This window comes from Eulemur rufifrons, chromosome 8 (genome assembly GCF_041146395.1).
Source record: "Eulemur rufifrons isolate Redbay chromosome 8, OSU_ERuf_1, whole genome shotgun sequence".
NCBI lineage: Eukaryota > Metazoa > Chordata > Mammalia > Primates > Lemuridae > Eulemur > Eulemur rufifrons.
The window spans coordinates 73,706,085-73,778,173 of NC_090990.1; the positions used below are offsets into that span (position 1 = coordinate 73,706,085).

Below are 72,089 nucleotides of genomic sequence, written 5' to 3' on the forward strand. Positions count from 1 at the left end.
CCTTAGTATTGCAGTGGGCCCAGTGTTAACTATTTCTCTCCTATGGTCATTTGTGGAAGCTTAAAATAATATTACACTGATGCACTATCATCATACATTAATGTTGGATTACCCTTGAGAGCTTCTAGATTATATATAGATTACTCTAGAAATATAGCGATTATTGAGGATTCATGCAAACTATTTCTAAATAGATGTTTAATATTTTCTTTGCTTGTTTAGTACTGTTCATTTGCTGTAATTAACACCTTCTTTGGGCAGGGCATGGTGGCTCACGCCTGTAATCCTAGCACTCTGGGAGGCTGAGATGGGCGGATCGTGTGAGCTTAGAAAGTTCAAGACCAGCCTGAGCAAGAGCGAGACCCCATCTCTACTAAAAAAATAGAAAGAAATTAGCTAGACAACTAAAAATATATAGAAAAATTAGCTGGGCATGGTGGCGCATGCCTGTAGTCCCAGCTACGTGGGAGGCTGAGGCAGAAGGATTGCTTGAGCCCAGGAGTTTGAGGTTGCTGTGAGCTGACGCCATGGCACTCTAGCCCGGGCAACAGAGTGAGACTCTGTCTCAAAAAAAAAAAAAAAAACCAAAAAAAAAACACCTTCTTTGTTCCTGTTCTCTCAAGGAACATAACTCTGTGCTTATCTATTGTCCAATGTCTGAAAACAGTTTGTTTCTACTTATTTTATCCAGTTTTATCATTATTTATTGTGGGAAGGTGAGTCAATTAGTTTCTCAATGCTGAAACAGAAGTCTATGAAATCTGAATTTTTTATTATCCTAATGCTATATGATAAGAATTGTCTTAAATAAACATGCAGGAATAGAGATAGCCCTAAGAACTGGGTCATATCCTTGGCCCTTTTCCAGTTGCAGTTCATTAATCCTCCACCATGACAGTAACGATGATTCTCTTCATTTCTCCTCCCTCAATGATGCTATCACCAACTCCTCAGCATCTCTCCTGTTCATGTACTGCAGGGCTTTTGCTTTCTCATGACTTTGGTCTACGGAAGACTTATAACAAATGGTCTCTCTCTATGAATCCTTTCAGCTTCAACTTCAGCTCCTACTATCTACTTACTCTCTGTATTCCACGTGGGAACTCTTAAAGAGACAATCTGATCACTACCCGTGCCCTTCTCTTGGGAGAAACTTTTGGGCCAAGACTTTTTTTCTCAGCTCTGGCAGGGAAAGCAGGTAGGGAAAAGAGGCAGGTTGGTCACCCTGTGCAGAACATGGCCACTCAGCTGCTTATTCATTGGGGGCCTTCGCCAGAGAAATTCTGCCAGGAACAGTGGATGTAGCAGTCACTGAGGTTGGCCTAAAATATGTGTGATTTATTTACACATCTATCTCTTCTTCTAAATGTGAGCTTTTTGAGGTCAGGAGCCATATTTTAGGTATCATTTAATGCTTAGTGCCCAGCACATTGCTTGGCACATAGTAGTTTCTCAATAAATTTTACTGAATGAATGAATTGATGAATGACTATTTTGGCTCCCCACTTAGACTGTTAGCTCCCTTGATTGGCCCCAGAATAACACAGATCCTTACAATGAACAAATTACAAGACTACCTTGGGAATTGTCTTAGGAAATGCTATTTTGAAAAATAATTGAAGCACTAGAAATGTTTTTTATTTTGGTTTAATGATTTTAATTAGTATCCATATCAATTCTTAATCTGTGCATAATAGTTTCTGGAGTGGATTTGTTTTCTCATGTACCTTAAAGACTCCCCAACTAGAATGTTTAAAAATACTAATTTAGATTGGATTTGCTTAATTTCTCTGAATAAATAATATTTTACAAATATTATCTTATATATATGGGCATACAAACAAATTTTATAAACATGGGTAAACTGTATGTGACCAGTTGGCAGATGTTAAAGCTAAATATATTGGTTCATGTTTTTCCAATATAATCAATATAATTATACTTCAGAAATTGAAATTGATTGTTATCCTTTAAATTAAAGCTACTGGCACAAAGAAAAAGGGATCTATGTAAAGGATGGATTTAACTTTGTGCTTACCCTTCTGTGGGTAATGAGAATCACTTTGTACAGATAGTAGGTATGTACTTACATATTTGTTGATTTCCCTCTGAGCTAGTGAGTCATTGACCCTGAAGCTGGAGTGAGGTTGGTTTGCACTGCACCATGGAGAACTTAATTATCCCCATGGTAACACAGAGCCTCTTGCTTACCACTTCTTCCCACATCTTTGTGATATTTATAGCAGGAAACCATTATTTACTTCATATTTGATATTCTGATATGTTTTTCAGGGCACAATTTCCTAACCTCAGCCATTGCTGTGTATAAAACATTGCCATAGCAACAATAAAAAATAGTGATTATAAGTAATACCTTATGAAACGAAAAATGATCTGCCAATTCTACAGCATTTTAGGATTCAAACTTTTCCCCTGAATTTTGCATAACAATTATCAAGATGTTGAAATTAAAACATACATAACCAACTGGCTAACTGATGATTCTTATATATTTTGAAAAGGCAACCATTAATATTAAGTAACATATGTTTAAATTTAAAAATTTTTTGCTTATCAGAAAAATAATTCCTGTCCATTGATTTAAAAAGTTAGAAAATAGGCCAGGCGCAGTGGCTTATGCCCATAATCCTAGCACTTTGGGAGGCTAAGGTGGGAGGATCTCTTGAGGCCAGGAGTTCGAGACTAGCCTGAGCCTCGTTTTTACGAGATCCTGTCTCCACAAAAAATAGAAAAATTAGCTGGGCATGGTGGTGCATGCCTGTAGTCCCAGCTACTTGGGAGGCTGAGGCAGGAGGATTGCTTGAGCCCAGGAGTTTAGGTTGCAGTGAGCTATGATGACGGCACTGCATTCTAGTCTGGGAGACAGAGTGAGACTTGGTCTCAAAAAAAAAAAAAAAAAAAGGCAAAAAGAACATTTAACAATCCAATAATCTCCCTTCCCCATGGTTTACTATGTCTTTCCAGTACCTTTTCAGTATGTGTATATGTGGAGGTGGGGGTGGGGTCGTGGGGTGTAAGGAGAGAGGGAGAGAGAGGCCCTTCCCGCAATACATTTTGTTCTGTATCCTGATTATTTTTTTTAACTTAACAATATATTGTGAACATCTTTTCAAATATATTAACTATGGTGTCATTTTTATTGGTTGAATATCGTGGATGTTCTGTTGAATGAATTTACTATACATTAGTTAAGCAGTCTTTTTGTTGGACATTTTAATCTTTTCCATTTTTCACCAATATCAAACATAAACCAAAAAAGATAAGGAAAGAAAGAGAGAGAAAGGGGGGAGAGAGGAAGGACAGTAAAATGAACATGTGGCACACATCATTAATTATTTCCTTAGCATTATTTTGAAGAGGAATTGCTGTAAAAGGTATGCATTTTTCAGATATTTTGTCAAAGAGCTCTCCAGAACAGATGTAGTACCTTCTCTAATCCTGGATATTATCTTTTAAAATAATCCTGAACAATTAGAAAGGCAAAAATGGTGTTTTAATATGGCTTTCATTTGTACTTTTTGATTATTTATGAAAATGAAAAAAAAATTATCTTTATTGACCTTTTTTATTCTTTTCTGATTTACCGGTAGAAGTCCTTTGCCCATTTTTCTACTTGGCTATTTATCTTTTCCTTATTGATTTGGAAGACTTCTTAACTCTTAGTCCTTTTTTCCCCCTTTTCCACTTGGCATTTGCCATTTTTTAGTGATTTCTGAAGCAGTTTTTAGTTTATGCATTTGAAAATCAATCTTTGCTTTATGTTTCATGTAACATAATCCCCACTCACAAGATTACATAATTTTTTTTCTGTATTTTCTTCTAGTAAGTCTATGGTTTAATCATTTTTTTTAATTTTAATTTTTATTTTTTTGAGACAGAGTCTCACTCTTGCCCAGGCTAGAGTGCCGTGGCATCAGCTTGGCTCACAGCGACCTCAAACTCCTGGGCTCAAGTGATCCTCCTGCCTTGGCCTCCTGAGTAGCTGGGACTACAGGCATGTGCCACCATGCCTGGCTAATTTTTTTTCTATATATATATATATATTTTTTTTTTTTTTTGAGACAGAGTCTCACTCTGTTGCCCAGGCTAGAGTGAGTGCCGTGGCATCAGCCTAGCTCACAGCAACCTCAAACTCCTGAGCTTGAGCGATCCTCCTGTCTCAGCCTCCCGAGTAGCTGGGACTACAGGCATGCACCACCATGCCCGGCTAATTTTTTCTATATATATTTTTAGCTGTCCATATAATTTCTTTTATTTTTAGTAGAGATGGGGTCTCGCTCTTGCTCAGGCTGGTCTCGAACTCCTGAGCTCAAACGATCCACCCACCTCGGCCTCCCAGAGTGCTAGGATTACAGGCGTGAGCCACCGCACCAGGCCTATGGTTTAATCTTTATATTAGAATCTTTAATCCACCAGAAACTTATTTTGGCACATGGTATATTTTTCCCCTCCAAACAATTGGCCAATCGCCCCTTCATTTATTGTATAATTTATACTTTCCTCACTAGTTATGAATGCTGCTTTTTTTTTTTTAAGAGATGGGGTCTTTCTAGGTTGCCCAGGCTGACCTTGAACTCTTGGTCTCAGTGATCTTCCTACCTCATCCTCCTGAGTAGCTAGGACTACAGGGACATGTTATCACACCCAGTTTGAATGCCACTTTTATTATTTATCTACTTGAGCCTTAATAGCATTGAATTTTAATGTGAAAATATAAAGATTCCCCACAGATCTAACGATTTCTTCTCTATGCTAGTTGTTTGGGACCTTGTCTAGAGTTATTTTCTACTTTTTTTTTTGAGACAGAGTCTCACTTTGTTGCCCGGGTTAGAGCGAGTGCTGTGGCGTCAGCCTAGCTCACAGCAACCTCAAACTCCTGGGCTTAAGCGAACCAATTGCCTCAGCCTCCCGAGTAGCTGGGACTACAGGCATGTGCCACCATGCCCAGCTAATTTTTTCTATATATATTTTTAGTTGTCCAGATAATTTCTTTCTGTTTTTTAGTACAGACGGGGTCTCGCTCTTGCTCAGGCTGGTCTCGAACTCCTGACCTCGGGCAATCCTCCCACCTCGGCCTCCCAGAGTGCTAGGATTACAGGCGTGAGCCACTGTGCCTGGCCTAGAGTTGTTTTCTATCGGCAATTGTGTGGAGCGTGAAGAGGTGCCATTTCAAATGCCAGAAAGATATTGAATGAATCTCTGGCTTTTTTTTAAATCAGAAAATGTTATAAATATTTTATAACAGTATCATTGCTAATGTAACTTGTGAGATATTCTAGTCTAAGTTTTTTATTGCTATACATCTGGGCTGTAATGGCATATATTTTGTGATCAGATTTTGCTCATTGAATTAATAAAATATTCTTAACTAGTTATGGGTGATGTGTGCATAGATGTATGCATTTATCATCATTCAGAAGTTAAATATTATTTATGAATTTAAAATGCTCAGCAAATGTTATATACATGAGTAAACTATATGTGACCAGTTGGCAGATCTTAAAGCTAAATGTATTGGTTCATGTTTTTCCAATATAATCAACAGAATTATACCTCAGAAATTGAAATTGATTGTTATCCTTTAAATTAAAGCTGCTGGCACAAAGAAAAGGGGATCTGTGTAAAGGATGGATATAACTTTGTGCTTAAGTTGTCCCTTTCTTCCAAACAAATAAAAATTATACAGATAATATTTTGGATCTAAATCTAAACAATAGCCCTACTTTTAGCTTTAGTAAAGTTGATAGGTTTGACGGTGAATGTTGTCAACTGGGATTTATTTGGGAACAATGACTTTCTCAACCACATTGCTTGTAATTTAACCACAATTAAGACATTATGTGCTCCTGAAAATACTATAATAGGTCAGTTAATCAACATACTATCTCATTGTGGTAAATATTGGCCTTAATCATGACAATGATTTAGGTCAAATTACATAACCAAGCTTATAAGGGTAAATCTGCAGAATTTTATATTAGGTCATTCCAAGGATTGATATATGTAACTCACTTTTCTTCCCCTCCATACATTCCATTAAGACACTTTCAAACATATTTTGGTGTATTTGCTAGGTATTAAAAAAACTTATTATCAAATACCAGGATTAAATCCTATGTGTGAGCCTGACTGAAAAAAGAGCCACATTGTGATTACTGAGAAAACGGTCTACAAATTACTTGGGCAGAATCTCTAAAGCCTGTTCTTTTCCCAGTGCTCATCTACAGCGAAGAAAACAAGCCAGGCAGCAGGGGGATTTAGCCTGAAAAGAGGCTTATTTTTCCCTCCTGAGAGACAAATTTGATTTTATCTCTTGGCTCATATTACAAAATGTGGCTATTCTCCAAATTAGCATTTGAGGATAATTTTAAAACATGTTCTCACTGCTTTCCCCTTAATCATGTTCTCTATAATGTATTGAGAATACCTCCATGGATCTCTCACAGATCATTTCTCATTTCACCTACTCTAACTTCCTGTTCTGTGACAAGAATCTCTTGATCAATTCCCTCCACTTTTCCTGTAAAATCCAAACATTATGTGCTAGGCTTAAGAAAACAAGGTGACATTCTTTCTCTTAGTTTTCCTGATTTCACTCCTGTTCCTTGTCTTGCTTCCTTGTGGCTTTTCCAGGCTTGTTTTCTTTCCTGATCTGTCCTCTTTAGTTCACAATTATTGTTATGTTCTCACGTGTCAGTCTTGGTGTTCATAACCCACGGCAAGGGAAGCGGATGTGTGGACTATACACACTGATATCTTCATTTCATGGCTTAGTTCAGATCCTTCTTATCAGAAGATCCATGAACACAGGAATTATGTCTACTGTACTTGCAGTGCCCACCACAGAATTCTCACTAAATTTTTATTGAATTAATAATAGCTGCCACCATTTTTATAAATCTACTTATTAAACGATAGTCATTGTGCCATGCACAAAGGGTATTTCTATGTTATAGAAGAAAAGACTGAACTTAGAAAAATTAAGTAGCTTGTTCTTGGTCACAAGGCTAGTAAAAGTTGAAGCACCAAGACATGACTTAATCCCAGGTATGGAAGGCCGAGGGCCTATATTCAATCTCCACACTAACAGTGCAGAAGGCAGCGTAACTATGAAGACATGTTGTCCTGGAGCCAGACAGCATGGGTTTAAATTCCGGCTTTGCCACATAAGACTTAAAATAAGCTCTCTGTGCTTTAGTGTCATGATCTGTAAATTAGAGACCATTTATTGGACAAATATCCATTGATTCCCAGTCATTCCACCTCCATTGGAAAGTTATTCTCCAATCTGATGTATTGCCTTTGTATAATTTGACACTTTTGATGCTGATGATCATTAGGGGCTTAGACTTCTAAAAATGAAGGCTTAAATCACCCTAGGAGGCAAAGGCCCCAATCAGATATTAGTTGCAAACAGGGAAATTTGGAAAGGGTAGTCATAGATACCAGTTACAGCCTCATTAAGAATAGTGGGAATGAGTAGTCTGCACATACTGCTGGAATGTCTGAAGACTGAAAAATTACCCTATTTTTTTTTTCCTTTTTAAAATAGGAACTATCACTGTTTTCTTCTCCTTTCTTTCTGTAGCAATTATTGCCACTCCTGGTCCTGCTGATTATTTATAGAGTGTACTGGTAGTAATTATACTTACAATTTAGTCCATGGATTGCGGGAATATGAGGAGGCACAGCTAGATAAGACTGTGCCAGAACTAGAAGAAGAATGGGCATTTTGCTTCCAGAGATCAGGATTAGAAGAATAATAACCTCAAGATAGTCCTTCTACCAGTTGGATGTGCCTTTGGGCTTAGCAAGAAGGCAAGTGCAGGAATTGTACTAGAATGGCTGGATCAAATAGGTTGGAGGCATTTTTGTCATTGTATATATGGGGAAAGGCAACCAAGTAATAAGACACAACAGATACCTCTTAGGTCAGCCACACAGCTCACAGTGACACCTCCCTCTCCAGCATAAGGGTGGAAGAGTAGAAAATATCTACAAGCATCACTTGCAGACTACTCATGGCTGAGTGACATGGGGGTAGAAATATGACCCAAACTAGCCAAATAGGCTTGCTTTCCTGGGAAACTAGAATTTTGAAATAAGACAACTAGAGATGGGGAGTTGTTTACAGCCCACCAGGAGGATGGTTTATGGATTCCTACTACTGAGTTCCACAGTTTCCCTGGTTATTCAGCAATTCCCAAGATTATATGAGATACCCCAGTATTCTTTAAGTCAGCTTAACCAGCTGGAGTTGCTATTAATATCTGCAACCAGATCCTTAACTACTACACTTCCCTGAATAGCTCCCTCCCATACTACTCTTTCATATGTTCCTTTCCTTACCTTACACCCTCCACCAAAATATCCAGATATCAAAAAAACTGGGAAATTTACCAAGAATGCCATGATGTCTAGATTCATTCATTGAGCTTTTGCTGTTCCCCTGCATGAAATTCCCTTCCTCTTTTTCCTGAAACCTTGCTCAAGGATACCTTTTCTAAAATATTTTCCATTGTCACCCAGTACTTACCTGCTTTGATTTGGAAGGTCTTCCACTGTGCCCATAGAGCCTGTCACTCCACAATCATGGCACTTATCATACTGCACTGTGTAATCCTTGATTGACTTGACTGTCTCTCTCATTAAAAGGCAAGCTCCTCCATAGTAAGGGCAATTTCCCATTTGACTTTATTTCTCCAGTTCCTTATTACAGTACCTAGCACATAGGAGATCCATTAACTAAATGGATAAATGAGTAAACTGTTTCTGATTCATCATGAGAACATGCTCAAGCTTACTTGCTGGAGGATTGTGAGACAATGGAAAACGGCCAATGCCTTTCTAGATCTGATGACAGCCAGCTGATCCTCAAGCATGTGAAAATCCAGCCAAAATCAGCATAGTCACCTACCCAACCCACAGCTGACTCAGAAAATAACTCCAGAAGAGCTGCCCAACTAACGCATAGACTCCTAACATGGTTATTGTTTTAATCCACTGAGCTTTGGAGTGGCTGGCTTCTTGGGCAGCATTTTTGTAGCAATAAATAACTGCTACAATATCTGTGGTTAGATTTTTACCCGAGGATCACCAACTTGAGAGCTTTGCTAGATAGAGTTTAAATCCAAGGATTGCTTTTTTTTTTTTTTTTTTTTCTGAGACAAGGTCTTGCTCTGTTACCTGGGCTAGAGTGCAGTGTTGTCATTATAGCTCACTGCAACCTCCAACTCCTGGGCTCAAGTGATCCTCCTGCCTCAGCCTCCCAAATAGCTGCAACTACCAGCACACGCCACCACACCCAGCTAATTTTTCTATTTTTTTGTAGAGACAGGGTTTCACTCTTGCTCAGGCTGGTCTTGAACTCCTGGCCTCAAGCGATCCTACTGCCTCAGTTTCCCAAAAGTGCTAGGATTACAGGTGTAAGCCACCACGCCTGGCCCAGGGATTGTTTTTAAAAGTCTCATTGTGAATGTGAAGAATAAATATATTTGTAAATCAGTAGAAATATTATTTCTCACTACTGGTTAATGTTTTAAGATTAGTATAAGACATTTTTAAAAATTAGGTTAATTTAAAATTTAAAAAAATTTAAGGAAAAATCAAAAGTAAAATCATCAATAACCTCTTTATTCCAGCACACCTATGTTAATTTTGCATTTCTATTGAGCTTTTATCCATGTACATATGTATTTTCACATATTCTAATAACAAAAATGTTGCATTTTGCTTTCATATTAGAGGAAAAATACTATATTCATGCATAATCTTCAGAAGTATTTTAATGATTACACAATACTTTTCAAATAGATTTACTATAGTTAATAATTTCTCAAGTGTTTTAAAAAGTTCAATTTTTTTCTATTACCAATAATGTGGCAAATACAATTTTTTTCTTCCTTTGATATGACTTCTTCAGGCAATAAACATTGTCTTTCTTGTTTATTGCCATATTCCCCAACATTTCCAGTACCTAGCATAGTAAGTGGCAGACAACCAATAAACATTTATTGAATAAAAGCAATGCATAAATGAATAAATAAATGTATTTACAGAAGTAGGCTTTCTAGTTCCATCTGTTTCAAATGCTTTTTAAACAGAATTAGAGGAACTTAATTAGATTCAAAATTCACATCATTTGAAAGAAAAATTTATTTGCATCACATTTTAAATTTATCATCTATAGATAAAGGGATTTGTTATTCACCTCAAAATTTCTGAGTTAGTTGCATAGTTGACCCATGGGAATTTATCAGTTTTAACTGAATAGACAAAAGAAAGAATTCCAAGGTTTTTGCTCATGAGCTGCTCTTGCATCAATAACACTGGATGAGCCCCTTTTACTCCTAGTCCTCATTCTCTTCTCTGCAACACTTGACACTTTTGGTTTCTTACTTTTTACTTCTTACTTTTTTCACACTTGGTCGGTTATGTATTGGTGTATGTGACGGTGAATTTACACAACTTCTCCTGCTATTTCTCTGACCACTCCTGTGTCCTTGCCAGTGGTCATTCTCTAAAGATTTCCTTAGTCTTCTGCTTATCTCCCTGTGCAATCACTGTCTATAATCACTCACCTACAATCTCGGCTTCAGCCTCTCCTCTCTGTGAAATGCTCAGGTCTGTATATCTCATCCCAATCACTCCATCTGTGCTTTGTAAATCTCATCCTCTTCCATTTCCTTAAAACCTTACTTTGCTTGTATTTTCAATCCACTGTCTCCACTGGCTCCTTTCCCTTGAATTATACTTGTCCTCTAGCCCTGTGGTCCCGAACCTCCAGGCTGCGGCTAGTGCTGGTCAGTGACCTGTTAGGAAAACGGGGCTGTGCATCACCACCTGAGCTCTGCCCCCACCCCTGCGGCCCCTGCCTCCATCTGTGAAAAAATTGTCTTCCATGAAACCAGTCAAAAAGGTTAGGAACCACTGCCGGACTCTGCAATTCTTCCTTTACCCTGCTTCTTCCTCAAGCTGTTTTCTCATTGCTCCTTTTTCCTTCACCACCAAACTTTTTGAAAGAGTGCTCTCTGCTGCCTAGCTCCAGTTCTTCCCCTCGTTCCTCTCTTTAATTCTTTGCATGTTGACTTCCCCCCTCTTCTCTTGACCTTTTACTTTGTGACACTATCTTTGATCCCCTTCCAACAATTCCTCTCTGTGGCATCTCACACTCTTGCAACTCTCTCACCGTAACTTAATTTATATTATGCTTCTTGGTTGCTATCAAGTCTTTCCTGATATAGTTTATTCTTTTTGATATCCATCTTGGACTACTTTTTTTTCTCTACCATCCTTAAAGGTTTTGATCCACTTTCAAAGTTAACAAGTATTTACTGAGTGCCCACCATGTGCCAGGTACTGTGCTGGCCCTGGAGATGCAGGGATAAGCAAACCAGACACTCACTGGTTCTGTGGTTCTTAAAGTCCAGCTTCAAGGAGCCCTACTATACAGATGACTCCCACATCTCCACTCTTCAACTCTCATGGGAGATAGCCATTTGGATGGCTACTTCTTTTTCTCCATCCAAATTTACCTCTTCTTAGATATCATTTCCCCCCATTATTATTTAGGTACAGTCCTATCTCACTGAAGATGCAATCAAGAGCTAAATCCTGTAAATTCTTTTTTTTTTTTTTTTGAGACAGAGTCTCACTCTGTTGCCCAGGCTAGAGTGCCATGGCGTCAGCCTAGCTCACAGCAACCTCAAACTCCTGGGCTCAAGCAATCCTTTTGCCTCAGCCTCCTGAGTAGCTGGGACTACAGGTATGCGCCACCATGCCTGGATAATTTTTCCTATATATTTTTAGTTGTCCAGCTAATTTCTTTCTATTTATAGTAGATATGGTGTCTCGCTCTTGCTCAGGCTGGTCTCGAACTCCCGAACTCAAGCAATCCTCCTGCCTCGGCCTCCCAGAGTGCTAGGATTATAGGCGTGAACCACCACGTTCGGCCTAAATCCTGTAAATTCTTTTTCCAAATGCCTCTGATTTGTGCCCTCTGTTTTATTATCACTGAACTTTGGTCTACATATTTTTTTCTTTTTTTTGGGACAGAGCCTCGCTCTGTTGCCTTGGCTAGGGCACCGTGGCATCAGCCTAGCTCACAACAACCTCAGACTCTTGAGTTTAAGCGATCCTCCTGCCTCAGCCTCCCGCATAGCTGGAACTACAGGTGTGTACCACCACACCCGGCTAATTTTTTCTATTTGTAGTAGGTACAGGGTCTCGCTCTTGCTCAGGCTGGTCTTGAAACCCTGACCTCAAGCGATCCTCCTGCCTTGGCCTCCCAGAGTGCTAGGATTACAGGTGTGAGCCACCGCACCTGGCCCAGTTCTACATCATTATTCATTTATTTTTATAATTGCCTAATAACAAGTGTTTTTGTCTCCATTCCAGACCATCCCACATGCTATCCCAGACTAAGCTTTTTAAACAGTATTTTTTATGTCATCCCCCTTCTAAAAAATGTTCACTGGCTCTTTCCACTGCCTACAAAAGAAACTGTAGACTTCTTAAAAGGATGTTGTAAACATTTAAAACTTTGTAATTAGAAAACTTGGGTTTTATTCCCAATTTGCCACATACTCAATCTGTGACCTTGAAAATAATCTGAGTTTTGATTTTCCCATATACAAAATGAGATTAATGACTAATTATAAAGACCAAATACATTTGAAAGTGGTTGTTTTTAGAGTGCTATAATGAATATAACTTTTTTCTTTATTTATCTAGCATTATCAATTGAAAACATCCTCAGCTTTGGAATTAAAGAACCTGGCTTCAAACTTGAGCTCCATTACTTACTATCTGTGAGACTTTGAACAAATTAGTAAACTTCTCTGAAGTTGTTTTTCCTATCTGTCAAAACACCTATTTTGTATGACTATATGGAAATTAAATGAAATGGCAAATATGAAAACTTCTAGCACAGTGTGTAATTTGTAACATACTGATTTGTTTTCTCTTGGGCCTAACTCACTTTTCTTGCATCATATCCCACTGCACCTCTTTACAAACCATATAAACAAAGCTAAGGCTACTTGATTTTCCCAAGCCATACAATGTACTTTTGCCTTTCTTCTTCAACTGCATGCTCTTTCCTTCTCTATCAAAATTATACTCAGTATTCAAGGCTCAGTTAAAATGTTGAGTCCTCCGTAAAGCCCTTGTACCTCACAAATGGTGTGTAAATCACTCCTTCCTCTGTACATTCTTGTTTTGTATGTTTATCACAGTATGTATTTCAATCTGGTTTATATTTGCTTCTCCCACCATTATAGGGTCCTTGAGAACAAGGTGGGTGTTGTATTCATCTTTATTTCTCCCACACTAGATGCTCAGTTTTTAAATGAATGTAGGAATCAGATGCTGTCATCTCTTTCTATTGCCTATAGGACATCACTTCCATAGATGCCCGCTGTTGCTTCAAACCGAAACATGTGCAAAAGCAAGCACATTTTCTCTAAACTGCTCCCTTTTAACTTCACTGTTTTTGACAGTGACACTACCCTAACCCTAGTCTGAGGCTAAAACTCTTATAATTTTATTTGACTAATCTGTTTCCTTGACTATTTAAGAGCCAAACTATCAGGTTCTTCCAACTCTTTCTGTGAAATAGTTCTTGGATTTATCTTTCTTTTTACTCTCAGTATTCTATTCCTAGGACTAATAATCATCAGTGTAATGATGATGATTTCTAACAACTACTGCCATTTATTGAGCATATAAGTTCTGTGCCAAATACTTTGTATACATTATGTCTGTCATCTGATCTTTAAAACACCTTTTAAATCAGATATTATTACTTTGTAGATGAGAAAAAACAAGACACAGCTTAAATGCCCCAATGTTACAGTTAGTTAAGTGGAACAGTGAGGATCAAACCCAGATATGAGGCCAAACCCTTTGCATGAGCTGGGCTCTTTCAAGTTGAGAACAAAAATAGGATTTTTAGAAGAGTATTATGAAGATACACAGTAAGTAAAAAAGCACAGGGGACCTGTTTCATGGAGGTCTACTATCTCTTTTAAAAGCAAAACACACCAACACCGTAGCAATCCAGTTATTTTGTTGGGTTCTCTGGGCATTTGTGGCCCTATCCTTAAGGTGACAGCTTCTCCCCTTGCTTCCGTAGCCTTTGGTATAACTGACTTCTCTCTCCTCTCTCTTGGCTTCTATTATAATACTTCATGACTTCTGCTGCCTTATGTCTTTGGCTTTCTCATTTCCCTTTCACTACTATACAACACGGATGTTTTATTCAATTAGAGCCATCTCTTCACTGTTTCCAGAACAATTTCTGTCTATACAACTTTATGTTATTACTTTGAACACAAATACTTCCTTCCTTCCTTTCTAACTGTCAACCGCCTATATTTCAAAGCTCCTTTATTACTTCTTTCCAATAGCTCTAATGGATTTTTAAAAAACTAATCTTGTGACAGATTATCTAATCATTCTTGATTACTATGTGTAAAGCCCTCTTGCTTCACATAAACCCATGGCATGAACAAGAAACAAACATTTTGAGATTTGGGGATTATTTGTTATTGCAACATAATCTAGCATATACTGACTGCTGTACTACCTTTGGGTAATTTTTTGAACTTTCCAAGCTTCTTTCCTTATCTGTAAAATGGAGATTAAAACAGTACCTATCAAACAAGGGTGTTCTAAAGAGTAATTGAAATAATACAGATAAAAGAACTTAGCACAGTGCTAATAGGTTTTTTTTTTTTTAATTTGAATTGTCACTGAATGGCAAATGGCATGTTAGCAAGGATAAAGGAGCATAATGGAGAGTATTGTTTACTTTTTTAAATGTTAGGCTTCAAATTACAAGTATTATAGATCTATTAATAGTATTATCAGTAATTTTAGCTGAAAACCTGGGCACCTATAAATTAACACATTTTAAGATAACTACTATAGAGTTAGCCTAACTCCTAATAAAAGTAACCCACAGCTCTATTATGTTTCTCTTCATATCATGAATTTTGGGACATGAAAAAAAATCTTTCATATATATGCACTCTCTCTAAAAGCTTCATAAGGAGATGTTATTGTTCTCAAAAAATTGCTAAATATGGGCTACAGATTAGCATGTTTCATGACATATCATACTGGTATTTATATTTAATTAAATCTCTCAGCCATATTATATATGGTTTATTACTAAAGACTGCCCAGACCTGATACAGATGCCAAATATTATATTTCATTATATTTTATATTATGAAATATAAAAAGTGCTTTCACACAATCTCATTTCACTTTGAATCTTTTGCGTCATATATTTCCATCTCTAAATTGAAAAAAAATGAGGCTTGGAGAGTGACTTGTCTAAAGTAACAAAAAGATGGGACTGGAACCTAGGTCTCTTTACTATACATTCCATGCTATTTATGCTACCACAGACAAGTGTAATAAAGTATTACTGGAATAACAACATGTATGCTCTACTGACCTATTTAGCATATATTTATAAAGCATAAATGTTATTTGAAAAAGCAAAATTATTATTACTTCTTTTCAGGGGTGCCAAGATATGGGTCAGTGACATGACAACTCTGGGGACATTTTTTTGCTAGCTAGTTTTTTCAGATTGATAAACGTGGTAAGGCCAAGATAAATTTAGAAAATACAATAAATCTCTAATCCAACAGTAAGCTGACTTAAAAAAGATTTTATAAAGATGATACATAAGCCAACAGTTTACATTCTTGTTCTGAAGAAAATTTTTATATACTGTTTTTATCTAAGAAATTTTGTTTTGACTAAACTTAGTAGCACTGAAAAACAAGTGTCTACACTTTAGAAATTAAAGAACCAGCAAGAATCCTGGAGAAAATGCTAAATGAAAAAATAGTGTAATAAACTGTAATGTTTCCTCGACAGCTACACATTTAGGGGTTTAGAATGGATGTTTTAAGAAAACATTTCAAACAAACCGGTTATCAAGAGCAATGAATCTGATGAAGTACCAAAACAGATTTAAATCGCATTCATTCACTTTTTAGAAATTCCAACATCCCACTAATAATGTAGTGTCTTTTTCCACGTGACAGTATAACAAACTTAGTTTCTTAAAAATAACACAACTTCTGTAAAGAACTTGATACTAGTTGCGATTACTAGTCACTCTGGAAAGGAGCAAATAGCAGAGTTGCTTAAGATACTCTTAACATATTTCCCCCCCTTCAGAAGCCAACCCGCGATACACCATGAAAAATGGCTAAGTTGGAACCTTGCAACTGGGTTCATGGTATGTTAAGCATTTTCACTACGCTGGATGTGACTTCCTGTTTCCAGTTTAGTCATTTGTAGTGACCGTGCAAGTCACTTCTGTGAATATTTCATTTCCCATAAACGAGAAGACGGGTGGAGGACTATAGAGAGCTTTGATTCAAATAAGGTCTATTATGTATCTTCAAAAGCATTTTCTCCAGACGTCGCAGATACAGACACACAGGGTTCTGCTTTCCCCACCTCCCACTCCGGAGCCCAGGCTCTGTTCCTCTCACTTTCAACCCCAATTCGGGCTCCTCAAGGAACAGCAATGAGAGGTGCTTTTTTTTGTTTGTTTGTTTGTTTGTTTTTTTAACAATATCCAGCGCTCCTTTGTCCCCAGACCCAGCTAGGAGGGGGGTTCGAGGCCTCAGTTGGTTAAGGGAGGATAGAGACGACTCAACCAAGCCCATCTACCCGCCCTCTCCCTTCCCGGGTCTGACGCTCCAGCCCCAGAGCAAGAGCGTGCCTGGGGCTCTCCGGTATCGCGAGGCGCACGCTTGTCCGGTTAGGGCCCCTACGAATGGAAGGGATCTCGAGGCGCGTGCCGCCACAGCAGCAAGCGGAAGCTGCTGGCACCGAAGACGGGCGGTTCCCGCCGGCGTGGGCGGGGGAAGGGTGGCGGTAGCCACACCCGGAAGTCGGCCTGGAAGGGAGGGGGGAACATGGGGAGACAAGGTTTCCGGTGGCGCAAAGGGTGTCGGGAGCGGCTTCCAGCAAACCTTTCCTGGCTTCTGGAGGGACCACCGTTGCCGCCGCTTCGACTTCCAAGATCTGCGTTCGGGCTGAACGGCCACGGCGACAGCCACTGCAACTCCCACTGTGCCTGGCTCTGTCCATATTCGTTCCCAGGCGGCGGCCGCCGTTCCAGCAGCGGCCGCGGCCGACATGTTGTGAGGCGGCGGCGCGGTGTCTGAAGGATGGTTTGGCCGAGGCGGCGGCAACGGCTGCTGGGAGCGGCGGCAGCGGGGGCTCCGGCTCTGTAGAGCCGAGCCCGCTAGCTGTCCGCCCTGTACTGCGGCCAAGGCCACTGCCCTTAGATCTTTCCTCTTCTCTGGCGCCTTTGGGGACCAGTTAGGCGACAGCGCCCGCTCCTCTGAGGAGGCAAGAAGGTGGTTCCCCGGCCGCTCAAATTTCCGGACCACCTTGCTTTCTCTTCCCCAACCTTGGCAGTGCTCTCCCCAGAATCCTCAGGCCCCCGACTTTCCTCTCAAACTCGCCCTAAATCTCACACACTCGGGTGTTCCCCGCTCTCTCGAGCGTGCTCCTCCCCCTTCCTCAATTTCTGCAACCTCTTCTCAGAGCATCCCCCCTTGCCCGCCCCCGGGTCACTCTCCTAGTGCAGCGTTTTGAAGAAATCTCCGTGGAGGAGTGGACCAGAGCCGGGGAGTTTTTAAAAGCTGGGGCACGAGAGACAGGAAGGTATTATGGCTTCCTCGTCTGGCAACGATGATGATCTCACTATCCCCAGAGCTGCTATCAATAAAATGATCAAAGAGACTCTCCCCAATGTCCGGGTGGCCAACGATGCTCGAGAGCTGGTGGTGAACTGCTGCACTGAATTCATTCACCTTATATCTTCTGAAGCCAATGAGATTTGCAACAAATCCGAAAAGAAGACCATCTCACCAGAGCATGTCATTCAAGGTAAGGCATGTGTAGGACATGGTTTAAATGAGGGTCCAGGGGGACAGTCTGCTAGTTGCGTGAACCCATTCTTGTCAAAGCCTTCATTCCTCTTCACTGCTAAGTAGTGTTAATGAAAAAGCCACTCGAACGAACATGAAGGCAGCCAGTGACTTAAAAAAAATCTCTGTGTAGCGTTCTTCAGGTACTTTTCATCCAGCGAATAAAAGTAAGGAGTGCAAACATTTAGGACAACTAACATCCCCAAAACATAAAGTATTAAATTAATAGTGGTCTCAGTTTACAACCAGGTAAGCTGAAGCAACAAGAATTGCCTGCCTAAAGTTGAACTTAGATAATGACAACTGAGAAAGGAACCCAGAAGTTCTCCCTTGGAAAGTTAACATTCAGACGGAGGAACTTCAAGAATGAGTGGAGACAGCACTCCTTCCCCACCTGACCTTTTCACCAATGTAGAGAAAAGATTGATTTTATGAACACATGAATTAAAAAATTCTTAACATGAATGTGTTCAACGTTGTAAAGTTTATTGGTGTTGAATTAAGAGAGTGTATTTTCTGCTTTAAAACTGGTTTGATGGTGGTAATTTATCAACAGGTTACCAAAGCACACCTGTTCTAATCTGTAAGAAAAGTGTTCTTTAATCTCTTCTTTTTTTTTTTTTTTTTTTTTGCTTTTACATTGTTTGCTTTATTCTATGGAGATAAGTTTTAAAAGCTTGGGTTGAAAGGTTGTATGGTTTTTTTAATGGAACATTTCCCTGTCCATTCTTGCTGCTATTTCCATTTGGTTGTATACACTTAAGCTTTTATTGAACAGCACTTCTTAAAGTTTCAACAGTTTCTGTTATCTTTGCAAGTATTTAGTCCAGTAATAGGGATTTGAGGGACTGTATTCTGATGGCTTTAGAGAGGGGAGACATATTTACTGGTTATAATGTTTTGGGAATTACCTTCTGTGATTTTTACGTGTGCTCTTATGAAAGAGTTGCATTCATTTTGAGGTGCTAACTTGCCTTTTGTATTAATCCAATTAAAATTCTAACAATTTCTTGATTACTTTTGAGGTCAGAAAAAAAGGCATGGTTAATTTTAATCATTTTGGTAGGCAGTTGTCTACCATTTAATTTTTATAACTTTTTAAGAGGTGACTTTTTTATTATGATGAAGTAGAGAGCACATCTGCTCATAGTGACCACATCCAATATTTTACTGTCAATATTGACAAAAGGACTAAATGATTCATTTTTGATCCTGTATGGTGTCCTGAAGATGGATTTTAAATATACTTTGCCATTTCAGTACATAAGGAGAGAAATCCCCAGGAAAAAGTATATTTGATTCTTAAAGCTAGTATTTATACTCTAGCAAGTAAAATGAAAGCTAAGTTGTCTATTTTTCCTCTTGTGTTTTTATTTTTACATTGTATGTGTGATTGCTGTCATAAGTCTTTCACAAGATTATCCAACATAGATAGCTATAATTTCCTTTTACAACTCATAAAAAGGAAAAAGAACCTTTTATCAACATTGCCTTTCTAATGAAAATTGCAAAAGATTTCAACAGGCTCTGCCTAAACATTTGTTTACTCCACACAAGTGGGGATCATTCCAAAAATCTAATAACATATTACAGTCTGTCTTCTTGGGGAGAGTTTATTCTTTTCTAGGATATATTTAGATTTCTGATTGACATGATGGAATAGAAATGCAGCTGTAGCAAGCAGTATGCTAAATAGTTCAACTTTGGAATATGCTAAATTCAGTTTAACGTATGAGTCAGTTACAGTGAAAGAGCATTTTCTTTGTGTAATAAGGATTATTTATTAATTTAAAAAAATCATGTGTTGAACCTGTTACAGTCTTGTAAATTTACCTTTTTTCCTTGTAACATTGCTATTATTGAGTGTATAAGAATCTGCATTTTTGCCCAAGAATTCTCCCCAGTTGGGGGAGTAGATTTTATACATTTATGTAATCTCTTATTGCTTAATTTTTTCAAGGGAGTTTTGTTTGGGGAGGTTAAAATTTAAAAAAAAAAATGCTTAAAGTATATATTTTAGATGTTTAAAGTGGGTTCTAACAGATTAATCATGGTAGATGTGACATTTTTTATATTTTTCTATCAGCATTGATTATTTAGAAATGTAGGATATATCCAAGTGAAATAATAATGTACATTTTAAAATATGATTCTCACATATTGAAGTTTGGGGTTTTGATAATAAATTCAATGAACTAGACTTTGCTTCAGGACATTTCATTTGTTCAGTTGCCACCTTGCTTTATCTTGTCAGGATAAATTAAGCATCCTCAGGCAGTTCTGTAAAATGCAAGTTAAGGTTGAAATAATTTTATCATCAGTAAGTCTGAAATACCATAAAGTAGGTAAAAAGAAAACCCTTCTTGTTTCTGTTTTGCTTATTTTAAATTTAAGAAGGTAAACTTGGTGTTTATTGCAGGGCACAGAAAAATGAATAGAGGGAATTCTAAGCTATAAAAGGTGTTCCTTTTATTTCATTGCTGTTTTTGTGAACACATATTCTTGAATGAGTTCTACCAAGTTCTGTTGCATTATGGGAAGAATTGACATTGAGAATCAAGAGCTATAAGTTGTACACTGGAAATTTTGTGGACTTAGGCAGATCTGTTAACTAAGATAAGGCTTCCCCATTTATGTATAAAACTTGATTTCAGGTGTAACTTGAAATTATTGAAAGAATCAGTCAGGGGTAGAGAACCTTACATTACATAAGCTACAATAAATAATTTAAAAATTTGTAGTGATACTGATTAAAATATGAAGCTAAAGGCCTGTTTTGTTTATATCATGATATCATTTGCAAAGTTAAAATATGAATAAGAATATTTTAAATACTATTTTGTTCCTGCGTTTTTAGTCTCTTGCTACATTTTCCCTACTTTTGTGAGAATAGTAACTGAAAGTAGTAAAAGTTTGAAAATGTTTCTGAGAATTTGTTCTTCAGCCATTGAGTTGCTCCAAGCTGTCTATGTTGAAGGACATTTTTTTATTCTAGTCCTTCTCACAGTGGTACCTTAGTAAAAAGCCATAAAAATGGATCACTAGAAAAACGAAATGAAAAAACAGATAAAAACTCTATTTTTTTTCTTTACTAGATTCAGTAGACATAAAATTACTGTGTCAAGTTGCTATAAAGGTTCTCAAATGCTTACTTTGAATTTTCTTACTTAACTTACTGCAGCCATTAGGAGCAATTCTGGCACAAGTCCATGGACCACACTTTGAGTAGCTTTGCTCTAAATCTTAAACCACAGTCTGTTTTGGAAAGTGAATGTGAAGTAGTTTTGAAATCAGAGGATCTGAGTATTGTAGAGAAGTTGTAATGATAAGGGGAATGAATGAGAATAATATATTATGTTGCCTAAATCGTTAATAGAAATATTTTTTCCAAAGGACGGTCACATGTAATTTGCATTGCACAATTTATCACACATAATCAGGTACTTTTCAAATTAGGATTTTATTATTATTTTCCTTAAAATTTATGTATTTTTTGTTTTTGTTTTCCTTTTGCCACCCAATAATTACTTATTGAAAACTGCTAAGTACTTGGCATTGTGTTAGACACTGCTAAGAATATAAAGATGAATGACATTCACTTCCTTCTCTGCCATTAGTCTCTCATTGTCCAAGATTCCGAGGAGTAGTGATACCATGGAGGAAGATATGGTTCTTAAGGATCTTCAGAAACCTTTGCCAGGCTAATGAGCCAAGAAGTCACTTGGGCTACCTCCTCGTAATGTATTTTAAGTGAAATAACATTTTTCACTTAATGTATTTTAAGTGAAATACATTCCCCCCCAAACAAAAGAAATTGAGAAATTAGAGAATGCTAATTAATATGGTATTTTATATAGGTTCTGTGTTTCACATAATTTTTTAATGAAAAGCATGCTTTATGCATTCAAAGTATAAAGTGATTCATACAAATTCATGTTACAACAGAACTTTTCAGGAGTATGTCACTTTGTAAGGTAACATAAACCTGTATCAAGATTATTGTCGGGTCAGGTGCGGTGGCTCACGCCTGTGATCCTAGCACTCTGGGAGGCCGAGACGGGTGGATCGTTTGAGCTCAGGAGTTCGAGACCAGCCTGAGCAAAAGTGAGACCCTGTCTCTACTAAAAAAAAAAAAATAGAAAAATTATATGGACAACTAAAAATATATATAGAAAAAATTAGCCAGGCATGGTGGTGCATGCCTGTAGTCCCAGCTACTTGGGAGGCTGAGGTAGGAGGATTGCTTGAGCTCAGGAGTTTGAGGTTGCTTTGAGCTAGGCTGACGCCATGGCACTCTAGCCTGGGCAACAGAGTGAGACTCTGTCTCAGAAAAAAAAAGATTATTGTTGCTTGGGGGAATTTTCTACCCTTTTTTTTTTTTTATATAGCTGTCTTGTTAATATCTATCTTTTAAGTTGAAAAATGTGCTAAGTATTTTTTTCCCCAATATACACCATGGACTTTTCTGGGTATAGTTTTAAGATACATGGCAGAGGATAGCAGACAGTGATGTGTGTTGGTTTTACCCACAGATTTTTAAAAAAGATATTTTCCTTTTTTGGTTTTTGCTCTGATGAGATCCTTTAGAGGCAGGGCCATCAATAATCCATATGGTCCCTTTGTACAAATTAGAAAAAGGCACTCCTTCCTTAAAAACCATTACTACCGGCTGGGTACTGTGGCTCATGCCTGTAATCCTAGCACTTTGGGAGGCCTAGGCAGGAAGATTGCTTGAAGTCAGGAGACCAGCCTGAGCAAGAAGGAGACCTCATCTTTACAAAAAATAGAAAATTTAGCGAGACATGTTGGTACACACCTGTGGTCCCAGGTACTCAGGAGGCTGAGGCAGGAGGATTGCTTGAGCCCAGAAGTTTGAGATTGTAATGAGCTATGATCGTCACCACTATACTATAGCCGGGGCAACAGAGTGAGACCCTGTCTCAAAAAAGAAATAAAAACAAAAAACCATTACTACCATCTGCCAGAAAAAGTGTCATAGTAAACATACAAATCTATGTTATAGTACGAATGGCCCTCTGATACTGTGTGTTGTCTGCACAACTGTAAATGGTAGCCCTGCTTAGGAGCCATTTCCCTTATCCTTCAATAGTTTCCTTTGTGTAAAATGGAAATGATTGCTCCTACAGGGTAACAAATGTTATAAAATTGTCTTCCTGTTTAGAAGATACCACGTCCAGTTATTGATATCTATTAGCCAAAATTTGTTTAAAATTTAGGTTAAAGTCAATGTAATTTTTGATATTAAATTTATGACTGTTCGTATTGAACTATGTTATTGAGAGTGCAGTGTTTGTATATAGGAACTCTTTGAATAACATTGAATATTAACCTTAGCCCTGCTTGCAAATTTTTTGGAAAACAGTGTTCTTAGCTTTAAATGTTTTTAAAGGTGAGTTTTATATATATATTTTTATTTTTTAACCCAAGCTCTCCATGGTTGATGGTAGTTTGGATTGAATTTTCTTAATGTCTAGCCTACTAATCCATGCCGTTTAAAGGTTGTGTCTCCATTGTGTTGATTTTTAAATTTAATATTATAAAATATACTTGCTCAACTTGAATTTAGATGTAATAATGTACAGCTATACATTTATTTAGGTCCTGTATACTTATCTAGGGAATTCTTTTAAATGTAAGAGAAAAAAATAAAAGCCGAGTAATATATAATCTGAGTCCGTTAAATGATTGTTATGTGCTAGACACTGTGTTAAATGCCTCGTATTAATTACTTGTTGATTCCTACAACCCTAAAACTAATAATATAATAGCAAATATTTTATTTTGCTCCTCCTGTGGGCCAGCCTCTGTTCTAAGCTCTTTATTTATATTAATGTATTTATTCTTCACAACAACCTGATCCAATGAGATGTAGGTACTGTTGTTATTCTTTCTTAGAGGAGAGAAAACTGTGAGGCACAGAGGTAAAGGAACTTATCTAGGGTCACACAGCTAATAGGCAGAGTTGGGAGTCAGTCCCTGGCAGTTTGGCTTTAGGGCCTTCGTGCTTAACTAACTGACCCTGGTTGTAGGCTGATATTAAGAAATAAATGCTATTCTCATTTTATAGATGGAAAAATTGAAGCTTAGTGATATTAAGTAACAGATCCAAGGTTATACAAATACTGTGACAATCAAGTTTCAGTTCTAAGGTCTGTTTGACCTCAAAAGTGGGAGGTTATATCTGTCTGAGAGGGTCAGGCATACTTAATTTGAAGATGGGATTTGATCAGTGCCATGAGTTCATTGCCGTCAGCATGAATGTGGAAAACTATGGTTTTTGTTGGGAAACATTGAGCAGTCAGATTTAGCAGAAGTGTACAGGGATTTAATGGCAGAAGTAACGGTGGAAAAAAGCAGGAGGGGCTAGATCATGGAGAACCTTAGCATAGGACTAAGGAAATCAGACTTTAGAATATGATGGGAAACCATAAACCATTCACTTGGTTTCTTTTGGTATTGTCTCTAGCTAATCTCATTGAAATACTCTGTGCCTTTAAAAAGAGAAGAGATAATACAAAAACTTGGGCTATCACTGACACCAAAAAAAAATCAGTCTGTTAATTCAAGTGAAAAATACAGGCTACCTTAGTTTTCACTTATTTTTCCACTATACTTCAAGCTCCTCGAAGTCAGAATTATGTGATGATGAATTTGATATACAGAACTCAGAATAATGCCTTTTTGAGGTTTTTAGAGAATTAGAGGGTGGGGGAGGAGACCAGTTAATTAAAATTCAAATAATAATATGGTATTCTGCTTTTGGCATCAGATTATTTCTAAAGAAGGTTGATGAAAACAGCTTATAACATTTCAAATAATTAAAGTTGTAAATCGGTTAAAAATGTCTTAGAAATCACAATTTGCATAGTTTGCATAGTGGATTTTGGATTTGTAAAAGTATATTTGGTAAAATCTCAGAAGTTAGATTTGAGAGCATCTGTGCTGAAAGCAGTTTGGTTCACCATAATTGTTGAAAGACTACGAGAACTGATGAACAAAATTAATTTACTGTGTTCTTCACTACCTATATTTCATCATTGGTTCAGAATACAAAATATGTCTTTTGGGCTGGGCACAGTGACTCACGTCTGTAATCTCAGCACTTTGGGAGGCCAAGGCAGGAGGATCAGCAAACACAATATGCCTTTGGGGCATTAGTCAACATATAGAAAACTATATGTGTATATATAATTTGTTTTTGTTTTTGTATTTTTTTTTTTGAGACAGAGTCTTGCTCTGTCGCCCAGGCTGGAGTGCAGTAGCACAGTCATAGCTCATTGCAGCCTTGAACTCCTGGGCTCAAGTGGTCCTCTTGCCTCAGCCTCTGAAGTAGCTAGGGCTACACGTGCAGGCCATCATGCCTGGCTAATTTTTTTAGTTTTTTTGTAGAGACAGGGTCTCACTGTGTTACCCAGGCTGGTCTCAAACTCCTGGCCTCAAGCGGTCCTCCTGCCTCAGCCTTCCAACGTGCTGGGATCACATGTGTGAGCCACTGCTCCTAGCCTAAAATATAATTTTAAATACTATGAGCCCAAAGGAAATTTTATGTCTTATCTTTTCTAGATTACGGAAGGCATTTAGAGTATGCATTGTTTTCTTTGTAAAATTTTCTTTCTAAATGTGAAAAAAATAAAGAAATTTTTTAATTAATGTTTCTTCTATCCTTATTGCTTTTTAAAATCACAGTTTCTCTGCGACATCACTTGAAAATGTTTTTATAATACTTCCTGTTAAGTTCTATTTTCAAGAGAAACCTGTTGGCTCACTATAAATGCTGAATTTCATGAATTATTTCCACTGGTATTTCTTAAACTGGGTAGTTTGAAGCTAACAATAGCTTCCTGGGGGCATATTAGACAAAAGAAAACTTACCTGGTCTTTCATCCTATCCTATTAAAACTTAGTAGAGAATGTGTTTATCAGTCTAATTACAAAATATGTAATTTACAAATATATTTCAAATATTTGCCTTTTTTGTGTTCTTTGAGAAAGTGACTGACTTCATGCTATTTGATTTACTATGAGTGGTATAGGAAAAATGTTTTCTTACTAAAACCACATGTTCTTACATTGGACTTTTTTTTTTCCTCACAGGAAATGCTTTAGTTTTTTAAAAATTAGTCAGAAAGAAAAGGAAAAGTGAAGGCATATGCCTGGAAATGTTACTTAAGTTTTAACTGACTTGCATTCTAATACTAGGCAAAATGAAAAAATTGTCTTAGCCACCCAATTGTACCACTATAAAATAGGTAAAATTATTAGAAAACAGCAAAAACATTCCCCTCCCCTGAAGAAATACCCATAAAAACTTCATGTTCCATTGATGGGGGGAAAGCTGTATTTTATCACCCTTTCATATTTTCATTTCTCTAGCTCTAGAAAGTTTGGGCTTTGGCTCGTACATCAGTGAAGTAAAAGAAGTCTTACAAGAATGCAAGACAGTAGCATTGAAAAGAAGAAAGGCCAGTTCTCGTTTGGAAAACCTTGGCATTCCTGAAGAAGAATTATTGAGACAGCAACAAGAATTATTTGCAAAAGTAAGTAATACATTTTAAATTATTTTCATCTGAATCCTACCCTGTTTGCTAGCAGAAATCATACTGATTTCTGAAATCCCTTCCTAAGTCAACGTACGTACCCAGAGGATTCTTCTTCTAGCTAATCGTTTGATTATAGAGTCCGATGTCTAGAGCTGTCCAGTTTGACTCTGGTTTGTGCAAAAGTAAATATTTGCAGCAATCTGTTTTCTAAAGAAAAACTCCAAATAACTATTAAGATTTTACTTTGAGGTTTTTTTCAGACAGAATGACTATTTAAAAGCGTGAAAAAACGTATCTAGCAGGGTATGGTGGCACATGCCTGTGGTCCCAGCTATTCGGGAGGCTAAGACAGGAGGATCACTTGAGGCCAGGAGTTCGAGGCTGGGCAACATAGAACCTGGGCAAAGATTCTTTAATATACCTTTAAAACACACTAATTTAAAAAAAAAAATTTAAATGCCAGTAGAGCAGAGAAAGGGAGAAAACCTTTCTTCTTTCTTGTCAAAATCCTAATGCCTAGTCTATGAAGGATTAGAGCCAAGTTAATATCCCTTTTTAAAAAAAAAAGGGAAGAAGAAGGGAAAGTATAGGTGAGGCTGCTTTTTCCCTATTAAGTTCTGGCCTCTCATTTGAAATTATAAGGCAGTTTTGGGTTGAATAGAAGAGATGCTGTAGTAACCATTAGAACTGGGAAGTGTCATTTTAGGTAAACTCTTCCAGGTTAGCTCCACAGCTAATCTCTCTGCCGCTATAACAATCAGTCTGATTTATACCAAAAAGCATTTGAGTCTTAAGTGTTATTAGGCAGTTAGACACCAGATAGCATTTAAACTTATGAGAACCATAAAAGCTTACTAACATTTATTGAGTTCTAACCATGTGTTAATCACATTGCTAAGTAATTTACCTATATTATCGTATTTAATTCTCACAGCAACTCATGATAGGAACTAAAGTGGAAAAGCCTTCAAAGCAGGCATAAACACATACAAACAATGTTATAATCCATATGAATATGAAGTATCAAAGGAGTAATGATTTTTTAAAAACGTTGATGGGGCTGGGCATGGTGGCTCATGCCTGTGATCCTAGCACTTTTGGAGGCCAAGGCGGAAGGATTAGTTGAGGCCAGGAGTTTGAGAACAGCCTGAGCAAAAGCAAGACTCTGTCTCTACAAAAAATAGAAAAGTTAGGTGGCCATGGTGGTGCATGCCTGTAGTCCTAGCTACTTGGGAGGCTGAGGTAGGAGAATTGCCTGAGTCCAGGAGTTTGAGGCTGCAGTGAGCTAGAATGAGGCCACTGAAGTCTAGAGCCCAGGTGACAGAGTGATACCTGATGTAAAAAACAAAAACATATTAATGGCTTAGTTTTTGATTCTCTGCTATTGTAAATCACCTAGAGGGTGCCAAATTAATTATTTGATGAAAAAAAGAAGATGCTCTGCTGGATACTTTACATACCTTATATCATTTTATGAAATGATATAAATTTTATTATATTTATTTACATAATAAATAGAAGTGGAGAAACTGGTATGAAATTATTCATTCATTTATTCTACAGATATTTACTAAAGTCCTTATTATTTACCAGGCATTGTACTAGATGCCAGGTTTACAACAGTCAACAAGAGACATGGTTCCTATCATTATAGAGCTTAGTCTCCTGGGAAAGGTTGACTTAAATAAAACAGGTAAGTTGAGATAGTTAGGAAGTGTTGGAGTCTGTATTTAAACTCATATCTTCTGACTCCAAAACCTGTATTCTTTCTATAATACCATGCTCTAGCTACCATTTTATCTGCTTAAATTTATTATGGAACTTTTAAATAGAATATGCTTTATTCTTGCCAGGGCAAAATGTAAAGACATAATTGACTGGCTCCCACATCTGTCTTCACCACTCCATGCCTATTATCTGTTCTTTATTTCTCTTTATCTCCTTCTTTTCTTACCCTGGCATATGGGTGAATATCCCTAGTATTTCTTTGCTCTTGTGAGGACAGCAAGCGAAGAAGTAAAATTATTGGAGCTGTCTAGTACTTCTTCCCTAGAGCACTAAGTACTTAAGTTCTAAACATGAGAGGAACTGATATAATATCTTTTTATCACTTTCGTTTTGTTTCATTTTTTAGACTTTATTTTAAACACAATGACAGCCTCATTTTAAGCTAGTAGCAAGTATTTGAAAACTTAAAGTTAACTGCAAATTAAAAATGAGTCATTTTAGTGTGTGGGAGTGAGACTCTTAAAACATAATGAAAATCTCCAAAAGAAGTGAATTAGAAAATATATGCCTACTTACCTCTCTTTCACACTCCCATTTTAGAAGGAAAATACTTGGAATGGTTTGGGTGGGAGACAAGAGAAAAAAAAGAAATTAGAGTAAATATCACTGAAATTTTTTTAATTTGTGGAAATAAATATGATTAAAATTGTACCATTCAACAATTTTTTTTTTTTAAGAAACGGGGTCTTACTGTGTTGCCCAGGCTGGAGTGCAGCGGCTATTAACAGGTGTGATCATAGCACCCTACTGCCCCAAACTCCTGGGCTCAAGCGATCTTCTTGCCTCAGCCTCCCAAGTAGCTGGGACTATAGGCATACACCACTGCCCCTGACTCAACAATTATTTTTAAAGGGCTGGGTGAGGTGGCTCACCCCTGTAATCCTAGCACTCTGGGAAGCTGAGGCAGGAGGATCACTTGAGATCAGGAGTTCCAGACCAGCCTGAGCAAGAGCGAGACCCCATCTCTACCAAAAATAGAAAAAATTAGCCAGGCATGTGTAGTCCCAGCTACTTGGGAGGCTGAGGCAGACGGGTCTCTTGAGCCCAGGAGTTTGAGATTGCAGTAAGCTATGATGATGCTACAGCACTCTACAGAGCAAGACTCTGTCTCAAAAAAACAAACAAACAAACAAAAAAAACAATATTTAAAGACATAGGAGTGCTTTTATGTTCAGAGAAAGGTATGAGAGCTGATATGGGGGCATGGTACCTAAAAGTCAATTAAATTTGAAATGTAACTAGCACATGACTTTGCAGACCATTTGATAAATTATAAGATCAAACACTTTTGCAATAAAAACTTTTTGGAGACTTGAAATTATTTGAATTTTTTTCCATGTTACAAAAGTATACCTACTTGTAGTTGATGAGGCCACAAAGTGAGTATTCTTAAGTTGATTAAATTCACACATTTGGTTTGCCTTGTCATTTTCTTATGAATTCTTGAAATGTTTTTAGTGAAGCACTCTTAGTTGATTTTGAACTCTTTGGTTATTCCAGCCATAAAAGTAAATACGCCAGTGTGTTAGAATTAACTATATTCCATGTTTCTTTGTAAAAATGGGTGAAAATACTTATTAGAATACTTGGTTTCTAATTTCCTAAGCAAGTTTTTGTGTACTGTAAAAAATTGTCTTACCCATGTTTTTTCTGATATCTTTAATCTTTTCCCTACTCACTTCTTCTTCTCTGCCTTTAACCATATTTGGGTCTTCTGTATCTCCTTATGCCCCCCAAACCCCTCCGTCTTTTGCTGTAATAATCTATGTTATAAGCCAGGCAAAGTAGAGCCTACCTATAGTCCCAGCTACTCTGGAGGCTGAGGTGGGAAGATTCCTTGAGGCCAGAAGTTCAAGGCTGCAGTGCACTGTGATCATGCCTAGGAATAGCCATAGACTTCCAGCCTGGGCAACATAGTGAGACCTCATCTCTTAAAAAAAAAATCTGTGTTATCATCTTCTAGAAACATATGCCACTTATTCCTGGCATTTGACTTCTGCCCTACCACAGAGATAGATAGCTAATCACCAAATTCAGTAACTTTTTTCCACCTTCAAGTCTCACTCTATTCTAGAGTTTTTTTTTAAATAACATTTAACACAGACCTCTTTCTTAGTCTCTGATACTATACTTGCTTGGATAGACTTTCCCCAAAGTAATAACTTCTCTTCTTCTTCACTACCACAACTCCCCCACTCTTGCCCTTTGATCAACACATTTCAAGTCAAAATGCAATTAACATGTGAGTCCCTACTGTATGTAACACATATTATATAGGTGCTGCACGTGTAAAGTTATTGAGTATGAAATGTCCAATTTCCTTAAGTACTAAGTTTGACAGTTGACATCTCTGACATTTCACTTTGACACTTGTTTTATTTATATTTTGAATGTACTCCTCAGTCTTTCAAATGCACTTATTGGCTTGTGATTATCTTTCAAATTTTTTTAAGAGCAATTTTTGTGAAACCATGGATAAGTCAAAAATTCATGTTATGGCCGGGCGCGGTGGCTCATGCCTGTAATCCTAGCACTCTGGGAGGCCGAGGCGGGTGGATCGCTCAAGGTCAAGAGTTCGAGACCAGCCTGAGCAAGAGCGAGACCCCGTCTCTACTAAAAATAGAAAGAAATTATATGGACAACTAAAATATATATAGAAAAAAATTAGCCGGGCACGGTGGCGCGTGCCTGTAGTCCCAGCTACTCGGGAGGCTGAGGCAGGAGGATCGCTCGAGCCCAGGAGTTTGAGGTTGCTGTGAGCTAGGCTGACGCCATGGCACTCACTCTAGCCCGGGCAACAAAGTGAGACTCTGTCTCAAAAAAAAAAAAAAAAAAAATTCATGTTATTTCGAATGTGAGTTCTGTCATGGAACCAATGTGCAGACAACTCGAAATATCAACAAAGTGTTTGGGAAGGATGTGGCTATTGAATGCATAGTACATCCAAGGTTTGAGAAGTTCTGTTCTAGTGATTTTAATCTTGGAAATGAGCCTCATGGATAATGATGAGCTGAAAGCTATAGTGGAAGTGAATCCATCTCAACCTAACACATGAATTAGCAGCAATGTTTGACGTTAGTATTCCAACAATATTGGACCATTTGAAACAAATGGACAAGGTGGAGAAGCTGGATACATGGGTTTTGCATGAATTAAACAAGCATCAGAAGAGAAATCATATGGAAGCTTCCCTTCCTTTGCTGTCGCGACATAAAGGTGAACCATTTCTATACCATATTATTACGTCTGATGAAAAATAGATCTTTTTGACAATCACAAGCATTCAGCACAATGGCTGAATAAAGACAAAATGCCAAAACACAGTCCAAAACCTAATATTCATCCAAAAAAACTAATGGTGTCTGTTTGGTGATCCACTACAGCTTCATGAAACCTGGTCAATCAATTACAGCAGATGTCTACTGCAACCAATTGGACGAAATGATGAGGATGCTTGCAATTAAGCAGCCGAGATTGGTCAATAGAGACAGGCCAATCCTCTTGTAATACAGTGCTCACTCACATGTTGCACAAACAACGCTGCTCAAATTACAGCAGCTGGACTTGGAAACTCTGTCTTCTACCATATTCACCACACCTTGCACCAACTGACTACCACTTCTTCCAGGCTTTGGACTACTTCTTTCAAGGAAAAATATTTAATTCTCAACAAGCTGTGAAAAATGCCTTTCTCGATTTCATTACCACTCGCTCTCCAGGTTTCTTCATTGCTGGCATAAACAAGCTACCCTTAAGATGGCAAAACTGTGTCAATAGTTTAGGCACACACTTTGATTAATTGTACTGCTTCTTGTTTGAGATATAATAAACTATACTCCTGATTTGAAATCAGACATTTCATATTTAATGACCTAATATAATAATGAAGAATACATCATTCTTCTTAAGAAACTTAGTGTCTTGTAGGGGAGGTATGATATAGATACACTAACAACTGTATTAAGAGGGTGACTACTCTCATGAGAAAGATCCCAAGTAGAGAGACATCACATCAGATTTTGGGGGTTCGCCTGTAGCTTAGTGTTTTCTTCTTGCTTTTTCAGTTGCCTAGTACCGACTTTATACTTGGTTAACAACTCTTTTTTTTGTTTTTGAGACAAGGTCTTGCTCTGTTGCCCACGTTGGAGTGCAGTGGTGCGATCATAGCTCACTGCAACCTTGAATTCTTGGCCTCAAGCAATCCTCCTGCCTCCATCTCTCAAGTCACTAGGAGTACAGTCACATATCACCACACCTAGCTAATTTTTCTATTTTTTTTATAGAGACGGGGTCTCCCTATGTTGCCCAGACTGGTCTTGAACTTCTGGCCTCAAGCAATCTTCTTGTCTCAGCCTCCTAAAGTGCTGGGATTACAGGCATGAGCCACTGTGCCCAGCAACAATTCTTTATGTTAAGTTTTTTCTGTTCCTATGACTAGTGTTACTTCTATCTCCTGATTACACCCTGACTGATACCAGGAGGAGAGAATAGTATTTCAGTTTGACTTGGAAGAAGGGCAGAATTTTAATAGATTAAAATCAGGAAATTTCAAATAGAAGAAATGTCAGCATGAGTAAAGGTAGTGAAGATGAGAAAGTATGGTGTATATTTGGGAAAAATTTTATGTAGAGGTTGGGGTAGGCACTAATTTAGAGGACCATGAACTCTAGGCTGAAAATTTTGGACTTAATTTGTAACAAATGATTTTTTTTTTTTTAAGGAAAGTAATGACCTGATTAGGTAGAGTTCTCATCTAGAAATGTTTGGATAATAAAGTTGTGACAAATTATTAAGAAAAGTGAGAATTGTACAGGTAAAATCTTAAATGTTAGAGGTTATGCTGAGCATCACTCTTTTCCCATCATTCATTCATTCAGAAAATACTGAGGGCCTGTGTGTTAGGAATGCCACAATGAATAAGAAAACAATCTCTATTCTCAAGTCTGGTGGAGAAAAAAATAACTTATATACTTATAAACTTAGATAATTATAAAACAAAATAGATAGATTTGGGAATGCATAGAGAATTATGGCATACAAAATAGAGCACAAAATCTGGGCCAGAAAGGTTAAGAAAGACTGACTGATTTGCGTTTCAAATGATAACTAGAAATTATCTATGCATAAATGAGGGTATGAGCCAGATTTAAAGAACAATCTGAGAAAAGGCAGAGAGGGAGAAACATTGTTTTAGCAGAGTCTAATGGGAAATTATAAGACCTTTTCAAGAACAGTTTCATTTTTCCCTTCTTGGTGTGGTTTTTCTGCTAACAGGTGAAATTAAATTGAGAAAGAGCCTTAGATGTTGCATATATTTCATAATTATGCATATTTTCATTTCTAAAATCCTGTGGTTGCTTTTATAGAGGATATATCAGACGATTGAATTTTAACCAGTTATGTTTTCACTAGTGTTTATATGGGAAGGGTATATATATTTCTATGTGTTTACATTGTGTGTATTTATAGAGAGAGGGAATGAGACCCAGAGAAAGAGAGAGATGCATGTATAGGGTGGGAAATTTTAATTCAAACCCAGAAAGATATCAAGCATTCATGTCCAAGACCAGTACTTTTCCACTAAGAGTTAAAGGTACTGTACTAGAGAAATTTTAAACCGCATAAATGAATTTCAGATTGAAAAATGTTTATATCAAAATTGTAATTTGGCCGGGCGCGGTGGCTCACGCCTGTAATCCTAGCACTCTGGGAGGCCGAGGCGGGTGGATCGCTCAAGAGCAAGACCCCGTCTCTACTAAAAATAGAAAGAAATTATCTGGCCAACTAAAATATATATAGAAAAAATTAGCCAGGCATGGTGGCACATGCCTGCAGTCCCAGCTACTCGGGAGGCTGAGGCAGTAGGATTGTTTGAGCCCAGGAGTTTGAGGTTGCTGTGAGCTAGACTGACGCCACGGCACTCACTCTAGCCAGGGCAACAAAGCGACACTCTGTCTCAAAAAAAAAAAAAAAAAAAAAAAAAAATTGTAATTTGAGGGGACAGAAGAATCAAGTGAAATGAAAAGAGAGGAAAGGAGCCAAAGAGAAAATATTCTGATTTTTCTGTCAACCTTTTCAGTTGAACCAAAGGTCATAAATTATGTGACATAAAAGAGAACCATCTATAGAGAACCAAGCTTGGGAAACTCCTTAGACCTGGGTGGTTGACAGAAAAGGAATCTGTATTTATATTTTCTTGTGGAGTTCATGTTTTCCAGATATATAAGAATTACATAGTTGTTGGAAAGTATCCAAGTTTGATAATGACTAAGTCTGTAATTGGCTTAATCAAAGTGTAAGTTTAACCAAAGTATTTGTGGATTTAAACAAAATTATTGTTTGTCTTTATGTTTTTGGTGTTTAGGCTAGACAGCAACAAGCAGAATTGGCCCAACAGGAATGGCTTCAAATGCAGCAAGCTGCCCAACAAGCCCAGATTGCTGCTGCCTCAGCCAGTGCATCCAATCAGGCAGGATCTTCTCAGGATGAAGAAGATGATGATGATATCTGAAATTCACCAGCTGAGTTTCTATTTCCTCTATAAATGTTTTTCCCTGCACAAAAAAACAGTGAAAGAAATGCTTATCTGTAATTTTGTGTGCATCTTGGTGGACTTGCCATTGGTATTCTAGGGATGTCTGCTGTTAAGTTTCATCTATTGTGTGCTATACATGTAAAACCTGTCTCTTTGAACTATTGAAAATTTAAGGTTCAGTATGATATCAATTTTGAATTTTTAATGGTGTTTATGAAATTTTAGATAGCAGTGAGTCCTTTATTTGATCAATAAACAGTGTTACAGAAAACTTCAAGTTTATAAAAATACAGTGAAATTTATATGGAAGCTCTAACTCTGCATTTGCATTTCCTCTGCCCTTTTAACTAAACTAAAAATTGGTAATTTTAAATTATTGAGGGGGGTACTAGGTGAATCAGTAGACATTGGATCAGGTTGGTGAAAAGAGTTCAGTTCTGGAGTATCTGAACTTCATCTTTTAAAATGAGAGTGTGTTTGTATATATATATGTGTATATATATGCAATAAATATATATACTCAGATAAATATACTTGTTTAGAAAACCTCAAAACAAGACATTCAAAGCTAGGAAGGAGTATGTTCAATAGTAGTTATATAAATTGGTGGGTTATGTTTATTGTTTTTGTTTTGTGTAGAGGTAAAAACTAAAGTTTTATCATGGCATAATTCATCTTGAGCTATACTATGACATTTCAAAGACTGCCCATTTTTGAGGACTGTCATGATTCTTACTGTTTCACTCCAATTCAGTAATTGTTGGTAGTATTACTTGCTCAGTCCTTCCATGCTTATATTATTCAGATATATAGGTGGGACTTGTGAAACAATTGCTTAGGTTCTGTTGGTTTAACTGAGGTTCATGAATATTCAAACCTTTGTTGGGGGAAAAAAATGAAAGTTAATGAGCATGCTTGCTATGAGAGAGGGATTTTTTTTTTTTTAATTTAACTTGTAGCTATACTTATTGTTTGTTTTTAGCATTACTTTTACATTTTCTTGACTAGATAGCCTAGAGCCCAGTGCTACCTTTTGAAATTGCATCATTGTCTCCTTCATCTTAATTGAGTGATAGCTTTAAAAAAAAGATTGGTTTTGTTTAAGAAAGTGTGTCATAACTGATCGGCCCTATATGAAACATAAATAATTTCAACCTGCTTGTTAAAAGAGAGAAGCTTTAGAGAGAAGCTTTAATTTGGTTCCAGTAAATAAAGTATAGTAGTGATTATAGAAATCCAGTGTGTTGAAGAAATGGCATAGTATTTATATTTTGGAAACAGAAAGGAAAAGTCACTTAAGATAGTATGAAGTAATTAAATTCCTATGTCAGTTGCCAAATAATTTAAATTTCTATATTTACCAAGGCCAAAAATAGATTGTGGCTGCCCAGATTCCAATTTTAATTGGAGAGCTAAAGAAGTAAACTTTTATAAGTATTAGATTTCTTAATGATCATATTTTTCAGTTTTAGAAAAAGGGAAATACTATATGTTTATTAAATATACTTCTACCCATGTAACGAAAAGGTTAATTTTGCTGAATGTTTTAAGTTGAAATTACTTCATGGATGTCATATCCCTGAAGTGCATTTAGACGAGATAGAAGGAATTGTTTTTTAAGAAGTTTAAGTACCAAAGGTAGTCTAGTCTAGAAAAATAATAAGTTAGTAAGTGTTGGCTTTTCTAATTTGTACTGTCACATCCTTATACTTTCTATTTTAAGTATATCTATTTCTTGCGTAAACAACTTAGATATTTTCCCACACCTTTTTTTTTTCTGATGCAGAGTTCAGGTTAATTAATATTTTACTGCATCTGATAATGTATTATATGTTTGAAGCCTAGTGACTTTTTATTTTGACATTCTTGTGATTTCATATGCTGTATTCTTCAAGCAATAAAATTCTGATGTGTTTTATAAATTGTTTTGATATTTAATGATCTATAGAGAGATTGCTATTATTATCATTTTTACTAGTTTAAAGAATGTTAGACCCAAAAGACATTTTGGTCATTTGGCGTATAGTACCTGCCTTTCTCCTTTAATGTTATTTCAGAAAATGTGGCTTTACTTGTGTTTTTGTAATTTATGGTCCTAGGATTGAAGCATAACAAAGCTACTTAAGCAGTATTTTACTTTTAGCTTATTTTTTTTAGCATTTATAAGTCAGTATTTTTCCAGTTGTTAAATATTTTTTAGTCTTTTGCAGGGAGAAACAAAATCTTTAGCGTTCTTGAGAAATAGTTATTGTTTAGTATTTTTCCATCCCCTTGAATATATATCTGTCTTTTTCAGCAGATTATCAGATTGATAAGTATTGAAAAGACACCAATTTTTAAAACTGCATATACCATACACACAGAAAAGTACACAAATAAAGGTTTTCACAAATTAAACTTTTGTCATCAGCCCTCAGATCAAAACACAGAGTGTATGAGCACCACAGAAGCCCTCCCTCTTGTCCCTATTTTAAATTATCTTCTTCCTCCCCAAAAGTATCTACTATCCTACTTCTAAAACCATAGATTAGTTTAGCCTGTTTTTATTTTATATAAATGTAATCATACATAATATGCTTTCTTCATTCATTTTTGTGAATATATTAGTTTCCTATTGCCACTGTAACAAATTATCACAAACTTAGTGATTTCAAACAACACAAATATATTCTCTTATAGTCTTGGAGATCAGAAGTCCAAAATCAGTTCATTGGACCAAAATCAAGGTATCAGCAATAGGGTTGGTTCCTTCTTGAAGTTGTGAGGGAAGAATCTGTTTCCTTGCCTTTTTCAGCTTCCGGTTACTCCCTGTATTCATGGGCTTGTGGCCCTTTCTAGATGATCAAAGCCTGTTTTTGTCATCACATCATCTTCTCTTCTGCAGTCAGATCTTTCTGTGCCTATACGTTCAGGACCCACCCAGATAAATCAAGTTAATCCTCCTATCCCAAATCTTTAATTTAATCGTATCTGCAAAGTCTCTTGCTATCTAGAGTGACATTCACAGGTTCCAGGAATTAGGACCCTGGATGTCTTTGGAGGCCATTATTCAACCTACCAAAGTAAGATTCATCCATATTGTTGCATGTATTTATAGTTCATTCATTCTCGTTGCTGTAATGTGTTCCATTTATTTATCCATATTTTATTATATCCAGAAGTTATCCATTCTTCCACTAATGGTCATTTCAGAAATTTCTAATTCTGGGCTATTATGAATAGTGCTGTGGAGAATATTCTTATGTGTGTCTTTTGGTGAGTGTATGCATTTCTCTTGAATATATTTAGGAGTGGAATTGCTGGGTCATGGAGTATGCATATTTTCAGTTTTAATATGTATTTTGTGTCAAACAGTTTTCCAAAGTGTTTATAAGAAGGCACCATTTTAGTGTGTACTATAATAATGAATTACCCTAATGGCATAGTAGCCTGAGACTGTTAACGAATTTCTCCAAATGCCTAAATCATACCAAATGAGTCATACTTCTACAGCAGGTCTATTGTTATTTAATATCATATAAGAGGAAAATAGTAGCAAAAGTATTTATTCTTGTTACTGACACATTACTATTATGCACTCATTAGGTTATTGCTCCTCAGAATAAATGCAAGTTTTAGGTAATCGTAAATAATATGTTAAGCTTATAAACAATATGTTTAGTTGTGGTTTAATTTTTTAGTTGAATTTTTAAATTTTGGATATTTCCTCATATAGGTCTCTAAATTATATCTAGCGAACTCATATATATTCAAATGACCATGAGGAAGAATTATCCAATCCAGAAGGCATAGGCACTGCCTTCCACTGTCTTCACTTGGATTTTTTTTTTTCTTTCCTTTTTCTTTGTGTCCCTGACAGCTTGACCTCAAGTCCTATCCCACCTCCTCTATTTTTCACCTTGCCCCAGGATATAAAGTATCATAGGTAGCTTTGGCCAGCATGAAAAGAATGACAGCATAAGTCCTTATGCATCAAAATAAATGAGAAGAGTCAGTAGGGAATAAAAGGAGGAAACTTTTTTCCCCCAAGAGATACAGTCTCACTAAGTTCACCCTTCACCCCATAGGGCCCAGTCCAGTTATAAATCTCTCTACTAGCTTACTAAGTTGCCCAGGCTGGAGTGCTGTGATTATTCACAGGTGTAATCATAGCAAACTACAGCCTTGAAGTCCTGGGTTCAAGTGATCCAAAAGGAGGAAGCCTTTAACTTATGATCAATTTCTACCATAAATCAAGCAACTTAGCAAAGCCTTACGGCAGGATTTCTCAACCTAGCATTTTGGGCTGGTTAATTTTTGTTGTGAGAGGCTATCCTATGCAATGTAGGATCTTTTAACAGCATCCTTGGCTTATACCCACTAGATGCCAGTAGCATCCCTCCCCACCCCACACCCAGTTGTGACAATCCAAAATTGTCTCCAGACATTGCCAAATGTCCCCAAGAGGGACAAAATCACCTGCTGTTGAAAAACCACTGCCTAGAAAACATCTAGGTTTTACTTTTAAGACAGGGCACTTGGGGAATGGCCATGAAACTGAATTTCTGTTAGAAGCAGCACACAGTGTCACTGGAGAAAGACAAAAAGAAATGTGACTTAGAGAGAGTAGGCCCAGGATTGAAATGTGTTTCTAGGGAAGTCAAATCTTAAAGGAGGCTCTTGACTTCACATCTGATGATCCCTTCACCCCGTAGGGCCCAGTCCAGTTATAAATCTCTCTAGTAGCTTACTGCTTTTCCGCCTCCATGTTAACCACATCCAATTTGAAGCAGGTATACTATCTCACTACTGTGTAGTACATTTTTTAATAAGCATGTTACTTAAACTTTTTACTGTGGTTAAATATACATACCATGAAATTTACCACCTTAATCAGTTTAAAGTGTACAGTTGTATGGCATTAAATACATTCATATTGTTGTGTAACCATCACCACCATCCATCTACAGACTTCCTCATCTTCCCAAATGGAAACTTTGTATCCATTAAACAATAACTCCCAATTATCCCCTCTCTCTTCAATCTTGGGTAACCACCATTCTGCTTTTTGTTTCTATGAATTAGACTACTCTAGATACCTCATATAGGCAGAATCATGCTTATTTCACTTACCATAATGTCTTTAATGTTCATTCATGTTGTAACATGTATCATGTATCAGAATTTCCTTTTTTTTTTTTTTTTGTCTTTTCTGAGACAGGGTCTTGCTCTGTTGCCCAGGCTAGAGTGCAGTGGCGTCATCATAACTCACTGCAGCCTCAAACTCCTGGCCTCAAGCAGTCCTTCCATCTAAACCTTCCAAAGTTCTAGGATTACAGGCATGAGCCACCATGCTCGACGTAGAATTTCCTTCCTTTTAAAGGCGGAGTAATATTCCATTGTGTGTGTGTATCACATTTTGTTCATTCATCCATTGATGGACACTTCGGTTGCTTCCACCTTTTGACTATTGTGAACAATGCTGCTGTGAACATGGGTATACAGATAGCTGTTTGAGTCCCAATAGGCCTGTTATTTTTGAGTGCACAGATTTATATATTGAGAACTGAAATAGGGAAAGCAATATAGTCGGAATGCACATACAGAGACAATTTGTAACACAGTAAGTCCTCCTTTTATGTAGATAGGTTCTTGGAAACTGACTTTAAGTGAAATTACTTACAATAGAACCAATCTTACATAGGCTAATTTTATATAAGCAAGAGTTAAGTTACTACAGCATATTTCTGATCACAAAAACATCACCAAACTTCTAAATAAAGACCCACCACTTTGGAGGCTGGGGTGGGAGGATTGCTTGAGGCCAGAAGTTCAAGACTAGCTTGGGCAACATAGCAAGATATTGTCCCTACAAAAAATTTTAAAAACAATTAAATAGGTGTGGTGGCACACACCTATAGTCCTAGCTACTAGGGAAGCTGAGGCAGGAGGATCACGTGAGCCCAAGAATTTGAGGTTATATTGAGCTATGATTGCACCTCTGCTCTCCAGCCTGAACAACAGAGTGAAACCTTGTCTTTAAAAAAAAGTTTACTACGCAAAAATTATAAGGAGTACCTCCTATCACCAGGCAGTTCAAAAATAATTAAGAAACATGGCGGCCTTGTAAAGCGCTTTCATACCGCATCATTTATTGCTGTGCATTTGTACGATTATATTAATAGTTTACAGATTTTTATTTTACAATAATTTGTATTCATTTCTCAACCCACTTATTCCAGTTTAGGGTATCAAGTGGCTGGAGCCTATTCCGGCATCTCAGTGAGCAAGGTGGGAACCAGCCCTGGACAGGATGCCATTCCATCACAGGGTGCACTGACACACCCATACTTGCTCATACTGAGACCATGTAGACTGCCAGTTCACCTAACATGCACATCTTTGGGATGTGAGAAGAAACCAGAGCAACCAGGAAAACCCATGAAGACATGGGGAGAATGTGCAAGCTCCACATAGACAGTGGCCCTAGCCAGAAGTTCTTTTTTTTCTCATCAATGTTATAACAACACAATGTTATTCAAGGACATGCTGTATATGATAAATGTGACATGAACCAAGAAGACGGACTCTTTTTGTAATAATCTTTACAGGTGTTATTTGATTTGCTCATCAACTCTGTGAGGGTAGGTGTTGATAGTCCAAAATGAAAGACTGGTAACATGGGCATATCCTTAAAAATAATAGACAATGAATATGCAATTTTAAAAAAAATTATGAAACTCCTTATCTTATGTACATGTAGTGAGTGTGGAGAATAATTTAATACATGCTATTTCCTTTCAATTTCATGTTTTCTTATATGTTTCTTGCCTTTGTATATTTTATATGAACAGCGTTTGTCACTAACATGGACAGGGAGAAGGGAGGGATTGCCAGAATAAGTTTTTAGTGTGACTGAGAGATTTTTATTAGGAATTGGTGGTGGAGGGAGAGAGATAGTATCAGATATATCTAGCAAAGGATAAAGAAACTATGCTTCTTCAGGCATTTAAGGATCCTCTGACTACTAGAGGAAAATAGACCAGGCTTAAAATTGTCTGGTTATGCAAATATCTTCTAATAAGTTTACTTCGTTTATTGTGCCTATAAAAGATGCTGTTAACTTCATACTTATATCACTAATAACCTTCTAGAATCCATGTAATGGGCTATAGTAGTGTGGTTAAGATACGAAGAACAACAGTGATACTTATTTCAGAAATATTTATTTATTATATTACACAGGATAGAGTATGTTTTGTGAAGTTAATAGTGTTAGGTTTACATATGCAGTTGCATTATACATAAAATAGTAGGCCTTACACAATTTGATGTCTTTATTATAAACATGTTGTAAATGAGAAAATTAAGGTTCAAAGAAATTAAGTACATTTGGCCCTCTCTATCCACAGGTTCCACATCCACAGAGCCAACCAACTGTGGATCGAAAATATTTGGGGAGGAAAAAATAATAAAAAATAGTAATACAACAATAAAATAACAAAATTTTTTAACTACAGTATAACAACTATTTACATATCATTTACATTGTATTAGGTATTATAAGTAATCTAGAAATGATTTAAAGTATACGGGAAGATGTGCGAATACTATGCCATTTTATATAAGGGACTTGAACATCCGTGGATTTTGGTGTCCTCAGGAGGTCCTGGAACCGTTGTGCTGCAGATACTGAGGGATGACTATAATACAATAACATCTAACAAGTAGAGACATCAGAATTTGAACCCCAATATAAGTAGTTCTAAGGACTATTTTTCTTCCACTAGATCATTTTTCCCTGAAAGTACTCTGGGGAATACTGAAACGGATACGGGGATACTGAAATAAGTGACCTTTATTTGAAGGTCATTTAAAAAATGATAAGCCTGCCTGAGGATAGCCAAATTGTGTGCTGTTGCAAGATAATTGTAGAGCTCATTTTAAGAAAGCAGAGCTAATGTCTGTTATTTTTAGCTTCTTTTTTCTGCCCACTGTTGTCTAAATGATTCACTTAGTGTTATGCAGATTATGAGAAGCTATTTCATAAGGTTAATTTATTTTATAGGCTTTATACAGGACCTTTCTTTTGGTCAAAATACTCACTAAAGAAAGCTTATAGAAAAATGTGACCTGGTATCAGGTTTTGAGAGTTTCATCCTTAGCCAAATGTTGCAGAGCTTTGGAATCTTTTGGAGTAAGCTTTCTCCAAAACACCAAAGGCCAAATTACATTTGTTTAATTGCAAAGACCTTGTTTTCCATATCCCAGTAACAAATTTACTATTGTAGGAAATGAGATCTAGTAGCTGTGGCTCATTATTTAGGATTTTGAAATTAAAGATTATGTTCTCAATGGTACTGACATGTCAGCAGCTATCAATATATAAGGCTAATCCTTAGAAAAAATACTGCATTATTATAGGAATTATTTTACAGTATTTTAGTCATGCTACCTTAGAGGTTAGGCAACTACAAATCCTCACTTCATAGCCTTATTGGTTCTCATCTGAATCTTGCAGTAGCTGCCTGACTGGCCTTGCTGCCAGTCCCTGCTTGTCCTAGTCTGTTCTTCACACAATGCCACCAGTGTTATTTGTCTGAAATACAAATATGAATATGAGGGTCCTCTGCTCCTTGGTACAAAGTCCAAACTCTTTTAAGTATTACATGAAGTATCTTTCACAGCACAATTCAACTTGCTTTTCTGCACTCTCTTAGTTGTACTAAAATCTGGGCTAAATAATGCTATCTCTTTTACTACCTTTGCACATGCTTCCTCCCCACTCTGGGGTGACTTTTTCCTTTCTTTACCTGACAAACTTCTAAACATACTTCAAGATCCAGCTTAAATTTTAGCCCCTATGTAAAGTTTTCTCTGATACCTTCATATGTAATCACCCCTTCTCTGATTATCTATGCCTGTGGTACATATTGCTATTTTTTAATCTGTCGTACTGTATTATAATCTGTTTACAAATCCATTGCTATTATAGTGGGAGCTTCTAGAAGACAGAGACTGTATCATCATCATCTCAGTATCCTAGCAACTGACATAGTAAAGGTTTTTACAGTTGAAGTTACAAGTGTCTGCTTGTGGTTAGCTCTCATTTCACCTGATGTTCCATACCATCTGTTCCTAGAGCTATCATACAAAACAGATAGATACTCAGTAGATAATTGGTGGTGATAATAATGGAAAAGAAGAAAAAATTACATTTCATATGCTACATTTATAAAAAGAAGGGTCCATGTATAAATCATTTAAGAAAAACTCAGGAATACAGTATTTTAAAACTGGAATGGTTGAAATTATCAGAAAACCTTTTTTTCCCCCAGCATAGCACATTCTCTGGTTCTAGGAATGCATGATAACAAAATGTTTTCCACATAATTAACCAGAAAAACAGAAGCATTTCAAGGTATTTCAAGCAAAGAATGATTTAACATAAGGAATGAGTAATTAAATTATAGGAAGAACTGGAGGAGCAAAAAAGGGAAGGCAAGGCAGTATTGCCCAGTCATGACGCTCCTTTAGAGCTTCAGATCATCTGCCTTTTCATTCAAGACAGAGCCCTGTTACTGCGTAAGAAATTACCTCAGAACTTACCAGCTTAAAACAATAATCATTTTATTGCCTCAGAATTCTGAGAATTGGGTGGGCTCAACTGAGTAGTTCACACGATATCATCTGAAGGAACAAGTGAATGAAATATCCAAGATAGTTCACTTGCATGGCTCTTAGTTGGCACTATCAGGTGGATCTCAGGTGATTCTCCTCCATATGGCTTGGGCTTCTTATACATGGTGGGAATATAAGAAAGAGCATCTCAAGAGTGTTCCCAGGGGAAGGAAATGGAAACTGCCAGTTCTCTTAGGCCCTGGGCTGAGAGGTCCCAGAACATCTCTGCCAACACATTCTATTGGTCAGAGCAATTGCAGGGCCAGTGCAGATTCAAAGGGGGAGTATATAAGCATGCAGGAAGGGGATGAATGTTGGGAGCCATCTTTAGAGATTAGCTACCACAGCTGTCTCTGCACATACTTCTTCCCTGCCCTGGAATGCTCTTTTCCTGACAAACTTTTATTCATACTCCAAGATCCAGCTTATAATTCAGCCCCCACATAGAGCCTTTTAAGATGTTCCCAATACATAGTAGCCCTTTCCTCTGTACAATCTATGCCTGTGGTACATATTTCTATTTTTGTGTCTGTCGTTCCGTATTAAAATTTATTTGCTTATATATTTTTCTGTCGGAGTATCTAGGGAACAGTAACCATGTCATCAACTTTGTATCTCTAGTATCTGCCATAGTAAAGGTTACTGCAAATGAACTTGTAATTATCTGCTTGTAGTCAGTACTGATTTAGTCTGGGGTTTCACCATTAATGAACAAGTGGAATTTGACATTTAAAACACAATACTGGCTGGGCGCGGTGGCTCACGCCTGTAATCCTAGCACTTTGGGAGGCTAAGGCGGGCGGATCGTTTGAGCTCAGGAGTTCGAGACCAGCCTGAGCAAGAGCAAGACCCCATCTCTACTAAAAAAAAAAAAAAAAAAAATAGAAATTAGCTGGACAACTAAAAATATATAGAAAAAATTAGCCGAGCATGGTGGTGCATGCCTGTAGTCCCAGCTACTCAGGAGGCTGAGACAGGAGGATCTCTTGAGCTCAGGAGTTTGAGGTTGCTGTGAGCTAGGGTGACGCCACGGCACTCTAGCCCAGGCAACAACAGAGCGGGACTGTGTCTCAAAATAAATAAAAAAATAAAACACAATACCATTTACATTAGCACCCCCAAAAAAGAAGTACTTAGGTATAAATCTAAAAATATTCATAAGATTTAGATGAGGAAAACTAGAAAACTCTGATAAAAAAAAAAGTGAGAATGCAAAGGAAGACACTTCCCTTTCTACACTTTAGCATTTGCATTTTTAAAAAAATAAATGTGGGCTGGGCGCGGTGGCTCATGCCTATAATCCTAGCACTCTGGGAGGCTGAGGTGGGAGGATGGTTTGAGCTCAGGAGTTGGAGACCAGCCTGAGCAAGAGCAAGACCCTGTCTCTACTAAAAAAAAAAAAAATGGAAAGAAATTAGCTGGACAACTAAAAATATATAGAAAAAATTAGCTGGGCATGGTGGCTCATGCCTGTAGTCCCAGCTACTCGGGAGGCTGAGGCAGAAGGATTGCTTGAGCCCAGGAGTTTGAGGTTGCTGTGAGCTAGGCTGACGCCATGGCACTCTAGCCTGGGCAACAGAGTGAGACGCTGTCTCAAAAAAATAAATAAATAAAAATAAATGTGTATTGCCTTTATGATTAAATAAAATTGTAGAGCATCAACACCTAGAACATTGCAGGTGGCCTGTCTCCACCTGGGAAGGGACATTGGGGAGATGCTGTGGAATTAAAGCCTGGAGGTGGTCAATTAGGAGAACAGTAAGGCAAGACTGAGAGCTTTACAATGAATAGTCTGAGGTACTACTAGTGCCTTCAGAGAGAAGGGGTATGAGCCCAATCACAAAATCATGAACATGATGGCTGTAGATGTCTAATACACTAACGCCAAAAATATTGGAATGAGAGGAATGCTTTTTGAAAGGAAAACAGGATAAGGGTTCTATGTGGGAATTACTACTTGTCACAGTGAAAAATGAACTTATGTAATTAATTCAGATCTGGTTGACAAGTCTATACTCAAGAAGTTAATAAATTGATAGATGACAGAAACTTCAGTGGCAACCAAAAAAGAATACCATATGCCATATGCCTAATGTTTAGTGTTGATTGTAAGAGCTAACTTTTATTGAGCGCTACTATGTGCCAGACATTGATTTGGACATTTTGTGTACGTTATTTATGTAGTTTTCATAATTTCCATAACATTTAGTAAAGTAAATGTTACCTCCACTTAAGAAATGAGGAAACTAGTTAAGCCTAGGTTAAGCAACTTATCCCAGGTGATATAGCTAGGAAGAGGCAGGTTTGGGATTTAAGAACATCTCTGACTGACTCACTGACTCCACTTTCCCCTACAGCGCTCTCCCTCAGGGAATAATGGCTGACAGCAGAGATGAAAGTTATGCCCTCCTTAAGACCCTTATTGAAAACAACATCCAAGGTTAGATTTGACCCTGGTCCAGCTCAATATGTGAACTTTTATGTTCCTGTTATTTATTTATTTTTATTAAAAACTTTTTTTTTTTTTTTTAGAGACAGAGTCTTACTCTGTCACCCAGTCTGGGTACAGTGGCACAAATATAGGTCACTGTAACCTTTAAAGTCTGTTTAAAATTATTTTACCTTACAAAATGTTCAAAATGAACTTAGTAGCTGTCCTGTGAAGTCATAGGGAAGTTTCAGTAATGCACACATGGAACTTGGTTTTTAGCAGCATAGCTTCCTATTGGCGCCTTTGAGAGAACCCAGCTGAACCCATTGACTAATCACTTAAAGCAGGACAACTGGGCAATATGTATCTCCTAAAATGATCAATATGAAGCCAACAGCACCACCTATGAAGAATTGCCCCTCAGAAAGTTGAATCTGAAAGCTTCTAAAGCTAACTTCTATTAGACGAAATAGAGGAACACAAGGAAATTCTGCAGGACAACTGATCTGGTCTCTGCAACAAGTCAATGACATGAAAAAAGAGAGGTAGGGGTGGAAGGAGTTCTCTAGATTAAAAGAGCTTTAAGAAACAATAATCGAATGCAATTTGTGACTTTTGTTTAAAAATCTCTTGTTAACAAACCAATTATAAAAAAGGTAATTTTGATACAATTAGGAAAATCTGATTAAGGACTGGGTATTAGGTGACAACAAGGAATTACTGTAAATTTAGATTTCTCAGTTTGGGTTCTCCCAGACCCTAAGATAAAGTTTCAAATGCAAATAGTGTATTTGAGAAGTGATCCCAGGAAACACTGGAAGAGGAGGAGGAAGTGAGATAGGGAAGGAACAGAAGGCACTAAAAGCTGCAATATTAAGCAAATAACCTATTACCTATTAAGCAAATAACCATGTCAGTAAGTGAAACTTAATCTCCCTAGTGTAGTTTGGGAAATAATGTAAATACACGTTAGAATTACTCTCTAGCCCCCAGAGCAAGGTAGCTGAGATATTTAAACACTGACTTCCAACAGGCTTGTTTTAGAACTGCTGCCATGGGGGAAGGAGGAAAGGGAATTTCCTAGTCCTGGCCTATTCTTTGCTGGCAGAGTGGGCGTCACTAGCCAAAGACCTCATGCAAAGAACATACACTGAAATGATAAGGGCCGAGGTGGTAAAGAGTGAAAGGACCGGCATCATCTACTATGGTGTGATAATAGTATCGTGGTCATGTAAACATGTCCTTTCTTTAAAAATGTATACTGAAGATGTGAGGGTAAAATGATGTCTGAGATTTGCCTTAAAATACTTCAGCAAAGAAAAAAAAAAGAAAAGGGACAGATGAAGGAAATATGGTAAAACTTGATAATTATTTAATCCTAGGTATGTGGGAATTATACTTACATATGGTTCTGTGTGAGAATTTTTTTTTTTTTTTTTTTTTTTTTTTTTTTTTGTTGAGACAGAGTCTCACTTTGTTGCCCAGGCTAGAGTGAGTGCCGTGGCGTCAGTTTTAGCTCACAGCAACCTCAGACTCCTCGGCTTAAGCGATCCTACTGCCTCAGCCTCCCGAGTAGCTGGGACTACAGGCATGCGCTACTATGCCCGGCTAATTTTTTCTATATAGATTTTTAGTTGTCCATATAATGTCTTTCTATTTGAGAATTTTTTATAATAAAACCATTTTAGGCTGGGTGCGATGGCTTACCCTATAATCCCAGCAATTTTGGAGGCCGAGATGTGAGGATCACTTGAAGCCAGGAGTTCAAGACCAGGGTGGGCAATATAGTGAGACCCCATCTCTACCAAAAAACTAAAAAAATTACCTAGGCGTGGTGGCATGCACCTCTAGTCCCAACTACTCAGGAACCTGAGGTGGGAGGATCGCTTGAGCCCAGGAATTCGAGGTTATAGTGAGCTATAATCACACCACTGCACTCCAACCTGGGCCACAGACCCTATCTCATAAAAAATAAACAAAACAAAACAGAACAAAAAACCTTAAAAAACAAAACATTTTAAACATACACTTAAGTAATTAAAATAAGTCAATGGGGCTGCATGAGTAATTGAAGATAAACCATTTCGTTTTAGAGAACATCTGTCAAAAATAATCATTTTAGTTTTAAAATAGTTGACCCCAAGCTATTCTTTCTAGTCATAGTTAGGACTGGCCCAAGTGCTACAAGCTCCCTGGGATCTGGATGCTGCCCTTGTGATGTTCTTTTGGGATAGGGCTGATCAATTGGTGAACCAAACCAAACATATTTTACACATGGTCCAGGAGCTGAGGGCTGCTTTGGCCTTACCAGTCTAATGTGTCAGGAGTCCTCACCCTGTGTAATTGGGCCTCCCAACATCTGTGGGGCTCTTCCTTCTCTTAGTTGCAAACACAAACCTGCAGTAGGCCTTGCCTGGTTATGTACAAATGGAAGAATGTCACCAGCGACACGGAACTCTGCTTAAGTACAGGTGTTATTTTTATTGACCTCCTTTGTCCTCCTTGCTTTCACTGACACTGCTGAATTTGGACGCTTCTTGCCTTCCTAGACTTCTGACACTCATTTGCTTGGATTTTTTTCTTTTTGAGATAGTCTCGCTCTGTCACCCCAGGTGGAATGCAGTGGCATCATCATAGCTCACTGCAACCTCACATTCCTGGGCTCAAGCGATCCTGCTGTATCAGCCTGCTGAGGACCAGGGACTACAGATGCACTAATTTTTACTATTTTTGGTAGAGACAGGGTCTTGCTCAGGCTGGTCATGCATTTGCATGGATTTGATGATATTTAGATTATTAAGGGTGGAATGTCTGATTTCCTTAAGTACTAAGTTTGACAGTTGATATCTCTGACATTTCACTTTGACACTTCCCGTTTTGTTTTTTTGAAAATTTGAAAGATAATCACAAGCCAAAACATATGTTTGAAAGAATGAGGATGTACCTTCACCATAAAAATAAAACAAGAAGTGTCAAAGTCTCAATAAGCTGTGGAAGACGCCTTTCTCAATTTCATCGCCACTTGCTCTATAGGCTTCTTTGCTGCTGGCATAAGCAAGCTACCTTTAAGATGGCAAACTGTGTCAATAGTTTAGGCACATACTTTGATTAATTGTACTGCTTCTTGTTTGATATATAATAAACTAAACTTTTGATTTGAAATCAGACATTTCCTATTTAATGACCCAATAGAATACCCAGACACTTCTTCCTGGGGCAGCAAAATGTCTGCTTGCCTAGATCAGAAATATCTACCATACCCATTAGACTTTTAGTCTTGGCCCTTTTATATACCTCCACAATACCACTTGGGACTGTTTTATAATTGTTTGTTCCTATCTGTTAGGTCAATTCCTTGAGAAAAGACTAGTAGACTACTTTTGTTTATAGGTAACAAAATCCTGATATCACTCTCCTAGGCAAAAATAAAAATTTATTATCTCAAGAAACTAAATCACAAGATAGTGATTAGTCAGTGACATGAACAGAGAGGCCTAGGACTTTATTTGCCACTTCTGGCACAAAGATCTGGGGATTAACGACCTAGCTTGCCTTTTACCATGACACGAGGATCACCTCCCTCAAAACCGCGACACTCTCCTCACCTGATTAGGTACAGCCCAGCCCCATGAGCTGCTCTGGGAGACGAAGTTTTTGAGTGAGGAACTGAGTTCAGCTGAATTCAATACTTCAAATATTTACTATTTGTCTATTACATGTCAGGCACTATTAGGTTCTGGGGTGAGAATACATGAAGTCCATGGTCCCTGTTCTCAGTAGGAATCTCAATGCTAATATCACTCTAGCTACCATTTGAAGGAGTCATTTAATTTAATCTGTTGTTATTTTTTGTGTTTTACAATAGAATATAACCCAAGCCAGGCTATTTGTATTAGGATTTCTCTAAATGTTCATTGCAAACTCTAAGGTCTGAAATGAACAGAAGGTTTCTAATTTTCTACTAGGCATTGATTGTGTTTCCAGGCACTTACCCAAGTTTTGAAAAAAAATTTTTTAAACATTGTCATTTTTAGGTTTTCTTAAGTATTTGCTTTTCTTTGTTTTTTCTGTTGAAGACATACTGTTTTCTGTTTATCTTTTTTGTTTGTTTCTGTTTGTGGAGAGGCTAGGTTTTGCTATAGTAACACCCCCAAAGTCTCAGTGACTTAAAGCAAAAGTATATTTCTCAGTCATGCTATGTGTCCTTGGGTTGACAGAGGCTCTGCTCCATGTTGTTCTCGCTAAAGGATGTAGGTTGACAGAGCCTTCACTACCTGAAACATCACTGGAACCACGGCAGGGGAAGGGAGGAGGGCAAATTGTGTATTGGCTCTTAAAAGCTTCCTCCTGGAAGTGACACTCATCACTTCTATTCAGTTTCATTGGCCAAAACAAATCATACGGCTACGTCTAGCTTTAAGGTGGCAAGGAAGTATAGTCTTACCATGTTCCTGTGAGGAACAAAACCAGAAATATTTGTGAACAGCAATATTTCCACCTTTCTGATCACCAAATATTCATTTAATTCTCCTTCTTGCATATAAAATACACTCACCCTCTTCCCAAGGTAAACAAACCAAAAGCTTCAGTCAGGGAACGCAGTTTAAAACCTAGGATCTCTGAGTGATGTTTAGTAATCTCTACATTAGGCACAAATGTGGTTCCTTTTGATCTGAAGGGTTATGCTTGAATAGACAAGTCATCTGTCCCCATGAACAAGATAACCACTTACTGAAGTATACACATAGCAGAGGCAGACATTCAGCTGTGCAATTCTAAAATCCTGTGTGGGACAGATAATTTGAGGGCCCTCTACCACATGGGGAATGGGGAATTATTTATTAAGCTCCGACTCTACTCCCTGGAAGTGAGGGTTCCTGATTCCTTCTGTGGCTGATTTTTCCTTCTACATTATCCTCCTTGGCTACATCTGGAATGAGTATTGGAGGGAATGAACCCTCGCTAGGACTCAGGAGCTTTCTTAGGTGGCTTTCTGCCCTGCCCATAGATGGTTGGAGTTGTAAGGGGGAACAGTCATGATTGTAGGCCTGGCTGGTAGTTAACTTGGAAGTGCAACTCTCAAAAACTAGTCAGGAAAGAAAAACAAAAAACCAAACTAGTTGTTTTTGTCAGTTCCATAAGCCAATAGCCACCTCCACAGTTCCCTTCAAGACATAGTCCTCATACTTGGTATAATTCTTTGTTTTCTAGCCCCCATGCCATACTTCTCCCACCCCCCTCATGTCCAAACAGCCTACTTTGGTTGGACCTTTAATCTGGGACCTATTAATCTATTCAGAGTTTTCAAAAACTTGGTGGAACAGCTATTCTCTTAATTTGATACATTGCCCCCAGGCTAAATTTTAGTTATCTTTGTCATTCCAAACATTTCTCAATTTATCTTTAATTATTTGAGGTTGAGAAGTAGTTGCCTCTTTCATTCTACAAGTCCTCAAATTGGTGGACTCTTTATTCCCTTCCTTCTTCCTTAGAAAGTGGTCAATTATTAGCTCATCTCTTTCTTTTAATACCTTGCCAAATGCAGCCAATGGCAATTAACACAACATTCTGTTTTCTAGTCTTCCCCCTAAACTACAAATTTATTAAGTACAGGACCTGTCTTCTAAATTACTGTAGGTAACAGTTTTATGAAAGTTTTCACCACCATATAGCACGGATTGCTATCTTTTCATCCTCTGAAAAGAGTTTCCTTGCTATCTGCCATCTTTTGCTTAAATATTTTAAGCTCTTGTTATGGCCACACCCCATTTTAGATAGCAACTTTTACCTTAAGTGAGGATGACCTAGATTTTGCTGCTGTAACAACCCTAAATTCTCACTGGCTCAAAATAACAAAGATTTATCACTCATTGCTATGGTCTGAATGTGTCTCCCCAAAATTCATTGTTGAAACATAATTGCCAATGTGGTAATATTAAGAGGTGGGGGCTTCTAGGAAATAATTAAGTCATGAGGGTGGAGCTTTCATGAATATGATTAGTGACCTTATAACAGAGGTTCAAGGGAGCTGTTCACCCCTTCTGCCATGTGAGGACACATTAAGAGACACCATCTATGAAGTGCAGAGTAAGCCTTCACTGGACACAAAATCTGCTGGCACCTTGAGCTTGGACTTCCCAGCCTCCAGAACTGTGAGTAATAAATTTCTATTATTCATAAATTATCCAGTCTCAGGTATTTTGGTATAGCAGCCCAAAAAGACTAAGACATTCATGCTACTTGTCTTCATAATGTGGAACAATTACCCAAAATAGACATGTAGCTAGTTACCTGTGAGATACCTGAGGCTTTCTCAGGGTACACATTTTAAGAGGAAAAAACAAACTGCCTTTTCTCTCTACTCATACACTCAACACAGAACACTTCTGTGACCAGATGTAGAGGGGTATTTTGCCACCCACCAAGCAATTCTCCAGCTGACACCAACTGGGTGTCCTTCAATTCAGTTCAATTCTGACATTATCTACCTGAAGGTAGCGTCAGATCCCATAGGTTAAGGGCTCAGTCCTACAAGACTGCCTCCACTTCAGATACCTATCACAAGTAGTAGATAGTCACTCACCTGTACTTCTGACTGACCAGCCATAAATCAGGACTCCCAATACCCTCTCAATTCATTTGCTAGGACAGCTCACAGAACTTCAGGAAACACTTATTTACTTTTACTGATTTACTTTAAAGGGTAGTACAAAGGGTACAGATGAACAGCCAGATGAAGAAGAGGGTAGGGCAAAGTATGGGGCAGGAGAGGGGAGCATGGAGCTTCTGTGTGCACTCTGGGCACACTGACCTCCCAGCACCTCCGTGTGTTTAGTAATCCAGAAGCTCTTTAAATCTTGTTTGTTTGAGAGTTTTTATAGAGCTTGATCTCCAGCCCACCCACCTCCTTCCTGGAGGTTGATGACTGGGACTAAAAGTCACTACTCTTTAATTTTTTTTCTTTTTTTTTTTTTTTTCTTTTTTAAAGGCTGGTCAAGTAGAGCAGTGGGAGTGGAGAAGGAACAAAGGAATCTGTAACTGGTTGTGATCAATTAGTTGTAAACACCACTGCACTCAAACCAACCTACTCTTTAATTTTTTAATCATTTGATCTTGCTGGTGACTGTCTCTATCCTGAGGCTATGTAGGGGCCCCATCCTAAATCACTGCAGTAGCATAAACTCTGGTGTGGTCCAAAAGGGGCCATCATGAATAACAACAGACACTCCTGTCACTCAGGAAATTCCAAGAGTTTTAGGTGCTCTGTGACAAGAACCTGGGACAAAGACCAAATATATTTCATATTATACCACACACAGCATGGAGAATTTTTAAGGAATCAATTTCTAGGTCCTCAATGAACATATACACTCTTTTCAAAAACTGATATTCCTGAGTATGATCCTGTGATGAAGTGTAGCTTCTCCCTTCTCACATGCTTTCACAATTACTCCATATTCCTATTCTACAAAATTAAACTTCCTTCACATCCCAAACTCTTCCAGCTGCATTTTCCCAGGTGTTAAAAACTTCAGTGCCATATAAAGGGAAAATTTGAATGTTATTTTTGAGGTAGAGAAAGTGAATGGGTAGCATATCCTTCTGCAAGTCAGATGGTTTCAATTTCTTTTTCTTTTGTCATCCCAGAATAAGTAAGTGAGGCAAAGATCTCAATAAATAGGGGTTTATTAAGCCAAATTTGAGGATGCGCCTTGGAAAAACACAAATCACAGACAAATCTGTGGCTGTTTTTCTGAAGGGGAATTTGGAAGTTTCAGTATTTAATGGGGAGTAGGGCATACAGAAAAGAAAAAAAAAAAAGCAAGAGGAGTAGTGAGACAAAATGGTTTCATTCTTGTGAGACCCAGGAAAACGCACATTTTATGTAAGATAAGGTGACTGTTAGAAGAAAAAAAGGGAGGGAAGGAAGCACCAATTATGTAGCTGTCCCTGGGTGGGTGGAGGAATGTTTGATCTGGTCTTGTCTTTGTTCTGCACCTGTGAAGATACATTTGTAATTCATTATTGTGTGGAATTGAACAGACTTTTGTTTTAGGAGCTAGAGTAGCCTGCTGACCTAAAGTTATAATTTGCATGTCCTTGCATATGGGAGGCCAGCAAGGAATTTCCTTAATGATCTGTGGGGCCAGTCCTTCGCAGTTACCCGAGGCCTTTACTCTCTCTTTTGCATACGGAGGAGGATTTTTATATTCTTTTACACTTTCAAGAAATTTAAAAGAGAACCTAACTGAGTTGTCAGCAGATAAATCAGTTAATATGATTTTTGATGATAGAGCATTATAAGATTTTTTGCACATAACTCAGACGTTCAAAGAATTGAGTTACATTGCTGAGACAAAACTCCTTCCATTCTCAACTACTTACTTATGTAAATAAGATTTCTCAGTTTTTACATCTTCTTTTTTTGTTGTTGTTGTTAGTTTGAGACAGGGTCTTGCTCTGTTGCCCAGGCTGCAGTGCAGTGGCATGATCATATTATCGACTAAACTGGGATGTTCTCAGCTGGTGCAGTAAAACCAGACACTGGAGCCAAGAGTTACAGCAGGAAAGAGAGGCATTTATATTGTAGGGTGCCATGCAAAGAGAATGAGCAGCTAACACTTAAAATTCGAATTCCCCAATAGCTTACAAACCACAGTTTTTAAAGGCAGGGTACATTTCAAGCAAGCCTTGCCCAAAAAGGCAGGATATCCTAAAGTAGGGAGGCATAGGTGGATTCAGAGGTTCTTGGATTAGCAGAAAAGAATGTTAAGATGGGTGTGACAGGCCTCTCAGGGCAAAGGAAATTTAGGACAAAGAATGGCAGTCAAGTTCAATTCCTCAGTTCCCCTTTATCTGCATTTTTCATCTGCTGGGAGTTTCTGAAAACAACTCAAGAACATGTTAAGATGCCATCTTTTAGTTTCCGTAGGGAATGAAGTCACCTCATGACTCTGGTTTGCTTGGAGGGTCGTTGTTCTCATTAGGTTTCCCATTCACTTTTCAAGGCTAGCCAGGTGCTGGAATTGTTTCCCCTGAAGAAACTCAAGATTTTCCTTTATTTCCATGCTTCCTACTCCCCTCTCCTCCAGGCCACTCAGAAGGGTCTCTCCTCAGTCTCAATCATAGCTCACTGTAACCCTGAACTGCTAGGCTAAGGTGATCTTCCCACCTCAGTCTCCCAAGTTGCTAGGTCTATAGACTTGTGCCACCACACCTGGCTAATTAAAAAAAAATAATTTTTTTTTTCTTTTTAGAGACAGGATCTCATTATGTTGCCCAGGCTGATCAGAACTCCCGGTCTCAAGGGATCGTCCTGCATGAGCTTTCTAAAGTGCTGGGATTACAAGCATAAACTGCCACACCTGGCCAGTTTTTACATCTATTAAAACACAACGCTAAGGATAGAATTGATGCTAAATTAACTCTTGTTCTAGCAGTAAGTTTTATTCATCCATATAAAAAGGCCTATCCAATGAATTAAGAAATGCATTTCTAATAAAATTGCACTTATATGTTTAATGATTATTTATCAAAATATATATTTTTCATTGTCTTCCTGAGGTTTTGTTTGTGATAATTGTGGTTTTTATCTCATTTTCCTTCTAAAGATTTGCCTAAATCCTCCTCATCTGCTCAGAGAGGTAAGTCACCTGCCTGACACTGCCCTGGGCTGGTGGATTGCAGTGGGAGGGCTGCTGCTGTTGTAAGAGGATCCTACATATCTGTGCGGGCACGTGTGTGCGTGCGTGTGTGTGTGTGTGTGTGTGTGTGTGATTGTGTGTGAACCCTTGGCAGGAGAGGGGGATGCATGTCCACCTCTCTCTCTGCTGGGCCCTTAACCACAAAAAGGGCTGAGAACTAGAAAGCCTTTAGCCAGAATGGTGGCCCCTAAATGAGCTCTGAAGAGAAAAGACAAAAACCTAAGAATGAAAAATCCAAGGTCAGAGCAGGGGAGACCCAAAAGGCTAAATTGCTAGCTCTTGTATGCATCAATTTGAAGGTCGACTCAGAGTTTCTAGACAGAATAACTACACTAAAGGTTAAAAAATTTTGTTCCATTTACATTTAATTTTTTTTTTTTTTTTTTTTTTTTTTTGTATTTTTAAAACATGACTTAAGAGTTTGAAGCCAAGATGGCCAAATAGAGATAAAGCTTGTCAGACCATCCCAGCAGAAGAGTTGAGGACTGGATTGAGGAGAGCAGAGAGTGATTACTGCTTGGAAGTGGACCACAGGGACAGACCCCAGTGGAGTCTGGGAACATCACCAGGAGAAACTGAGCAACAGAAAGAGGAGGCTAGAAGGGAGCAACCGGTGTGAACTAACTCCAGGGAGTTCTGCAGCCCAAGGAAAGCATAAGGGTTTTTTCTCCCCCGCTTCACCTGGGTGCCTCAGACCAGCAACAGGACACAAGGCTCTCATCCCAGTAGGGAGTGCCACCAGTGACCACAGAGTTGGCATCCCTACATCTGAATGCCCCCTCCTCTGCACCTCCTCCGCTCCTGGCATCCCAGGAAGTAATTCTGGCTGAAGCCCCTTGTAGCCACTTGGCCACACCCACCCCACAGCAAGTACCAAAGTGCCTTGCACTGAGTGACTTGGCTCCTCGCAAGGAGAGTGCACTCCCAGCCGAGCCTGCCTCAGTCAGCATAGTCATCACAGCGGGAGGAGAGGAGGGTGGTCGCACTGCCCGACTGGGGCTTGGAGAGGAAGGCAGATGAGTGCCCCCCTAACTCGAGAGCAGTGCAGGGAGTCCGCAGCCCCTCCCCAAAACCATGGCAGCCAGTGAAGTTCTCTGTGCTACTGGCTTTCACCACCAGGGACGCGTCTCCATCCCCAGCTGGCAGGACAACCTGTCTGTGATCCTCCTTTCCATAGGCATTTGGCTCGTTCACCTGCTGACAGCACAGGGTGGGACAGTGGGGGAAAGAGATGCCAGTTCCAGGGTCAGGGGGCAAGTGAGAGCCTGTGCCCACTGGGAGGGTGTGGAGGAGCACAAGAGAGCAGAGTTCTGTGGGTGAGCTCCATTCCTCCTCCCCTGGTGGGAGCATCCCCCTGGCAGAGACTTCTGGGGAAAGGGAGGCCCACCCACCTCACGTTGGGGTCTAGTGGCAGAAAAATGGGGAACAATTGGAGATCCCCCTATCTGCTACTGACATGCAGAGATGCACTCCAAAAGGCCAGACACATGAACCGTGGGGAAGCTTGAGAGGCCATCTTAGGTGAAGAGGAAACACAAGTGGACCAATTGGAGGGGAAAGTGCTCAGGTTTGTGGACAGGGAAGAAAAAACCTGGCTGGAGACCTCAGCAATCACACCAGTTGGTCCCCGCATCAGGGGGCAGCCCTCCAAGCTTGGAGACATAGCCCTAAACTCTATATTAGCAGCTCCCCCTAGTGGCCAGATTAGCAACTATAGAAGCTCTCACACCCAGGCTTTCCCATCCAGCTGCCATCTATCTTGCTCCTCCCCCAACCTCAGGGGGAGCAGAGTCCAAGGAGCTACAGGACTCCTCTCAAAGCTTGGCGCATTCATATACCCCACCTGGGGGAACAGAGCCTACTACAGGCACAACAGATTACCTCGGTAACTAGCTCCTCTGCATAAACTACAATCAATGGCAGTGGGAACAACCCCACAGCTGAACATATTGCCTTCCATCTGAAGCTATTAGGAAGCAGTGGATTGGTACCCATAAGTACAGTTCACCAGCTTGGAGCTTAAGCTGGGGGACCAAACTCACTACACTTCCCTGGGAAGAGGTGAAGACAACAGGTCAGAGGTAACCCAAGAGGTTCATCAAACTTGCTAAAACATTCCTAAGACAATACAGGACCAGTAGTCCTCTCCCAGGCACTATGAAGGAATGACCCTTAGAGATCTGGAGACAGGGTCATAAACCAGCCCTAGCACCCCCAGCTCTCAACCAAGAGGCTAGATGAGAAAGAATCAGTGAAAGAACTCAGGAAACATGAAAAATTAGAGCAAAGTCACCCCCAAAAGGAATCATTAGCTTCTCAGCAATGGATACCAGCTTAAACAAAATGGTTAAAATGACACATGAAGAATTTCAAATATGGATTATAAGAAAGCTCAATGAAATTCAAGAGAAAATAGAAACCCAGTAGAAGCCACAGGAACAATGCAGGAAATGAATGAAAAATTCTCTAAAGAAATTGAAGTATTACAAAAAAAAAACAAACAGAGACACTGGAAATGAAAGAGGCATTCAAGGAACTACAGAACACAGTGGAAAGCCTTAAGAATAGACTGGATCATGCAGAGGAAAGAATCTCATAGCTTGAAGATACCACCTATGTGCTTAACAAATCAGATGAAGAGAAAGAACACAGAAGCAAGAGACATGAACAAAGCATACAAAAAAATGTGGGATTATGAAAAGAGACCAAACATAAGAATCATTGGCATCCCTGAGTGCAAAGAGAAAAATACACAAGGGCTGGAAAATGTATTTGAAGGAATAATTGAGGAAAATTTCCCTGGCCTAGCCAGAAATCTAGATATCCAGGTATAAGAAGCACACAGGACTCCTGGGAGACTCAATGTGAAAAGGCAATCACCACATCAAATAGTTATTAGGCTGTCCAAAGTAAACAGAAGAGGCATTCCTTCGAGCAGCAAGGCCAAAACAGCAGGTAACCTACAAAGGAAAACTTATCAGGCTAACTTCAGATTTCTCAACTGAAACCTTACAAGCAAGAAGGGACTGGGGACCCATCCTCAGTCTTCTAAAACAGAATAATGGCCAACCTAGAATTCTTTATCCTGCAAAACTAAGCTTCTTATATGAGGGAGAAATAAAGACTTTCCCAGACAAGCAATCACTGATGGAATTTGTGAAGACCAGACCTGTACTGCAGGAAGTACTCAGACCTGTGTTATACACTGACAAGTATAATAGACACCCACCAGTGTAAAATCACTGAAAAGTTAAAATCCAGAACCCTGATTCCACAATGGCTCAAGAGGTAAAACAAGCCAGGCACAGTGGCTCACGCCTGTAATCCTAGCACTCTGGGAGGCTGAGGTGGGTGGATCGCTCGAGGTCAGGAGTTTGAGACCGGCCTGAGCAAGAGCGAGACCCCGTCTCTACTAAAAATAGAAAGAAATCATCTGGCCAACTAAAATATATACAGAAAAAATTAGCCGGGCATGGTGGCACATGCCTGTAGTCCCAGCTACTCGGGAGGCTGAGGCAGTAGGATCGCTTAAGCCCAGGAGTTTGAGGTTGCTGTGAGCTAGGCTGACGCCACGGCACTCACTCTAGCCAGGGCAACAAAGTGACACTCTGTCTAAAAAAAAAAAAAAAAAAAAAAAAGAGGTAAAACAAAACAATGTGAGTCTACCCAACAATATGAACAGAAATCCACCCCAAATATCAATTCTCTCAATAAATGTGAATGGCTTGAATTGCCCACTGAAGAGACATAGGCTGGCTGAATGGATAAAAGAAATACAAGCCACGTATCTGCTGTCTCTATGAAATGCATCTTACCCATAAAGACTCATTGAGACTCAAGGTGAAGGGATGGAAAATAAATTTCCAGGCAAATGGAAATGAAAAGAAAGCTGGTGTAGCCATTCTTATATCAGATAACATAAACTTTAAAGGAATAAAAGTAAAGAAAGACAAAGATGGTCACTATATAGTGGTGGAAGGAAAAATCCAACAAAAAGACTTAACGATCCTAAATATGTATGCACCCAACATAGGAACACCCAGATACATAAAGCAAATCCTGCTTGATCTAAACAACATAATAAACAGCAATGCCGTAACAGCCAAGGAATTCAGCACCCCACTGACAGAACCAGACAGATCCTCCAAGCAGAAAATTAGCAGTGAAACAATGAATCTATATAGAAATTAGGAAAATCAACAAGAAAAAAATCAAACAATCCCATTAAAAAGTGGGCAAAGGACATGAACAGAAACTGTTCAAAAGAAGACAGAATAATGGCCGACAAACATATAAAAAATTGCTCAACATCTTTAATCATCAGGGAAATGCAAATCAAAACCACAAAGAGGTACCACTTAACTGCAGTGAGAATGGCTTTTATCAAAAAGTCCCAAAACAACAAATGTTGGTGTGGATGCAGAAAGACAGGAACACTCATACACTGCTGGTAGTATTGCAAATTAGTACAACCTCTATGGAAAGTAATATGGAGATAGAACTACCACTTATCCAGAAATCCCACTACTGGGCATCTACCCAAAAGAAAAATAATCATTCTATGATAAAGACATCTGCACTCAAATGTTTATAGTGGCATAATTCACTATTGCAAAGAGGGCAATTGTTGGAGGACGAAAGTCTTTGCTCAATGTAGTCAATCAACATCCAGCTATTAGAAGAGGGAAAAGAGAGAGAGCAGCATGCGGATCCTGTATTTGTTGTTCTTACAGACCAGACCAGGAAGTAGCATAAATCACTTCCATTCACATTCTGTTGTCCAGAATTCATTCTATGTGGCCACACCTAACTTCAAGGGATGCTTGTGCCATGAAGAAGAGGAAGTAGGTTTGGTAAACTGTTAGTCAATCTGTGAGCAATGGAGGATATAAAATTGCTAAAATATTTAGATTCTTTTTTTGTACAATTAAAAGAGCAAAGTCACAGGTGTATTTTTAAATGTCAGTATTTAAAATGTAAAGGAAAATGTGTCTTTCGTGAGGACAGTCAACTAAAAAGATTCCTATATTTGGGTTTGAAGCCTCTTCAGTTGGAGCAGGCAGGGAGGGGCAATCTGATAGATTGTTTTGGTTTAAAGGAACTTTTTCGTAAGGAATTTCAGATTAGACTTTTTAAAAGCCTCTCAAGAATTAGGAGCCAAGCCAAAGACTGTCTGTAATACCTGTATAAATTAGGTGAATGCCTCTCTTCTCAAGGTCCTCCAAATACTTTGAGGTTCTTGGCCCTGTCCAAAAGTGATTTTCTTTACTTACTATAATGTCAGTAACCTTGTAAGGGAACTGTGTAGACAAGGTACCAGGCCAGTCTTCTTCCAAGTCCATTGGCTATATAAAGTCAACCTTGAAAGGGTGGCACTGTTAATAAACTATCTAATAGAGAAAAGGGAATGAAAGGATGGCCTGGCTAATAAATTATCTAACAGAGAAAAATAAACTATCTAACAGAGGGGAAAAAAAGGACAAAACTCACAGCACATAATTGTCCCTTTGAAGGTACAAGGTCACAGCACAACTGCCCCTTTGTTGATTAACAACCTCTGGCTTAAATTGTTTTATTTGAGAGTTTTCACAGCACATGAAAAGAACTGAGCAGATAGAAGGAGTGTTATGCTCTCCCCAGCTCCTCCTCTTACCGGACCATGTTCCAAGGACCCTGATAAGCCAGCCTCACAAAGAAGAGAAAAACAAAAAAGGAAAAATGGCCACAGCCACTTCAGAGCTGTCTTCTGCTATCAGCTTGCAGCAGTAACTTTTTTTTTCTTTCTCTTTATCCCCACAAAATCCCCAAACCCCTTATCCTCTCTGCTGGCACTTCTCCTTTCTTTCTCTTGTGCCGTGCCCTTTCTCCCCTTGGGAAGTAAACTAAACTTTCTTTCTTTAAAACTATTCTAATCTATATGTCAAGAATTCTTTCTCATCTCATGCTATGAGTTCCCACCCTAACAAACCTCACTCCCTCAAAGCAGTCTGGTCATATCTGAAAATAATGACATTCCAGTCAGAGCCTTGGCAAAATAACCAGTGTTTCTGATTGTGTCCTGTTACAAAAGAAAATTGATTTTTATTGAATCTATGCAGATAACTATTGCCATAAAATAAGAATATTCATCAATAGTTTCTGAATTTTGGAGGGATCAGATAAAGATTTCAATTTTACTCACAAAAGTATACTTTACCCAATTGCTGTCAGCTATAAATAGCTTAAAAGAAGAAAAAGTTTTCTTAACTCTGGAAAACCAAAAGAATCAGCAATATTTCAAAAAAATATATTCATAAAAAATTAATTTCAGTCCCTCTGGCTGGGCACGGTGACTCACACCTGTAATCCTAGTACTCTGGGAGGCCAAGGTGGGAGGATCACTAGAGCTCAGGAGTTCGAGACCAGCTCTGAGCAAGAGCAAGACCCCATCTCTACTAAAAATAGAAAAATTAGCTGAACGTCGTGTTGCACATGCCTGTAGTCCCAGCTAGTCGGGAGGCTGAGGGAGGAGGATCGCTTAAGCCCAGGACTTTGAGGTTGCTGTGAGCTAGGCTAATGCCACAGTACTCTACTCAGCAACAGAGTGAGGCTCTGTCTTAAAATAAATAAATAAATAAATAAAATAAAAATAATAATAATTTCAATTCCTCTTCAATTCAGTCCCATGTAGATTTTCTTGATGTTAGGTTAGCAATTTTATAAGTTCACTTTTTTTCTATTAGAGTTTTGGAATTTTTTTACCGAGTCTAAGTCATCAGAAATCTGTATTCAAGAGTACTTGTTGCAGTCTTTTCCATGAACCTCTTTGAAGACACGACACTTCAGGATTTGCAAAAAGCTTTCAGAAAACAAAAAGATCAGCATAAAGCAATTAACTTTGGATAGCAAAACTGAAAATGGCCATGATTAAAGATGCAATTGACAAGGAAATTTGGTCATTGTTTGTGGCTGCCCAGCAAAGCCCTGGTCCCCTAAAGGTTTGCTGAAAAATCACTGACATGAGACAGATTGATTAATAGGAGAAAAGACATACAAATTTATTTAACATGTATACAGGGGAGCCTTCAGAATGAAGACCCAATTCCCCAATGGGGTTTAGAAGCTTATATGCCTTTCTGGTAAAATGGGTTATGGGAAAGGGGAAGAGAGGAATTCTTTTGAGGGGCAATAAAGGATTACTAGAGAGGATGAATGGATGGGGGAACAAAGATTAACTGGTAAATAGTTCTTTTTGGAATTTGAATAAGTCTGAGAGACTATCTTTTTAAAGAATCTTTTCAGGCTGGGAGCGGTGGCTCACGCCTGTAATCCTAGCACTCTGGGAGGCTGAGGCGGGTGGATCGCTCGAGGTCAGGAGTTCGAGACCAGCCTGAGCAAGAGCGAGACCCTGTCTCTACTAAAAATAGAAAGAAATTATCTGGCCAACTAAAAATATATATATAGAAAAAATTAGCTGGGCATGGTGGTGCATGCCTGTAGTCCCAGCCACTCGGGAGGCTGAGGCAGAAGGATCACTTGAGCCCAGGAGTTTGAGGTTGCTGTGAGCTAGGCTGACACCACAGCACTCACTCTAGCCCGGGCAACAAAGCGAGACTCTGTCTCAAAAAAATAAATAAATAAATAAATAAAATAAAAATGAAAAAAAAAAGGAGAGAGGAAAAAAAAAGAATCTTGTCAGGTGTGGTCACATTCCTGGTCTTACAGGGAAGGGAAGAAGAGAACAGTTGTGCTCCTTGGTAGGTCTGGATCTTAGGCAGATAAAGATGCTTTAACTTTTTTGGGAGAACCCATGGGCATAGGGGTGTGTGAGTGGGATCAGAGAGAGCTTGAGGCTTCTTTAGTCAGTCTAGCACATCAAAATGCCATATTTTGGGGTATTAGTTTCTAAGCCCCAATATGGCCTATAACAATTTTACTTAATAGCCATAATTATGACTGATAACATATACCAGGACATATCACAGTTTTAGAAATATCATACAATTTCAGAACATATACTAACAAAATTATACAAATATGACTCAAAAAAAGGCTACAATCATTTATTTTACAATGCTTCCTGTATGATTTTAACATACCAAATAAGCCTCATACATCTCTCTTGGACTACCAGGGGCTCTTCTAGAATGTCTAAAAGTTAGCTTTAGGTTGAAAAGATTTAATTCAGAATTTGAAATTTGATTTTGGGAAGGCTGTCAAATATGTCAAAGGCTTAAAACACTTAATCAAAAACAGGATTACAGGTCACTGTGAAATAATAGTCATTCATTTAGCCAAAGTGATAAATAAAATATATCAAAAAGCAAAAAGTTTTATATAGAGAGGAGACTCAGTTTTGCAAATAATCAAAGATCTAGTAAAGACAGCATGATGTGAACAGAATCTTCCCCCTCTTTTAAAGATGAACAAAAAAAATTTTTACTATTATATTAATACTATACAAAAATCATATTTAAAAAAGAAAACCAAGTTTTATTTTATTTATTTATTTATTTATTTTTGAGACAGAGTCTCACTCTGTTGCCCGGGCTAGAGTGAGTGCCGTGGCGTCAGCCTAGCTCACAGCAACCTCAAACTCCTGGGCTTAAGCGATCCTACTGCCTCAGCCTCCCAAGTGGCTGGGACTACAGACATGTGCCACCATGCCCGGCTAATTTTTTGTATATATATATTTTAGTTGTCCATATAATTTCTTTCTATTTTTAGTAGAGACGGGGTCTCACTCTTGCTCAGGCTGGTCTTGAACTCCTGACCTCGAGTGATCCACCCGCCTCGGCCTCCCAGAGTGCTAGGATTACAGGCATGAGCCACCGCGCCCGGCCCCAAGTTTTATTTTTGCATTAGTATAATTTTTATATTAAGGCTCCATTTTAAAATCCTTATAATAAATTTATTTAATTTTAGTTCAACCATACAAGATTTTGAAATTCTCTTTTTTCCCCAATTTTCTATCTCCATTTAGTTTTATCTATATCTTTTCTCTTTCATTTTGAAACAACCTTTAAATAACCTCTAAACTAGGCAAAAATTATTTTTCAACAAACATACATCCTCATGCCTTTATAACTTTTCTTACCAAAAACACTTCCCACCTTTTTTATATACTCTGTATACAGAGTTGTTTCTCTTATATCTAGTAGTTTTAATTACATATATTATTTATAGTTTTAATGCTTATAACCCTAATTTCTGGTGAAAAACCTAGGAAGTATGTAATTTTAATTGTTATATATAGGTGCAGAGCCCAGGGCAGAGGACAGAGCTGTATAGATGATGTCTGGAGGATGTGACCCCTCCCAGCATGGCCAGGAGGCAGAGTGGGGTCAGGGAGGATGGTGCCATATTGGTGGCCCAAGCTGGTGACCCAAGTGCTGTAGACACACAAATGTCCCCAGGCCTCACCATGGCCACTTGTGCAGAATCCAGAATTTAAATGCTCAAAGCCAAAGATACTTAGCTCACAGAGAAATCAAACGAGTGTCAAAAATATTACAGGGCCGAGGCGGGCAGATCGTTTGAGCTCAGGAGTTCGAGACCAGCCTGAGCAAGAGTGAGACCCCCGTCTCTACTAAAAATAGAAAGAAATTAGCTGGCCAACTAAAAATATATAGAAAAAAATTAGCCAGGCATGGTGGCGCATGCCTGTAGTCCCAGCTACTCGGGAGGCTGAGGCAGGAGGATTGCTTAAGCCCAGGAGTTTGAGGTTGCTGTGAGCTAGGCTGACGCCATGGCACTCTAGCCGGGGCAACAGAGTGAGACTCTGTCTCAAAAAAAAAAAAAAAAAAAAGGGATCCTTGATTTCTGGAGTCTAGGTGCGCTAGCAATCAGAAGGTCACAAAAGAGGAGGTTAGTGGTGCCTTTTTTATGTTTCTCAAAGAGTCTCAGGGTTGCTAGAGGTCCCTTCTAGATGTCTTCATGCGATATCAAAGGTGGCAAAAAGGAAGGAGGAGTAAAAGTAAATGGGAGAACAAGTCATAGAGGAGCCAACCTGAGGAAATTTTAAACTTCCCAAAAAGGCCAATGAAGTTTTACATTTTTCTCAGCAAAACTGATACCAACAAGAAAGGAAGTGAACAGAAGGACAGAACATGTAATTTTCTTAAAAGGGCTTCCAGGCCAGTCATGGTGGCTCACACCTGTAATCCCAACACATTGGGAGGTTGAGGTGGGAGGATTGCTTGAGACCAGGAATTTGAGACAAGCCAGCAACATAGAGTCCCCATTTCCACAAAATTTTAAAAATCATAAAAAAGTAAAAAGGTTTCAGTCAACTGAAAAAAATTCTCAGGGGAGAAACAGGATCCAACAGAGAAAAAACACAAAGGTTTTTACATCAGCTTTTAATTAAGCTGGCTTCTGACCATAAAGCTTTTTTTTTTTTTTTTTTTTGAGACAGAGTCTCACTCTGTTGCCCAGGCTAGAGTGAGTGCCGTGGCATCAGCCTAGCTCACAGCAACCTCAAACTCCTGAGCTCAAGGGATCCTCCTGTCTCAGCCTCTCGAGTAGCTGGGACTACAGGCATGCACCACCATGCCCGGCTAATTTTTTCTATATATATTTTTAGCTGTCCATATAATTTCTTTCTATTTTTAGTAGAGATGGGGTCTCGCTCTTGCTCAGGCTGGTCTCGAACTCTTGAGCTCAAACGATCCGCCCACCTCGGCCTCCCAGAGTGCTAGGATTACAGGCGTGAGCCACCGCGCCCAGCCCCATAAAGCTCTTTTTAAAAAAAATCTCTCCTCAGATTTTAGCCATGACAGACAGATAGCTGATATTTCTGGCTTTTGAACTTCTTTACACCAAGGGTATCTTACATGTGACTCAGAACCAAAGCTAACAAGCTTTTTGTGACTTAACCAAGGATGTATAAGTGCAAACTAGTCCTAAAAAGATCCAGAACCACCCCAAAGACAGCTCAAAGTAAGGAAAGTTTCACTAGATGCAAATGGGGTATAATCCACATTTCTGCCCAGCCATATTCTCTGGGGTCTCGGATTCTCAACTGACCAATGACATACAAAGTCCTAACAACTGTGTGCTCCATGGATGAAAAACTGAAAGAGACAAATGGTCAGTAATACAGGAAATCAAAAGCTGTCCATAGAAAGGAAAAGGATCAAAAAAGTTAAGAGTCACACAAATATCAAACGAATTTTTAAAAATATGTTTCTCTCTTTTTTTTCTTCCTGATTTAAAGGACTTACATCTCCAAAGGACTGGTTCCCTGCTCAGGAATTGAACTTGGGCCATGGCAGTGAAAACATGGAATCCCAATCACTAGGCAATAAGCTGGAATGTTGTCTTTGTAAATCCTTCAGGGGATCCCAAGCAGGCAGTTTGAGTGTACAAAGGATCTTAACATTGTTTTAAATCTGATTTCTGCTTTCTTTTTTTTTCCAAGAGAATTTCTAAGGCTAGCAATGACAACAATATGTGTCTTTCTTTCAATTTGACCCTTCCATAAATACAAATAAGGCAATTTTTTAGAATGTAAGATCTCTAAAATCTTTTTCAAATATAGGAGTCTTTCTAATTCAAAGGATTTGCCTTTTGGCCACTGTCAGTTAGAATTTCCAACTGTGTATTTATTTCAATAGCAACTCAATACAATAAACCTCTTCATGGAAAGACCAGGAGGTAATTTTCCAGGTTTAGAATAAGTTTTTTCTGTAGAAGCAAAAGATGTTCCTGGAGAAGGCATAGAAGGGCAATTCCCATAATCCCCCAAAATTCACTCCCAGAAATGGGCTAAGATTCCAAAGGACTCCTGTTGCCATAGTTAGGGATGATGTTTATGTGTATGGAGTTCTTGGTATCCCACAATTTGTGGAGGGACAGTCACAACCCCATTAATCAGTGATGCTACTGAAAGCTCGGCACTTGTCTCCAAGGCCACATTAGAAGAACGAGGACAAGTGGTTTGAGGAGAAGGAAAGAGGAGTTTATTAATTTGCCAGCAAATGAGGAGGTTGGCGGACTCACATCTCAAAGTACCAACATCCTGCTTCTGAGCAGAAGTGCAGAGCTTTTAAAGGTTCTGATCATCCAACCCATGGAGAAGCAGGAACAAAAGAAAAATAAATAAATAAATAAATAAATAAATAAATAAAGGTTCTGATCAATCCCATCTTTGGCTAAGACAATCTTGTGACCTCTGCCAGACAATTCCCTTGAGCCATGTCCTGTGGCACAAAGACCAAAAGACACTTCCCTGTCCCTCCTGACCACTTACCTAAGCCAGGGATGTAGGTTTTAGTTCTCAAAAAAAGGGTAAGGAGGTTTTGAAGAGACAGAAAACATTTTGACCCTTTTTTCAGGCCATTTTCTCTGTTTTAGTGACACTAGGTAGGCCCTCTTGGGATTGGACTTTCCAAGGACTAACCAGGCAACAAAAGTTTAGACAACAAAAGTCCTTACGAATGAGACATCTTATTAAGACAAACTCCTTTGAGAGCTTGGCACATTTGGAACAAAGAGTGTGCTGCTTAATAGCTTGCATGTCTCAGGGCTACCCATCCTTTCAGACTGGCCACTGGACATGACCTGAAAATCACACCCTCCCACCCCAGATGACAGAGACAGAGAGGGTGCTCCCACTTGGCCACAAGTTAAGCTTTCAAGGACATAAAATGAGAAGGATTCTTTATGACAAATGATGCAGAAAGACAGACAAAGAAAATAAAGACTAGTTCTAGGAGGAAAGGATCAGACAATGTGAATATTCATATTAACAACACACTGGAGTTGCTATACCTAAGATTAGTCATACAAAGGCTTTTCTCCTATTAGTTAAATTTTGGAGGGTAAAAAGAGACAAGTAGAGATCTTTACCATCTGGTCAGCTGGATTCTACAGAGACTGGAAGTCTGACTGGTAGGAAATGCTTGCCCTTTTGCTGGCTTGTCACGCTCTGAGCTCCCTTGACTGTGGCTACCAGAGAGCAGAATGGCTTTATTATACTAAGTCACAGCACCAAAACTGTAGGGGCAAAGGGAAAACTTCTTCTTTACCCTCTGAAGGTTCGCTGAAAATCAACTAACAAAAGGCAGATTAATAGGAGAAAAGACTTACAAAATTTATTAATGCACACATTTGTACAGGGGAGTCATACAAAGTATGAGTTCAAAAAGGGCCAGATGACTGATGCTTAAATACTCTGTTCATAGGGGAGAGATATATGGACCCAGGAGGAAGGAGGCAGACATTGCAAGGTAAGGGGTGCAGCTGCACAGGAACAAAGCTTGTCTTATTATGAAGATAAAATCCCCTGGGTTATCTCTTGAAGCTACCCTCAGAAGAAGAGATGTCTGTAAACCTAAAATAATTCTAAAATAAAAGGTTTATTTTAAAAATGAGCAAAGAGTTATATAGATTTACAAAATTATTTTAGTCAGTAAACGAGTAAAGCATTTTAAGATGAGAAAAGAAAAATAGCTCAGAGCAGCCTAAACTATGAGAGGTATGCAAAATTTATCAGGCTCAGAAAGACATGAGTATGTGACTTCAGTCACATGACCTCCCACACGCCGTGGGGCAATTGTTTAACGGCACTTGGCTCCTGACTAGCTGCCTTACTTACCCATTATCGTCATGTTCCTGGAATTTGTCATACAAAGAACAATGTATAGCCAATAAATAACTTATGTATTTTAATACAAATTCTGGGTAAACAACGTATGAACGGCCTCCTGTTTTCCTTTAGAAACCTACTTGTGGCTACCCCTGCAATCCCAGCACTGTGGGAGGCTGCATTGGGAGGACCCTTTCAGCCCAGGAGTCTGAGGCTGCACTGAGCTGTGACAGTGGCACTGCACTCCAGCCTGGGCAACAGAATGAGAACTCATTATAAAAATAGAAATTAAAATTAAAAAATAATAAAATAAAAAGTAAAACGTAGTGATTCTGAAGATGGGATAATCTATAGGACAACTGTCCTGGACTTTTAAAAAGTCAGTTATTGAAAAAAGGTGGTGGGACTGCTCAAGATTAAAAGAGACTAAAGAGACATAACAAGTAAATGTTTGAACCTTAACTGGGGCCCAGGTTGAAAAGCACAAGCATAAACGATGTCAATCTTAAATAATTAGATTTAGAAAATACAATTAAGTATAGAGCTTATTCAAGCCCAAATCTAGGGACATCTTGTGTCAACAGTTAGGTGGAAAAAAAAAAAACCATCTAGGAAAAGCCAACCAGGAAACATGGACTCCAGAGAAGTCCCAGAGTAGGCCCTCCTGGGATTGGCCCTCCAGAGAAATGGGATGAGTGCTCTAAAGTTAAAAGTTAAGGTTTTGCTTATATCGGCAGAAAACAAAGAAATTTAGTAGAATTATAACATTTTCTATACTAAACTAGTTTATGAGATATAATTTAATTAGCTACATTTTTTTCTTTTCCTTTCCAATTTAAAAGAGTGTATTTAACATTCCATCTTAGACAATGTAATAGTCATGAAGTCTTTGTGTGAGAAAGGTAAGAGGGAAGCTAATCTATAGGATGATTAGCAGTGAAGAGGGGCCGGCACAGTGGCTCACGCCTGTAATCCTAGCACTCTGGGAGGCCGAGGTGGGAGGATCGCTCGAAGTCAGGAGTTTGAGACCAGCCTGAGCAAGAGTGAGACCCCATCTCTACTAAAAATAGAAAAAAAAATTAGCTAGGCAACTGAAAATAGAAAAAAATAGCAGAGTGTGGTGGTGTGTGCCTGTGGGAGGCTGAGGCAGGAAGATCGCTTGAGCCCAGGAGTTTGAGGTTGCAGTGAGCCAGGGTGACGCCACGGCACTCTAGTGTGGGCGACAGAGCAAGATTCTGTTTAAAAACAAAACAAAACAGAACAGTGAAGAAGGAAGAGTTCTTCCTTGGCACCCTTTAGTCATTTACAACATTTTACAAAACAACATAGTCAACAAAGAAGGCTAATCTATAACTAGAGAAACAAAGGTTATAGCTTCCCAGGTTACAGCAAGTTCCAACAACTTAGATTATGAATTACTAATTTTCACAAAGATCTTCTGGGGATACCTAGTTAGAAAATAAGAAACCAATGTACACCCACACAATTTACTGGCCATATTAAGTAATATGACTTTACTATTCTGTTCTCATTAACATAATTTTATTATTCTAGGAAATACTTTCCCAAGAAGATAAAATTGAAAAAAAATTTCTATTTTTCATTATAGGAACTTGACCAAAAGTCCATTTATTTGAATACTAAACCACTCAACTTCCTTTATTCAGAGTAAATATCCCTTCTCCAGAAAAATAAATAGCATCAAATAACTGTTTACCCTTTAAGATTTGTTTTTCACTCTGTCTACCAATTCTATCTTAGTATGTCATGAACTTGTCCAGTCTGAATCAAGGCCCCAGTCCAGCATCAAAAAACCCACGTTAAACCACACCTTCCCCAAACCT

General features: G+C 38.4%; 1 protein-coding gene across 1 annotated transcript; it reads left to right on the forward strand.

Annotated features, from left to right (window-relative positions):
- Positions 1-17,020: 17,020 nt before the first annotated feature.
- Positions 17,021-36,124, forward strand: DR1 (down-regulator of transcription 1). Its single transcript, XM_069478226.1, has 3 exons — positions 17,021-17,955; positions 26,391-26,554; positions 34,710-36,124. Exons 1-3 carry the CDS (start codon positions 17,736-17,738, stop codon positions 34,854-34,856), a joined length of 531 nt encoding a protein of 176 aa, XP_069334327.1. The 5' UTR covers positions 17,021-17,735; the 3' UTR covers positions 34,857-36,124.
- The last annotated feature ends 35,965 nt before the right edge of the window (positions 36,125-72,089 follow it).

Coding starts and splice junctions, on each gene's coding strand:
- DR1 (XM_069478226.1), top strand. CDS start 17,736: ATGGCTTCCTCGTCTGGCAACGATGATGATCTCACTATCCCCAGAGCT. Junction 17,956..26,390: donor ACCAGAGCATGTCATTCAAG/GTAAGGCATGTG, acceptor TCATTTCTCTAG/CTCTAGAAAGTTTGGGCTTT. Junction 26,555..34,709: donor AACAAGAATTATTTGCAAAA/GTAAGTAATACA, acceptor TTTGGTGTTTAG/GCTAGACAGCAACAAGCAGA.